Source organism: Anolis carolinensis, chromosome 1 (genome assembly GCF_035594765.1).
Source record: "Anolis carolinensis isolate JA03-04 chromosome 1, rAnoCar3.1.pri, whole genome shotgun sequence".
NCBI classification, from domain to species: domain Eukaryota; kingdom Metazoa; phylum Chordata; class Lepidosauria; order Squamata; family Dactyloidae; genus Anolis; species Anolis carolinensis.
In genome coordinates, this window is record NC_085841.1 from 235,231,742 (window position 1) to 235,292,207 (window position 60,466).

At 42.4% G+C, this 60,466-nt stretch overlaps 1 protein-coding gene across 2 annotated transcripts; it reads left to right on the plus strand.

Annotated features, from left to right (window-relative positions):
• Window positions 1-454: 454 nt before the first annotated feature.
• On the plus strand, window positions 455-47,710 carry pitpnm1 (phosphatidylinositol transfer protein membrane associated 1). 2 transcript variants are annotated; one of them, XM_062967133.1, is made up of 24 exons: window positions 455-475; window positions 12,421-12,513; window positions 12,714-12,928; window positions 13,058-13,179; window positions 13,854-14,075; window positions 16,740-17,051; window positions 19,365-19,460; window positions 20,314-20,421; window positions 22,212-22,273; window positions 23,004-23,245; window positions 23,926-24,115; window positions 25,095-25,202; window positions 26,126-26,310; window positions 28,713-28,912; window positions 29,100-29,270; window positions 32,122-32,274; window positions 36,752-36,900; window positions 38,879-38,989; window positions 41,340-41,456; window positions 42,022-42,170; window positions 43,002-43,151; window positions 45,639-45,822; window positions 45,985-46,113; window positions 46,263-47,710. In XM_062967133.1, the coding sequence occupies exons 2-24, from the start codon at window positions 12,436-12,438 to the stop codon at window positions 46,515-46,517; spliced, it is 3,708 nt and encodes a 1,235-aa protein (XP_062823203.1). In that variant the 5' UTR covers window positions 455-475; window positions 12,421-12,435; the 3' UTR covers window positions 46,518-47,710. The 2 variants fall into 2 exon arrangements, with proteins under 2 accessions (XP_062823203.1, XP_008108849.3); XM_008110642.3 differs by lacking the exon at window positions 455-475 and adding an exon at window positions 2,791-3,132.
• Window positions 47,711-60,466: the final 12,756 nt, after the last annotated feature.

Below are 60,466 nucleotides of genomic sequence, written 5' to 3' on the forward strand. Positions count from 1 at the left end.
CGCCTGGCAATGTTTTGGTTTCTTTGCAGCCTGGCGTCCAACCATTCCCGATCTGGGTGTTGTTTTTATTTTTTGTTTCTATTTATAAACGTATTTTTAAACATCTCTGGGGAGAGCTTACGCACGCATTTGTTCTCGAGGTTTCCTTCGCCCCGCAGCTGCTCCCATTGAGGCTTGATGTCACCGGCCCCTGACGTCACACAGGCGTTTCCCGGGTAATGAGCTGTGATGTCACAGAAGGAGGAGGAGGGGCGGCGAGGGGAGCGCGCGCAAGCCAGCTCGCCCGGCCTTGCTCGCTGCGGGTTGCCGCAGTTCCTATGGAAACCTAATCCCGGGTTGCAAAAGAGAGAGAGCGCGGGGCTGTGGCGGTGGATTCCAGCATCTGGAAGCAGTTTCGAATCCAAACCGGGACAAAGGCGGGGAGAGAGGGAGGAGAAAGAACCCCCGGCGCGATGATTGCGCGGTGTTTCCAAAGGTGCTTCTCGAAAATTGCCGACCCGCTTGAACTGCAAGGTCTCCTTTCTGCCATGGCTCAATGCTATGGAATCCTGGGAGTTGTAGTTGCGGGGCATCAGCATTCCTTGGCTGAGAAGGCGAAAGGCCTTGCAAAACTGCAGCTACCAGGATCCCATAGCCTTGAGTTAAAGTGGTGTGAAACTGCATTCATTCCATAATGTAGATACACCCCTAGATGCTGCAAACCCACTAGCCTAGTTTCCAACAGACCTCTGAGGATGCCTGCCATAGATGTGGGCAAAACGTCAGGAGAGAATGCATCTGGAACATGGACATACAGCTCAGAAAGCTCACAGCAACCCAGTGATTCTGGCCATGAAAGCCTTCAACAACACGTCTTCAAATTTCTTTTTCCAAGAGTGCTGGTGACTCACCAAACTACAACTGTCATGATTCCATAGCATTGAGCCATGGTAGATAAAAGAGGCATCATAGAATCCTAGAGTTGGAGGAGACCTTATGGGCCATCCAGTCCAACCTCCTGCCGAGAAGCAGGAAAATCACATTCAAAGCACCCCTGACATGGCCATTCAGCCTCTGCTTTAAAAGCCTCCGAAGAAGGAGACTCCACCACACTCTGGGGCAGAGAGTTCCACTGCTGAACAGCTCTCACAGTGAGGAAGTTCTTCCTAATGTTCAGGTGGAATCTCCTTTCCTGTAGTCTGAAGCTGTTGTTCCGCGTCCTAGTCTGCAGGGCAGCAGAAAACAAGCTTGCTCCCTCCTCCCTATGACTTCCCTTCACGTATTTGTACATGGCTATCATGTCTCCTCTCAGCCTTCTCTTCTGCAGGCTAAACATGCCCAGCTCTTTAAGCCGCTCCTCATAGAGCTTGTTCTCCAAACTCTTGGATAATTTTAATCACTCTGCTTTGGACACATACCAGCTTGTCAACATCTCCCTTCAATCGTAATGCCCAGAATTGGACAGATTGTGATTCCAGGTGTGGTCTGACCAAGGCGGAATAGAGGGGGAGCATGACTTCCCTGGATCTAGGCCAGTGGTTCTATATCTGGAGTCCCCAGATATTTTTGGCCTTTAACTCCCAGAAATCCTAACAGCTGGTAAACCGGCTGTGATTTCTGGGAGTTGTAGGCCAAAAACATCTGGGAACCCCAGGCTGAGAACCACTTATCTAGGCACTATACTCCTGTTTAAAAGTAAAGGTTTCTCCTTGACATTAAGTCCAGTCGTGTCAGACTCTAGGGGTTGGTGCTCATCTCCATTTCTAAGCCGAAGAGCCGGCATTGTCCGCAGACACCTCCAAGGTCATGTGGCCGGCATGATTGCATAGAGCGCTGTTACCATCCTAATAATAATAATAATAATAATAATAATAATTTATTTTTATTGCCCGCCCCATCTCCCCGGAGGGACTTGGGGTGGCTTACATGGGGCCAAGCCCAGTCATCAACAATATAAAAACAAAGCAATAAAACGGATCAAAAAACAAGTCATAAAAACTCACATACAAAAACATAATGATAAAATTTTGGATTAGATCCAGAGGAAACTGGGCCAAAAGTGCTAGTTATGTCCTACCGGAGCAGTACCTATTGATCTACTCACATTTGCATGTTTACTAACTGCCAGGTTGGCAGAAGCTGGGGCTAACAGCGGGAGCTCACCCTGCTCCCTGAATTCGAACTGCCAACCTGTCAGTCAGCAAGTTCAGTGTCTGTGCCACCAGGGGGCCCTATTTATGCAGGCCAAGATCCTATTGGCTTTTTTTAAGCCGCAGCATGACATTGTTGGCTCTTGTTTAAATTGTTGTCCAGGAGGGCTCCAAAATCTTTTTAACACTGCATTCATTCAACAGTGTAGACTGGGCAAGGAACTTGGGCCCTGCAGGTGTTTTGGACTTCAACTCCCACCATTCCTGGCCTCAGGCCCTTTCCTTTTCCCCCTCAGCCGCTTAAGCGGCTGACGGGGAAAAGGAAAGGCCCTGAGGCCAGGAATGGTGGGAGTTGGAAGTCCAAAACACCTGCAGGGCCAAAGCTTGTACATGCCTGTATGATACTAAATGTCCTTTGACCAGTAGCTGGCCACTTGGAGTGCCTCCATTGTGCATGTGGCAGGGATCAGGCTGCATGTAAATAGCTGGTCTGTGGTTTAGGCGTAGCTGCAGAGAAGGCTCAAGACCTTGCAAAACTACGACTCCCAGGATTCCACACCCCGCGAGCAATGGCAAACTGTCTTCCTCATGCCACAGGGTAGAAAGAAGATGCGGCCAGAGAAAACCCCCTCCTTTTCCTGAACCCCGCGCCCTCCTCCCTCCTCCTCCTCCTCCCTCCTCCTCTCGCAAGGAAGGCGAGACTGCGGCTGAGCGCGCTTCGGGGCTGCGGTGACGCGGAGGCAGCGGCCCTCCTCTCTCCCTCCCTCGCTCCTTGTGTGTCCCCTCCCTCCCTCTTTCCTCCCTGCCTCCCTCCCTGCCCCCTTCTCCCCCTGCCTGGGCCACCACCGTCCAGACCATGATCCTGCCACCAGCCCACGGAGCAGCCCACGGAGGAGGAGGCAGCGGCAAGGCGGGCGCGGGAGGGAGCACCTAGGCGCAGCCCGCCGGCGTCCCAAGCCTGCTGCCTGCCTGCCTGCTTGCATTTCCCACCGCCGAGCCACAGGTCTGGACGCCGCCGATGGGGGAAAAGAGGGGCCAGGGAGGAGGAGGAGGAGGAAGGCGGGAAGAAGGGGTGGGCGTGCGAGAAAGGGACTCGACACTCATGGCAGTGGGCGTTTGGGAGGTCTAAACAGAATGGACATAGTCGTGCCTCAGTCTCCGAAAGGATGACACACCGAGGAGCCGGGCAAGCTTGTTTACTGTCAAATGGCAGGGAAAGGGATTCCACCTCAACATCAGGCAGAACTTCCTGATGGTTACAGCTGTTGCGATATTCTTATTAACCTCATGTTAGGTATATTATAAGCAGAGGCTGGGTGGCCATCTGTCGGAGTGTTTTGATTGTATATTCCCGCATGGCAGAGTAGGGTTGGACTGGATGGCCTCTTGGGATTTTATGGATGATGGTCACCTGTCAGGGGTGCTTTGATTCTGGAAGTTTATAAGCAGAGGCTGCATGGCCATCTTTCGGCAGTGCTTTGATTGTGTCCTGCACGGCACAAGGGGTTTGGGTGATGATGGTCACCTGTCAGGGGTGCTTTGATTCTGGAAGTTTATAAGCAGAGGCTGCATGGCCATCTTTCGGCAGTGCTTTGATTGTGTCCTGCACGGCAGAAGGGGGTTGGGTGATGATGGTCACCTGTCAGGGGTGCTTTGATTCTGGAAGTTTATAAGCAGAGGCTGCATGGCCATCTGTCGGCAGTGCTTTGATTGTGTCCTGCATAGCAGAAGGGGGTTGGGTTGGGTTGGATGGTTTTCAGGGTCTCTTCCAGCACTACAATTCTATGTATGAGCACATGTAAGATTTCTGAATGACATGTATGCTTTGTGGTTGTTTTCCTGCAACGGCTTTGGACTGGATGAGTTCAAATGTCAGGGAAAGGGATTCCACCTAAACATCCTGATGGTTACAGCTGTTATGCTATTATTATGTCCTATATTATAAACCTGATGCTAGGTTTATAAGCAGTGGCTGGGTGGCCATCTGTCGGCAGTGCTTTGATTGTGTCCTGCATGGCAGAAGGGGGTTGGGTTGGATAGTCCTCGGGGTCTCTTCCAGCACTAGAATTCTACATATGAGCACATGTAAGATTCTTGAATGACATGTAGGATTCTGGTTGTGTTTTCCTGCAAGGATTTTGGACTGGATGGGTTCAAATGGCAGGGAAAGGGATTCCATCTAAACTTCAGGAAGATCTTCCTGATGGTTACACCTGTTCCACTATTATATCCTATATTATAAACCTCATGTCAGGTTTATAAGCAGAGGCTGAGTGGCCATCTGTTGGGAGTGCTTTGATTGTGTACTCCTGCATGGCAGAGTTGGATTGGATGGCCCCTTAAGGTCTCTTCTGACTCCAGGATTTTAATGTATGATGGTCATCTGTCAGGGGTGCTTTGATTCTTGAAGTTTATAAGCAGAGGCTGGATGGCTGTCTATCACGAGTGCTTTGATTGTGTACTTCTGCATGGTAGATTGCGGTTGGGCTGGTTGGGCCTTGGGATCTCTTCCAACTCTAGGATTCTATGTGTGATGTTTATTTATTTACTTAATTACTATATCTCTTCCCCGCTCTTCTCACCCCGAAGGGGACTCAGAACAGCTTACATTTTATCCACTTCAGTGCCACATTGCAAATACACATTATATAAATATAATACCATACAAATCAAAGCACATTTAACATAAAATACAAGACAAAAATCACACAAAGCATAATAACATCAAGAAATAAGATAGATATAAATATTGAGCATTAAAAACATTAAAAACCAATTACAATTATTGTGGAGACTCATCAATTAAAGAGTATGTTTAACTAAACTCAGTCATCAGTGATAAACATGAGCCAGAGAGAAAATTAAGAAAAAATCTCCACAAAACAAACAAACAAAATGAATTAGAATAAAATAAAACCTAATATTATGTTTATAAGCAGAGGCTGGGTGGCCATCTGTCGGGAGTGCTTTGGTTGTGTATTTCTGCATGGCAGAGTAGGGTTGGACTGTGTGGCCCTTTGGGGTCTCTTCTGACTCTAGGATTCTATGTATAATGTTCACCTGTCCAGGAGTGCTTTGATTCTGGAGGTTTTCAAGCAGAGGCTGGATGGGCATCTTTTGGGAGTGCTATGATTGTGTCCTGCATGACAGAAGGGGCTTGGGTTGGATGGTTTTTGGGGTCTCTTCCAACTAAAATTCTATGTATGAGAACATGTAAGATTTCTGAATGACATGTAGGCTTCTGGTTGTGTTTTCCTGCAAGGATTTTGGACTGGATGGTCCTTGTGGTTTCTTCCAACTTTGTGATTCTCTGATTCTAGGTCAAGGAAGGTGGTGCAGTGGGGAAGAGGTGGATGGGGGTCCAAGGGAGTGAAACACACCTACAGACATGCACAGCCATGCCTTGTGTGGTTTTTATATTTGTGCCATATAAATTCCTGAGAAATAGCTCTGTGTGGCAACCATACTGGTGCCAAAGAACTACTGGTGCGTCTACACTATAAAATGAAGACAGTTTGGTGCCACTTGAACTGCCATGGCTCAACACTATGAAAACATGGAAGTTTGGTAAGGCACTGGCACTTTTTGGGTCTTGTAAAGCTGCAACTCCCAGGATTCCATAGCATTGAGCCATGGCAGCTAAAGTGGCGTTGAGCTGCATTTATTCTACAGTGTAGATGGGTAAGGAATATATTATTATTATAAGTATGACACAGCAAACAAGATAGATCTGCTGGATTTCGTATCACAAAATCACAAGTCGAACACTTCCCAAGTGTCTAGGACTGTGTGATGTATTTTCGGATGATCCGCGCAGATCCCAGTAGGGTGGCCTTTTGCAGTTGGCAGATCGTGATTTTGTCAATGTCTATTGTTTCCAAATGCCGACTGAGATCTTTTGGCACGGCACCCAGTGTGCCTATCACCACCGGGACCACCTGTACTGGTTTCTGCCAGAGTCTTTGAAGTTCAATCTTGAGGTCCTGATAGCAGCTGAGTTTTTCCTGTTGTTTTTCGTCAATGCGACTGTCACCTGGGATAGCAACATCAATGATCCAAACCTTTTTCTTTTCCACAACTGTGATGTCTGGTGTGTTGTGTTCCAGAACTTTGTCAGTCTGGATTCGGATATTATTATTATTATTATTATTATTATTATTATTATTATTATTATTATTATCATGGACACAAAGACAGAGTATGACAAAGCAAACGAGATATATATGCTGGATCTCTTATCACAAAATCACAAGTCGAACACTTCCCAAGCGTTTAGGACTGTGTGATTTATTATTATTATTATTACTATTATTATTATTATTATTTTATTATGACACAGCAAACAAGATAGATATGCTGGATTTTGTATCACAAAATCACAAGTCGAACACTTCCCAAGTGTCTAGGACTGTGTGATGTATTTTCGGATGATGCGTGCAGATCCCAGTAGGGTGGCCTTTTGCAGTTGGCAGATCGTGATTTTGTCAATGTCTATTGTTTCCAAATTCCGGCTGAGATCTTTTGGCATGGCACCCAGTGTGCCGATCACCACCGGTACCACCTGCACTGGTTTCTGCCAGAGTCTTTGAAATTCAATCTTGAGGTCCTGATAGCGGCTGAGTTTTTCCTGTTGTTTTTCGTCAATGCGACCGTCACCTGGGATGGCGACATCAATGATCCAAACCTTTCTTTTATTATTCTTATTCTTATTCTTATTATTCTTATTATTATGTGGGCTAGGGCACCTATCCTTGCTCTCACTCTTTGAATCCTGAGTGGGATCTCTTGGTCCCCCCCCCCCCCAAACTCCTTTCTCAAGTGCCTTGATTCTCCATTTCCATGAAGCAGGGAGTCTTTCACCTGAAGAAAAACACGTGGCTGCCAGGACATGCAGAGGATGGCTGCTTTTTCTTTCTCTTTCTTTCTCTCGCTCTGTTTTCCTTCCTCATACTTTGGGGCAGGCTGGCGTTAGACAGAGTTTGTCACCTGGAAGCCTGGCCTTAGCTGAACCTCACATGCCTGTTGCGTTGTGAGGAGCCCAGCCAAGGGTGAAAAGGAGTGATTGTTTTGAATGTTCTAACTTGTTAGTTCTTCTAGTGATGCGTTTTCCAGGAGACCTACTGTTCAAGAATTTGTGAGGACTGAGATTCTTAGAAGTTCCTCAGGCTTTGGCCAGGTTACCATGTTTCTTCCTCTGCCCTCTTGGCTGGGCTTCAGTGTTTTAAAGGCGAGTATGACACCTATACATCCAACGACTGAAGTTTTCTCAGACATGTGAGATCCAGGGTGCATCTGCACTGTAGAATTAAAGCAGTTTGACATCACTCAACAGCCATGGCTCAGGGCTATTGAATTCTGCTTGTGCTTTGGTGAGGCACCAGCACTCTTGGGCTGCATTGATTCCCTCGGGGAAATAGGTGTGGGATATAAATAAAGTTTTATTATCATAGTATTGTTCTAAAACAGTGGCTCTCAACCTGTGGGTCTCCAGGTGTTTTGGCCTACAACTCCCAGAAATCTCAGCCAGTTTACCAGCTGTTAGGATTTCTGGGAGATGAAGGCCAAAACATCTGGGGACCCACAGGTTGAGAACCACTGTTCTAGAGTGTAGTACATCCATGGTAGAGATAGGAGAAACTATACCTGCTGGCTTCTTCTGTTCTGTTACTGCTGAAAGTAAACAAATGGAGTCTTACCATCTTGAAGGAGGAATTTCTCTCATGTATGCTCTGATTTTTAAGCCCTAAATCTCTTTGAATCTGATACTGAATTAAGTAAAACCACTAATTTTGTAGACTGTGTTGGGTTGGTCTGAACTCATCTCCTGTACTCCATTGATTTCCTATGAAACTGGTTGCCCTCATTTGCATCAGTCCTAGTTTCACTGTAAGTTAAAGAATGCAACCCCATGTAAATCGAAACCTGGCTGTAAAGAAAAAATTCTGAATTCCATATTATTAATTGCCTCTGTGAGTGAGAGGCAGGCATAGCAGTGGGAAAACACATGATGTTAGATCCTTTACTACACTAAGCAAACAGAGGAAGAAAAGAAGGGAAGAATAAGATAACAGATTTTCTGTTTTCTGTAGGAAATGAGAAGTCTCCATAGTACTTGCCCCTTTCACATACACCTGCAGTGCCTAATTTGTGTTCTGTCCTGTAAATGGTAAATCCAGATGCTTCATGGTCCCTAACTTTGCCTTTTTTATCCTTTTCAAAGTCAAAAATAGAATTTGGGGATAAATACAGCCACAAAGCAAACAAAAATACACAGCATCCTGGTCAATGGGCCAAATTGTTGAAGACTGTACCATTCAGACGCCACCCTTGTTCATGTGTAACTCATGAGTATGTATTTCTCCCTCGTTAGTGTGCTGAGATTTGCAACTGTGCAGCATGTGTTTCTTAAATAGATTTTAAGGACTGAACCTTAAATGTATAGTGTTCTGTTCTCTCTGCCTTCTTGCTTACTATCCAATTAAATGTTGACAGTTGTTTGATCTGGGTGAGTGAGAGCATGTTCCCAACAAGGAGATTCGCGTGGGCTTTTAAAATAGAAATTTGGGTAGTGAAGGCTGGAGGAAGAAGGCTTGCTCTAGATAACATGATGCATGTTAAGTACGTCGCTGGCTGAGACATGGGAATGTTTGGACATGAAGCTATTGCTGCTGGACATGGCTTTATAAGGGAGTGAAATTCTGAAATAGTCTCCCTTGTGCATTCATGAGAGTAACTAGTTTTCATTCATATTTCAACATGAGTTGGTTTATTAAGAGTAATGTATACGATTACTTATCTTGTGACTCAGGCACGACTCTCTCCCTCCCTTTTTGCATTAATTTGCACTGGAGATGAAAATATTACATGACAATGTTTTTCCTGTGATGCTTCAGAGGAAAGGTTTTGTTTTTGAACTTCGAATCTTCACCTGATTGACGTGTTTTGAGGCTAAGAAGAGGTTTTCCTGAAAATATGGATTGGATTTGTGATCTCAAGGGAGCAGAATGTCACCTTCCCATGAACAGCTTGCCTCAAAGAACCACCTGGGTGTTCCCCCCCCCCCCCCTTTAAACTGGTCCTTTTTCTGCAGGATTATGGTAGCTGTTGCTGACCAGCTCTGCATTGCATTATTTTGGTTGTTCTAAATGATTATTTTCTTGTAATGATGCATTTTTCAGAAAAACCATAAAGAGCCAAGATTTGTGATAGACTGTAGATATTTTTAACAGTGTAAGTTGGGAGTCAAACACAAGCCTGGTTGCCTATTCATGGGGATGATATTGCTGGTAGACCTTGCAGAGTGTTTGCATGGATTACTGAGACCAACCATATATAAGTCTTTTTGTTTAAACATTTAAGATGTGCTAATAAATGCTTTAGTTTCAGGATTGGAGAATGTGTAGCTGTCCAGATTCTGGGGATGAGAGATTTACAGCCCTCCAGGTGGGATTTGTAGTGGCATGATCCCTTACCATTGATAAAATTGACTGGAAGTGCTGGTATTGCCATGAAGCATTATCTGGGGGGGGGGGGGCACATGTTTCCCACCCCTGCTTTTAATAATCTGAATGCCGTTGTAGAGCAGAGGGGTTGTGTCTCCAAGCAGAATATTAAGCAAAAGGCAGAGGGAATAACACTCTACTGAGGATGCAAAGGTTTGCTTTGTTTTGAATATTTTTGGCAGGGTTCCTGTGCTTTGAACAACAATGCAATAGGTGGAGATTGAGTTGCTTGCCTCACTACTGTGCCACCATGCTGGGCAAAGCTGCCCTTCTTTCATCCCTGCCTGCTGTGAGGTTGCGAAAGTGCAGTTGAGAAGGGGATAGAAAGATGCCAGCTCTGAAATCTTCAGAGAGTTCGATTGGAATGGCAAGTGCAAGGTGTACAGTTCTTAAAGGTGCCGATGGTCATGTGGAATTACATGCTGATCTTTGGAATTAATGTTTCTTCTCCCTAACCATCTTGTTTAGGATTAAAGCCAGCTGTCATTTAGCAAGGTATTCTCAAGGCTTGGGCTACTGCAGATGCTGTAGGAAATGTCTGGCCCTCTAGAGCAGTGGTTCTCAACCTGTGGGTCCCCAGATGTTTTGGCCTTCAACTCCCAGAAATCCTAACAGATGGTAAACTGGCTGGGATTTCTGGGAGTTGTAGGCCAAAAACACCTGGGGACCCACAGGTCGAGAACCACTGATCTAGAATCTTGGTCTATGCGTCTCATGAGCCCTGCCCAGGGAAGAGGTTCTGGGAGTTGTGACCAAACATCTGTATTACAACTCCCTGAGTCCTTTATTGTTTACCATGTTGTCTGGGGCTGGTGGGAGTTGAGGGCCACAGGTTCACTGTCTCCTTGTTCTGTGAGAAGGTATAAAGGCCTTCCAGCCCATCAGAGAGGAGCAAACCTTGAGCAATAGCAGCTTGAGATTTGCTGGACAAGGGAGAGAGCAAATGCAAGTGTAAGGTATGTGGGTGCTCGTATTGCGGGTTGTTGCCTGGGCAAGTGAGAGGACCAAGGAGCAGAGCAAGTGTGTTGAAATGGTGGTGCTGCTCTCTTGCTCCTCGGCGCATTTCTCTTGCAATATGTTGAAACTCCCTAGCCTCACATTAGCCCACAGTTGCTATGGAAACATACCCGGTGGGTTGTGTTTTGAAAGAAGGTCAAATGTGGATTTCCTCCCAGCTTCTCTTCTTCTTGAAGAAGTAAAGGCGTAGTTTCAGATGCCAGAGAGAGCCTTATTACCCAGATGTATTCAGAAACCTTTTTCAACTCTTGTGGCTTTTCCTGAGAGCAAAGATGACCTCTGTAGAAAAAACACACACCCCAAAATGCAGATCTGAGTGATACAGGGACTCTGCTGAACGGGGCAAACAACCAATTATCTCCATAAACGCATGGTCCAAAATGTTCCCTGCAGAGGAAATAAGATCTTCCTGTGAAGTTATGCTAGGGGCTGCTGTTCCAATTGCAGCTATCTTCCGATGCCTTGATTTCATATCAGTCCTTCTGTATGTATTCCTAAACACATGCTAACCACTCACATTGTCCTCTTTCCAAACGGTATAGTGGTAAATTTGGAAGCACAGGTGATTATTATGGTAGTCCCCATAGCAACATTCCTCCTGGGAGAATCCAGAAATGCAGGCAGCAAAGATCGGAGCCTTCTTTCTGTGTATATGTCTGTTTATGTATCTCTGTATACTCTGTATTACGCACACATCAATTACCAATATATATTACAATATACTATTTTGTAGGATCTGGTGTTGGTCATCAGATACTACAAAATAGGATATTGTAACATATATACAGTAGAGTCTCGCTTATCCAACATAAACGGGCCGGCAGAATGTTGGATAAGCGAATATGTTGGATAATAAGGAGAGATTAAGGAAAAGCCTATTAAACATCAAATTAGGTTATGATTTTACAAATTAAGCACCAAAACATCATGTTATACAACAAATTTGACAGAAAAAGTAGTTCTACATGCAGTAATGCTATGTAGTAATTTCTGTATTTACAAATTTAGCACCAAAATATCACGATGTATTGAAAACATTGACTACAAAACTGTGTTGGATAATCCAGAACGTTGGATAAGTGAGACTCTACTGTACTTACTTTGTCACAGTGAGTTGTGACAAAGCAGTGTTACAAGGCTTTGACTGAAGAGATCTGAAATGGAATAAGAAATAGAAAAAGAGGGGGGGCACAATGCAGAATACAAAACTGGGAATTTCATTGCACCTGGGATAAATATTCCCTGCCAGTTTGTTCTGGCCGTTTTCTTCTTTGGCAGGAATATGTCCTTAATAAAGCCAATGTGTCTTTGTTTCTCATTTGTGATCAAGCTACTCTGAAGGGCCTGGCATTGCCATAGGATTGCTCACAGCAATATATATTGTGTGCACTTGCCATGAATTCCGTAAGATTTTCTTAGGCAAGGAATACTCAGAGGTGGTTTTACTTTCTGAAACCCACAGCACTTGGGATTTGCTGGTGGTCAGCTATCCAAGTACCAACCATGGACAAGATCACACAGAATCTGCTTCCTTAGGATATTCAGTTGTCTACCACAAGGAGTGTGCCTTAGAGGGAGAAAGGAATGTGGGGCAGTGGTGGTGGTAGGCAGTTGACATATTGTCTCCACTAAATAACATATGTCAGTGTCGCCCTTGCTGAATAAAATGTGCTGTCACATTGACTCTGTAAGCCCTTGCTCTGCTATATTGATGCTTTCCCTTCTGGCATTCTTAAAGATGCACTTACCATGTGCTTTGTCTCAACCCTCAGGGCCTGGTTGCCAAAATGCTGATCAAAGAGTATCATATCCTTCTGCCTATGAGCCTGACGGAGTACCAGGTGGCCCAGCTCTACATGATCCAGGTAACATCAGTATTGAATAGGGTAGAAAGTAGAGAGTTGGCCAAGGGGTGTCCATGTGGCAAAACAGAGCCCTGTCTTTGCCCGGATTGCAGGGTCAGAAACCGAGCAGAGCTGAGGGGCACAAGGGGGCAAGTGGGGCTCAGAGTGGGATGTGTAGATTGGGGCCCAGGCTTAGCAGGGCTGGCTCTCCTGCTCCCCAGAAGAAAAGCCGTGAGGAGTCGAGTGGCGAGGGCAGTGGGGTTGAGATCCTGTCCAACCGGCCCTACAGCGATGGCCCAGGCGGGAACGGCCAGTATACACACAAGATCTACCACGTGGGCTCTCACATCCCCAGCTGGTTCCGGGCCCTCCTGCCCAAGGCGGCTCTGCAGGTGGAAGAAGAGTCCTGGAACGCCTATCCGTACACCCGCACCAGGTAAAGAGGGGGAGAGGGAAGGCCAAGGGCCGGAAGGAGGAGGCTACTCAGGTGAGTCCGTGGGGCATGATGCTCCCGCGTTGGGTGGGGCAGGGTTGTCACTGTCATTGTCACGCCTTCCCCCTGCAGATACACCTGCCCCTTTGTGGAGAAATTTTCTATTGAAATTGAGACCTATTACCGTCCGGATGCTGGGAAACAGAACAACATCTTTGACTTGAATGCTGCAGAGCGCAGGCAGAGAATTGTTGGTAAGTGTGCAGACATGCAACTCTGTGCATCACTTTGGATTATACTGAGAGTTGATAGAGCAAGTTGCTATTGCTAAGCAGGGAGAATGAGAAAGGCTAATGCATGATTTTTGCTGACATTTGAGGGGAAAGTTGGATGTAAGCTGGAGTCCTCTGTTTAGCGCATGGCTTTGTTGAAGGAAAATATGCATTAAGAATACAGAGTGGAGGGGGAAAATGTGGACTTCTGTGTAAGGAGAAGGAGGAAGGAATGTGTACAGAATGACAAGTGGGATGAAATATTTTTATACATGGTCTGAAGAAACTCTGTGACTTGGCAGGGAAGGGCAGTCTTGAGATCCAAAGCAATGCTATCTATCACAGTGTATTTGCACCACAGAGTTATAGCATTATGATGCCGCTTTGATCATCATGGCTCCATTCTATGATATCTTAATTAAGTGAACAAATTAAGATAAATCCTTATTTTTTATTATGATCTCCTGATTGGAGCATTAACACAAGATAGCAGAGAGTTCTACATACCTCAACAACCAATCCCATGTTTTCTTAAGATGATACTACAGTTAAAGGAGTATCTAAAGTAACATAGTTCTGTTGATTAGATACATCTTTGATTTTTAATGGATGCCAGACATTTACTTTTAGTTTATCCTCTCCTCCATTTCCTCCAGATACCATTGACATCGTGCGGGATCCCATCTCGCCCAGTGAATATAAGGTGGAAGAAGATCCACGACTTTATCGCTCAGTCAAGACCGGTCGTGGACCCTTGGGAGATGACTGGCTGGAGAATGCAACTAATGGGTCTCTCATGTGTGCCTACAAGCTTTGTAAGGTGGAGTTTCGCTACTGGGGCATGCAGTCCAAGATTGAACAGTTCATCCATGATGTTGGTGAGCATATGAGGATAGCTTCCACATTTCAATCCCATATAGACCTTCTCCGCCAAGGACACCTTCCAGGGAAGGGAAAGGGGTGGTATGCCTTTCAGTAGAAGTGGCAGAAGCATCATTTTTGCTTTCTCTCTGTGTGTCCCCATTTGTGCAACACTCCCTGCTGAACTGGCCTTCACACTTCTCCAAGACAACTTCATAGTGAAATGAGCTTCAATGACTGTCTAGAGCAATGGTTCTCAACCTGTGGATCCCCAAATGTTTTGGCCTACAGCTCCTAGAAATCCCTGCAAGTTTACCAGCTGTTAGAATTTCTGAGAGTTGAAGGCCAAAACATCTGGGGACCCACAGGTTGAGAACTATTGGTCTGGAGATCCATTGATATTTCTAAGTGTCTTGGAAGAACTTGGATTAAAAGTTCTAAGACTTGTAGTATTCAAGATTACTTTTTCCTGAATTGGTAATTTGTTTGCCTATTGTTTTATGGACAGTGTACTTCATATTCCAGATATTTGTAGCTCGGGGACTGTCTGGACTGACACTAATCAGACAGTCCCCGAGCTACAAACATCTGACTTACAAACAACTCATAGTAAAGAACGGGAGTGAGATAACAGGAAGTGAGAGAAATCTACCTCTAGAAAGGGAAATTCACTCTAGGAAGAGTTCTTGTGGGGAAAAGGTGTCTCCACTGAAGCTTTCTCACCAATCCTTGTTTTCACAACAAGCCAAATTTTTCAAAGTCAGATTATCACTGGGACAGAAAGTGAGGTGAAATCTTCTGATCAGAGGCACAGACAGCAAAACAAACATCACGGGGGTGTTAATCCTTCCCTATGCTATCCAAAACTGGGGTTACCCTTGAAATGTACCTGTTCCTACTTATAAACAAATTCAATTTAAGAACAGATCTACAGAATCTATCTTATTTGTAACTTGGGGACTATCTGTAGCTGTTTTTAAGCCCATTGACCTCAAATAAATGATCTCTGGAACAATGTGGTAATGGACTTCCTTTCTCCACAATCTGAGGCTCAATTGCTGTTCCAGCTTGGTTGTGCTAAACATCCAAAGTTAATCTCATCTGTATTTGCAAGGCTAAAATATGTGCCCAAAGTGTTTCTGACTGGTTGGCTGCTTGACATGGTTTTGATACTGCAGATTTCTACAGTCTGTGAGCCTAGGGGTGCATCTGCACTGCAAAATTAATGTAGTTTGTCATCATTTTAACTGCCGTAGCTCAGTGTTATGAAATTCTGGATTTGTAGGCTAGTTAGGCACTATGACTCTTTGGCAGAACAGGCTGAAGACCTTAGATGAAAATATTGAACAACATCAGGTAGATATCAAAGGACGTTATTAGTAACAAATTTTAGTGGTGGTATCTAAATTTGCACATCAGTTCTCAGCCCTGAAACTGGGAGACATTCCCATAGCTCTGTGCATCTGTATGCTGGAGCTTTTGCTGCCTGCTCTATGGATTCTGAGGGAGACAAGATCCATTTAAAATCCGTATCCAGATTTTATTATTTTAAACTATTTTTTAATTTTTGGATTTGAATACAGCAGCTTTGGTTTCTAAAAGAAACTTCAGAATAAAATCATAACTGAAATGTTTTGTCAAATTTAAATATGAAACTGGCATGCTGGACACTTTGTGATGTGAGGCTCATGTTTAAGGACAATAAATACTGTATGGTTGGCTTGAATTGAATTTAGCAGAAACCCGATGTTTAAGTTGCTTTCTGTTATGTTATGAATTAGTTGCCTCCATTGAAGTGTTACATAGCATGATATAGTAGGGAAAGGGATGACTTGCCATCCTAAAAAAGAGCCAATTTCAATATGTCAGTAGAAGATTAAATTCCTGCTTCCTATTCAGTCGCAGACATGTCTTTGAAATGATTATGGATGCGGTATGTTGTATTAGACTTGGTTCAGACTTACATCTCAGTTAGGCTGCACTGTCTGCTCTTGCATTCCTCTCATGCATAGATTTTTCTTCCTACTTCTACCTTTTTGCATGTGTTGTTTGGGTTTGTGTTGTTTTGTGCCAGAGCTGGGTGTAGTTGCTCCTCCAAAGGTCCTTTCAGAACCAGACATTGACACATGTTATTGCTATAACATAAACTTTATTGATGGTAAATGATGTTGCAGATGGTACACAACAGAGACTCACTCCAGCTCTTCTGCCATTAAGATCCAGCATTCCCTTCCATTCAATAGTAAAATTGATCTTCAAACAAATTTGACCTCAGTTGGCAATCATATTAAATTCCTATTGTTGGATATAGGGAGCCCTTGCGAATAGTTGCAGCCCCTCAAAGCAAGGCTGGGGAAAATACGAGTTCCAAGGGTTACATAGGGTGCATCTACATTGCAGAATTAACATAGCTTGACCTCACTTTAGCTGCCTTTGCTTCATGCTATGGAATCTTGGGGTTGTAGTTTGGTGAGGCCGCAGCACTCTTTGGCAGTAAAAGGCAAAAGACTTTATAAAACTACAAGTCCCATGGAAACATTCAGTTGGAATCAAAGGCAATGCTGTCTTTCTTGATGCACTGGGAGCTTAAGCTATGGCTCTTCATGGGCAGGATAAACTATGGTTTCATAAGTGGAACCTGGGCAGAATTGGGCTGCAATGATTTTGGATGCCTCCTGCAGGTCTACGAAAAGTGATGCTGCGGGCGCACCGCCAAGCGTGGTGTTGGCAGGATGAGTGGATAGATCTCACCATGGACGACATCCGGAGGCTGGAAGAAGAGACGGCACGTATGCTGGCCCAGAAGATGGCCACCTGCATAGAGCCTGATACAGGCCCCACTCAGCCCAGCCCCGAGCACCCAGATGAACTAGGAGTCAATGACAAGCAGGAACGAGTTGATAGCCTGAGGGCTCCCGATTCTTCTCCAGATGATCCCTTTGCCAAGCAGTGGTCGGCATCCTCTCGCTCATCCTACTCTTCTCAGCATGGTGGTGGGTAATCCTTGTACTCGGTGGAAACAGAGAAACAGCTTTGGTTGTAGGGAAAGTAGAACAGCACCCCCCCCTAGAGAATAAATGAGAGTTGCTGCTGGAGGTAGGCTTCTGGTGTGGTGGATTATTATAAAGTTACAGTGACTAAAATAAAAAAAACTGCTGGCCATATTGGCTTAGATCAGAAAAGCTTCTGGTTGTATTGTTTGGGGGGAATTCTGAGTCCATAACAACAACAGCAACAACAGCTCCTCTCAGCTTGGGTGGACTGACTGGCTCCTGTAATTGAGATCAAAATAGAAGATTGTCCCCGCTTTCAAACTGTATTAAGTAGGAATTCCTGAGCAACTCTTCCTTCTGTAAGTTGTTGGCCTGCCTCACTTGGCTTTGAACATGGATGTACAAAGTGCAGCCTTGGAGCTGTATGGGTCTTCCTCACACCTCCAAGAGATGCTTTTATTTACACTCAGCTTCTCCAAAATCTCCAGACTGGCCCCTTTTACTACAAAAGGCTCCTAGAAGCCTTCGGCTGCACCAATTGCAGCTGCAAGGAGATAAATTGATAGAACTGCTCATGGTTAGGAGAAATGCCCAAAATACACATTTCTCTTTCTCCAGTTTTCCATCCTCATCTCCAGTTCCTGCAGCCATCTAGGAATTACTGTTCCATGTTTTTAATTACCACATGATAGCATAGGAATTCATATATACACCTGAATTTGTGTAGACTTTTCAAAGGAGGAAGAAACTGCACCGAAATTCTGTTGTGAAATTGACTGCTGTAACAATTGTTTGCTATTTGTCTTTGTCAGTTTCACCACTCACTTTTCTTGTTTGACACAAGGGGAAGGTGCCCCAGTTAGGAATTAGGGAAATAGATGCTCCTCAGAGAAGATGCCTCCCTTCATATTATTACAGCAAGCTACTGATATCAGAGTTTGCAGTTGCAGTAAGCATGAAGTTTTCCCTCTTCATAGAAATACTGCCTATGATAAGAAATCATCTACTACGTCTACAGGAAGGGTTTTTGTGGAGATTTCTGGACAAGGCTTTTATTATTCCAGTGAAGAAATCTAAAAACAGAATTTTGCAGACATTCTAGAGCAGTGATTCTCGACCTATGGGGTCCCCAGATGTTTTGGCTTTCAACTTCCAGAAATACTAGCAGCTGGTAAACTGGCTGGGATTTCTGGGAGTTGTAGGCCAGAACACCTGGGGATTCACAGGTTGAGAACTACTGGTCTAGACAAAAATGTTGATTTGTAATTGTTCAGTGTTCTCCCATTCTTTCTTCCTTTTTTTCCTAGCAAAAGTTCATTACAGAGGGACAGATGGAGTATCAGCACATATCCTTTAGACTGGAACTAGGAGTCATTTTGAGTTATTCCAACCAAATTAACTGCAGTAGTCCATGTATAGGTAATGGTTTGACCACTTCATTGCACTTCCAGACTATTGACTGGAACACCATATAAGAACCATGGAATAACAGTTTTAAAGGAATTACTTTGACTGTCAATGCACTTCCAGTCTAAAGTCAAGGTGCTGGTGATAACATTTAAAGTTTTTAAGACTTAGAATCTCAGTACTTAAAGGACCACCTTTTATGTTTACATCTGCCCAAAGATCGAGGTCTGCTGCAGAGGGTCTGCTTTGTGTCCCACCCGTGGAATAATATCCTGTGGATGGCTTTGTCTGCTGTGTTCCCTGATTGTGGAATATCCTCCCCGAGTCTCCATAGAGGCCTAGGTGTCCAATGAAGACATGGATTTAAAAGGAAAAAAAAACCCAGAAAATGTCCATGCTTTAAAATTACCTTAAATCTTGATTTAACTTGCTCAATTGTTTGCTTTTAGCCTTTCTAAATTATTCCTACTATTTTAAATCATTTTGAATTGTTTGAACTAATTATATTGTGATCCACCCCTGAGATCCTTAGATGAATGTTAGGATATATTGCTATTTCAGGTTGAGTATTCCTTATCCAAAAAGCTTGGAGCCAGAAGTGTTTTAGAGCTTGGAATTTTTCAGATTTTGGAATACATGTTTTTGCCTATAAGTACATAATGAGATATCTTGGAAATAGGACTCAAATCTATACACGAAATCCGTGTATGTTTCACATATACATCATACACATAGCCAGAAGGTAATTTTACACACAATACCTTATATAATTTTGTGCATCAATAAAAGTTTGTGTATATTGAACACCAGAAAGTAAAGGCGTCACTCTCTCAACCACCCATGTGGACAGTATTGAATTTTGCAATATTTTGAATTTCAGATTCTCTGCTTAATATGTCTCCACAGCTGCAGTGTCTCCCCACAGCTTATCAGAGTGGAGGATGCAAAATATTGCCCGAGATTCAGAGAACAGCTCTGAGGAGGAATTCTTTGACGCTCATGGTAAGAAACAAGGAGCGTGCTGTATGTTAAATCTGTTTCCAAAAAAGGTGCAGAACTGAAAGAGGACCTTGTAACTGTTAAGCATGATCAGAACTTGGAAAAGTTATTTTTGAACTACAAATCCCAGACCCTCTAGCTATATTGGCTGAGGTCTCTTGAGAGTTCTGGTACAAAAAATTAACTTTTTCAATCTCTGGTTCAGACAGAAGAAACTTCAATAATACAGCAGCTAGTCTGCATGAATGAGATCTCAGTAGATTGTATGTGGAAATTGTATCTATTTTGGGATAAAGACTGTCCAGGCTCGTAAGATGTATTTGTGTGATAAGGGTCTGGTTTTAACTCTTTGTACAGCAGTATGTGTGCTGATGTGGAAATAGATCTTAGCTCAGTGATAAAGGTTTTGTATAACGAATGTATGAGGATAATAGAAAATACAGTATAAGGCAGCCTTATACTGAATCCGGCCATTTGGTCCATATAGCTTAGTAGTGTCTATGCCAACAGTCCCCATCCTGGTGTTCTCCAAAATTTTCCCACCATCCACAGCCAACATGCCCATTGCAGATCTATATTGGAGGATAGAGTCCTTTGTCACATTTTCAGGCATTTTTTAGTCCTGTCTGCGAATGACACATAGCAAGACTGAAGAATTATTATAGAGGACTTTTTCCAGGAAAGAATGTACTGGGCTAGATATTCATCATTAACTTGATTTGTAAAACTTACCTTTTACATACCATAAGTTTGTCTCCTGTTCATGCACAATTGTGGCTGAAGCTGTTGTGGGTGTAGTGTGTGTTCACAATGCTTATATACTGTGTGAGCTTTTCAATGACCTTTTCTTCCCTAGAGGATTTATCAGACAGCGATGACGTTTTTGCCAAGGAAATCACTAAGTGGAACTCCAACGATTTTCTCGACACTCTGGAGAGACCCAGTGAACCGGACGATGTTCTTGGTAAGAGAGGAAGGAGTTCACGTCTGTAATGCAGAATGGAATGGGTCATGGCTTTGCGTCCATTCTGCTCTCTTGCCTGATGCTTCTGAAAATAATAAATAAGAGACACCGAATTCATTGGCCACACATCTATGTTTCTACAAATGGCATACATTTAAAAAACAGACTACATTTTGTGGCAATGCTTTGTGTGGACATCTATGTTTACGTTTCGTTTTCGAGTGTGTTCACATAATTTAGTTATGTATTTGGAATATTTAGGGATCATGGCAGATTTTTTCAAAAAGGGGTTGGTTTAATTTTTAGAAAATTGAAATTGTTCTTTTTTCTGAGACTGTAAAATTGGAGGAAATTATGTGGCCCTCCAGATGGGATTCGATTCCAGGTCCAGCAGCCTTAGCCAGCATAGCCAGTGGTGAGGAATCTGGAGTGGGTGCATGGATGTAAACGGACAGAAAGGTTTAAATTGAGGGTGTCCACTTCTTCCTTTCTATTAGCCAGTGGTGCCCACATTTATTTTCAGTTTTTTAAAAAAGCTATTCTGCACAAACAGCTGAAATATTTCAGTGGCTTTCTCTCTTGCTGTGTGACTTGGAGATTCTTTTTTAAGAAAAGGAAAGCAAAACTAAAAAATACATGCTGTTGGACTTCGTATAAGGTTTTATAGCTAACCTTTGCAGCATAAGCAGAACCACACAGCTCCCTGGACTACTGGTTCTCAATCTTGAGTCTCCAGAATTCCTCACTATTGATTATGTTACCTTAATTTTCTGGTACTTTCAATCCACCAACATCTGAGAACCTAAAGTTTAGACCATTTTTGCTTATTGTTGCAGAAGCAAGGCATTTTGGTGACACATCTCTATCTGTCTTTTCATTTTTTTAATTGAGATTTTTCAGATAAAGATATAGTTTTTAAAAAGTGAAAGGAAAAAACAAGGGGAAAACATAGGTGGATGCGGGTTTGGAAATAAGGGGGAGGGGCAGGAAAATTGGGAAGGGGCGTTGGAAAAAGGGGAAAAGAAAGTGGGAGAAGAAGGACAGACAAGGGAAGGAAAAGGGGTAGTTGTTGCTTCCATTCTACTTCTTTGCCGTGTGATACTATTCTTCTGCTTTATCTTTTTTCGTAGTTTCCTTTGCCTCTCTTGTTTCTTCGAACAACAGAACTTTTCACATTAGAAATTCTTAATAAAAGTACATTGAATTATCTTTATTTTTTATATTGTCATATATTCCTTGAAAGGCTGCCAATCCATGGGTTTGATTGGTCTCCCTATATGTTTCTTCATTAAAAAAAATTAGCCTATCCATGTCCATAATTTCCTTCACTTTATCTAGCCATTCTTCTTTGAATGGGACTTCGTTGGTTTTCCATTATCTAGCGTAGACCGTCCTTGCTACAGTCGTCATGTATACAAACAAAATATTTTTATTGATGTCTAAATCAATTTCCGAATCCGTCATGCTCACTAAAAGTATTCTGGTTTCATTTGGATTTTTATTTTTTAAAAATTTTGACATGTCTCCTGTATCGATTTCCAAAACTTTGCAGATTTTTTACAGGTCCACCACATGTGGAAAAATAAACCCTCTTGCTGATCACATTTCCAACATTTATTTTGTTTATTCTTATACATAGTACCTAATTTTTGTCTCTTTGTTTTTGATGGGCCATTTTTTTCTTTGCATCTCCATCTCTGATTGATGTTCTTAGACCCTGCCATTACTTTCCTTTCTGCTATTTATTCCTGGGACTTGTACCATTCATTTAAATATTATTGTCTTTGCAGTTGATGCTGTTGGGGTAGCCAAGCCAGATAGCGATGGGGTTGCTGCACCTGGCCCCTCAGAGGTGAGCAAACTTCTGAAACAATCCAAAGAAGAGGACTTGGGGGTATTTAACTGTTGTTGTATTAATACATGCATTTCCAGCGGTCCACTCACATTTGCAGTGCTATTATTCCACTTTAACTGCCATTGTTCCATCCTATAGCATGCTATGGTTAATAGTTTGCTCAAAAGCGGTAGAGGAGTTCCCTGGCAGAGGGCTCTAAACACCTCCTTAAGCTGCATATCCAAGGATTCCATAGGATAGAACCATGCTAGTTAAAGTGTAATCATAATTCTATAGTGTGAATGAGCCACAGGTCCCTGGCTGCATTTCATGGTACCAGGTTCAATTTTCTTGACATGGTTTATGTCAAAGCTGGGAAACCTCCTTAATTCCAAAGCCAAAATTCGGTTTCCCAGGAACACTCAGGGGATGCTTTCAGATAGTGAGCAAAATCAAAGGCAAACAATTGGGACCAAAAATACTAGCATATTTTAGTAGTAAGCTGCCAGTACTAAAACCTTAGAAGAAGCATTTGAAAATGTTCGAATGGCGAGGTGGGGGACTGTACAAACCAACAAACAATGGTATCGTGAGGAAGGAAGTGTGGCCATCTGGGGAAATCCAGAAGGCCAGATTTAGCTGCAGGGTCTGAGGTTATTATCTCCCCATCCATATTGGATAATATCAACCATACCCCAAGTCAACTACATGTATAATCTTCACTTTTCCCAATTTCTATTTTCCATAGGGTGGCTCGGAAGGTCTCTCAGGGACGTGCCGCATCCATGCACTTTTCCTGATCCTCCACAGTGGCAACATCCTGGACCAAGGCGTGGGAGAGCCTGGCTCCAAGCAAGCTGATGTGCACACACTCACTGCCACCTTGGACTCAGTCACCCGCCTGCATTTTCCAGAGGCATTAGGGCATGTTGCACTCCGCCTGGTGTCTTGCCCTCCAATCTGTGCCGCGGCCTACACTCTTGTCTCCAAGTAGGAAGCATGTTCTCTCAGGCTTCTGGGAAGATTGGGGGGGGGGGGGTTCTGAGTGTGTCCACCTTTCTCTCTGTCTGTCCATCTGGCTGCCAGTGCAGAGCTTCTGGTAGCCAAGTGTGAAGGGGCTCAGCACAACTGGCAGTACTTTCTCTGCTTAGGCCACAGATGAACTAAACCTTTGTTGGGTGCTGTGTGGTAGAGAAAAGCATCCTTTTTGATAGTGTATGCATTGAAATAGGCAAGGAACCTGATATGGATGATGCATTGCTTTGAAAGTGAGTATCCAGGAGAGGGGAACTGTGTTTAATGTGAAGGTGTTGTGCAGGAGCTTCTTGGAGTAAACTCTCTTCCTCTTTTTTCAGCTCTCTGGCTCTCTTCTTCCCCCAGATGCTCATGAATTTTGGCTATTTGGGGGAACTTCCATCTCATGCTGCTGGTTTCATCTTGGAATGGCTGTTGTTAGCCCAATGGCACTTTTAGCACTTGACTCTGAGGGTGCCTTTCTTTCTATGCAGAGTGGGGGATATCAGTGCTCTAGTTTTGGTTCTAGAACTTTGTCCAGAAAGCGATCTGATAGTCAAACAGATGCTTTCTGAGCTCTGGTCAAAAGTTTGGGCTGTCCAGCAGTTTGTAATCTGAACATGGGTCGTGATCATTTCCCCCTTCTACCTTCCCAGGCTCAGCCCTTACAGTCATGATGATGACAGTCTGTCCAGCAGCCAAGATCACATCCCGTTGGCTGCTTTGCCTCTCCTGGCCACCTCCTCAGGCGGTTACCAGAATGCGGTGGCGACTGTAATTTCTCGAACCAACCAGGCCTACGCCAATTTCATCCACTCCCCTGATGGCACCGGCTTCTGTGGTCAGGTCAGAGGGCAGGGAATTAAGAAGGATCACATAGAATAGGCTGATGCTGAATTACTGTATGCTAAGCCTGGTATGATCCAGAGATGGGATATGACTCCCACCATCCACAGCATTGGCTACAGTTTATGGGAGTAGTGGTGTAACACCTTGAATGACAACATATTCCCCAACCATTCTTTAAGAAAAGTGCATACATCTCTGAGAGCCCAAATGTTCCTGCTGAGCAAGCTATTTTAACTTGTATGCCATGGCCTTGATTTGTTTTTGTTTTTTTTTCTTCTTTTGAGATAAAATTAGAGTTTCTTGCCTGAGCAAAGGAAAAATAAAATTCTCAAGATACTGAGGCAAAAGGGATTAGAAGAAAAGTGATAGTTACTCTTTAAGACTAGGACAGCATAACCTTCCCATCAACCCATCTAGGTCATTTCCTGATTAAGAAGGTCTTAGCTCCAGTACAAGTCCTAAGTCATTTTGACTCGCAAAGCTTTCTACAAAGAATGATTGGTTGTCCAGATATTTTTTATCTTCCTTTTTAAAAACTCAATTCCCCAAGATACCTTGGTTTAGACCTACACATAGGGTAGGAAAGAGGGATGTAATTTATAAGGCTTACCTCTTTGGTTGAGAAGTTGGCAGAGCTTGTGCTTTCTCTGATGAAATCTCAACTGATTACAAATGATTTCTGATATATTAGCTCACAATTGCAGAAGGTTAATAGCATCTCATGACATTGTTCCTCTTCTGCTGTTCTCCCCAGTAGAATACCACTTCAAAAGATTTTCTTTTACAAACACAAAAAAACCATGAATGACGTCCTTTTGTAAAAGAAATGCTTTCCACTGATCTCCCAGTGGGAGAACAACAGAAGAGGAACATTGTCATGTGATAGGCGCTATTGTTATCCTAGTGTAATTTATCCGTCTTGTGTGATAAGATCTATAAACATGAAGTCACCTGGATGTTCATATTCCGCTTGCAGGTGCTGCTGATTGGGGACTGCGTCGGAGGCATCCTTGGCTTTGATGCCCTATGCCATAGCCGTGCTGGCGGGTCTGGCAGTCGTGGGAGCAGCCGCCGTGGCAGCATGGTCAGTGAATGAGCCAAGAGATTCACTTTCTTTCCTGTAGCCAGGATTTAGTCTTTTCCTTCTCTTCAATTTGAAGAGTCTTCAGAGTGACTGTCAGAAAAAGGCTGGCTGGGTGAGTGGGGGGCACTCATAATGAACATGGGAGGTGCAAGATCTTCTTTTGATTTGGCTCTGACAGTGGGCAATGGTACTCAGGGATGTACTGTATATACCCGAGTATAAGCCGACCCAAATATAAGCCGAGGCACCTAATTTTACCACAAAAAAATAGGAAAACTGATTGACTCGAGTATAAGACAAGGGTGGGAAATGCAGTTGCTACTGGTAAATTTCAAAAATAAAAATAGATAATAGGTTAAATGTTTTGGAATATTTACGTAAAACTGTAATTTAAGATAAGACTGTCCAACTCTGATTACCGTATATACTCCAGTATAAGCCAACCCGAATATAAGCCGGCCAGGACCCTCACTCAAGTATAAGCCAAGGGGACTTTTTCAGCCCTTAAAAAGGGCCGAAAAATTCGGCTTATACTCGAGTGTATACAGTAGCCTGTTCTGATCAAATAATTGCCCATGCAGGATCTGTCTCTTTTTGAGACCTCACTAATTCTGAATCCCTAAAAACTCATAGAAGTACTTTGGGTCCTCCATACCCATGGATTCTGCATCCATGGATTTAACCATTCACAGCATGAAAATATTTTTTTAAAATATCCAAATGATTTTGCCATTTTATATAAGGAAACCCACTTTGCTACACTGTTTCATATAATGGGACCTGAGTATCCAGTCCACACATTTTGGTATCCATGGGAGGTCTTGGAACCAAACCTCAGCATATACCAAGTGCCATCTGTTTGTTTCCTAATTTCTTCAGTAGAACAGAGATGTACACTTGTGTTCTCCTATCTCTCTTTTCAGAACACTGAGCTGCTTTCTCCAGAGATTTCTGTGGTGCGGGATCCACTGCTTGAAAAGGCAGAGGTATCGGGGGGAATGAGCCGTGCCAGTCCTGAGCCAGGGGCACTCCCACCTGCCTTGAAACGCAGTGACAATGTTGCACAGGACATTGATTCTTTACCACAACAGCATCATTTCTTGTCCAGGTGAGCGGCTCTGAAGCAGAGTAGCCTTCCAAGTCAAATAATTGCTACAATTGGACTGGTTTCCCTGAAAACTTGAATCCTAGGGTGCATTTACACTGTAGAAGTAATGTAGTTTCACACCACTTTAACTGCCATTGCTCAAGGTTATGAAATAATGGGATTTGTATTTTGATGAGGCACCATCAGAGAAGGCTAAAGATTTTGTAATGCTGCAGCTTCCATGATTCCATAGCATTGAGACTTGACATGTAAAGAGATGTCAAACTGCATTTATTCTACAGTGTAGATGTATCTTTAGTAATGAGTATGTATTCCAGAGCTGCCAAACACACAGGTTGAAGGCCTAACTTAGGGTACTTCTAGATCAGTGGTTCTCAACCTGTGGGTCCCCAGGTGTTTTAGCCTACAATTACCAGAAATCCCAGCCAGTTTACCAGCTGTTAGGATTTCTGGGAGTTGAAGGCCAAAACATCTGGGGACCCACAGGATGAGAACCACTGTTCTATATGGAAATAAATGCCTCTGAAAATATGAAATGTTTCAGTTATTTTTGTTTTGACTGTACCTGTATATTCATGAGTTTGTATTCAGACTCTTTCTAGAAACATATCAGGTCTCCTTCCCTCCTTTTCACCTGTGTGACCACATGTCACATTCAGTCTCATGGTTGGGGGTTGGACTGGATGGCTCATGTGGTCTCTTCCAACTCTATTTTTCATTCATTCATTCATGCAACATTTCAGAAATTGATTTTCACCCATTTCTACTGAACCTTTTTTAAAGTCAGGAATGATAGTCAAAGTGCTAAAAGCGCTTTAGCAATATTACACCACTTAAGCATTAGGGTAATTTCATTTTAGTGCTCACATGCCCATTTTCTTTACTTAATATCTATTCTGGAAAAATAGCTATGTTTACTGGCCATTTTTGAAACAGTACAAACCCATAGCCAAATATGGATACAGTTCATTTAGGAATGTGCTGGTTTGGTTTAAACTGGGCTGGGGAGTGGGAGTGAAAAGCTTTAGTAATGCTGAGAGTTCTCAGGTAATGCTTGGAATGAAGATAACATTTATGTGGATTTCAAAAAATAAAACCAGTTTGTACAGGAGCAAAAGCTGGGCTCTCTAGAGGTGTTTTTCCCTTCATCTTGAAGTACTTTTAACCAATTACTCCAAATGCTAAAGAGCCTGCACAGAATGTGCTGCTTCAGCCTCAGGGAGCCTCTTTTCATCTGAAATGCTTTGCCCCTGAGGCAGATTGACACTGCATTCAGGTGTAATCCCCATCATTGCTTAAGACAAAACAACACTTACAGCAGATCATTAAAATGATGAGGAACTGTTTAAAAAGAATAATGGCAAAAATACAATAACTAAAGTGCCATAGTGGAAAAAAAAGTTTAATTTACAGCAGCAGGGTTGCACATCGTATGATCTTATAGCGTGCACAGCTCTAGCGATCCATGTTGCTAACCAGGAATATTTGTTGTGTATTAGCTTGGCATCCTTCCAGAGGAGGCTTTTAAAATTCAACACACACGCACTCACCCATTCCTAGAATTCTGTCTGGAGCGGAGTGAGATGGCATAGTCTTCCCCTTGTGGCATTCTTATATCCCCCACCCACTACTTTCCCTTTACTGTAACAAATCCATCAAGATGGGAAATTAAGATTTGTTACATTTAAAAAAAAGAAGAAGATAATGATAGCATTAGGCTCCCTCCATCTGGAACCAACTTTAGTGTCTGTCTTCATAAGCATTACAGTAGAGTCTCACTTATCCAAGCTAAACGGGCCGGCAGAAGCTTGGATAAGCGAATATCTTGGATAATAAGGAGGGATTAAGGAAAAGCCTATTAAACATCAAATTAGGTTATGATTTTACAAATTAAGCGCCAAAACATCATGTTATACAACAAATTTGACAGAAAAAGTAGTTCAATAAGCAATATTGTTGTGTTGCAATTCCTGTATTTACAAATTTAGCACCAAAATATCATGATATATTGAAAACATTGACTACAAAAATGGCTTGGATAATCCAGAAGTTTGGATAAGCGAGGCTTGGATAAGTGAGACTCTACTGTACTTTCATTTCACACAGTAGCTTTACATACATCAGCCTTGACACTGGAGCTTCTCTCACAAGGCCTTCAACCTGGGGCTTCTCTCATCGAAGCTTCTCACACCAGGCCTTCTCACACTGAGGTGTTCTCACACTCCTCCCAGCAACACTAGCTTATTTAACCTTTTCAGTGCTCAACTCACATTTTTGTAATTAAAAATATCTAGTTAATTTTCAATATTTCTGACATAAACTTCCTAGTACAATGGCACTGATAGGGAGAAGATGTGTGAGTGCCACTTGGCAGTGACCACATCTATTAATGCCTTTCCCAGCCTGCAGGCTAGCGTGCCACCCTCAGATGCGGAAGGAGACCCTCGACGTAGCAGTAACTCTTCGTCCTCAGTGGTGGATAATTTTGAGGGTCCTGCCATGGTTGGAAAGTTGGAATTCAAGGTGTCTGGATTCTTCTTGTTTGGTTCACCCCTGGGGCTGGTACTGGCTCTTCGAAAAACTGTGATGCCCGCCTTGGATGGTAAGAAGTTTCTTTCTTACTGCCTGCTTCCGCCATTCCTTTGCTTTCCTGTTTGTTGAGGATTTCACTGGTTCAAAAGTGTTTTTTACTGGAAAAATAAAACTCCCCGGGGGATGATGGGAACTGTAGCCTGAAAAAAGGAACTTCTGTGGGCTTTGGATTTCAATCCTTTCTTTTGCTCCTTCAGTGGCTCAGATGCGCCCAGCCTGTGAGCAGATCTACAACTTGTTCCATGCAGCAGACCCATGCGCCTCCCGCTTGGAACCTCTGCTGGCCCATCAGTTCCATGCGATGCCACCCTTTGGTGTCCCCCGCTATCAGAAGTACCCACTGGGTGACGGCTCATCTACTTCATTGGGTGAGCACAACCATGAATTCCCAAGCCTTGGAAGAGTTTGTGGAATATTGTTTCTGTCTCCATAGGGAGTGTTGATGGAAAAGAATGTCACCTAGGGATGAGGAGTGAGATATGGGTGCCCAGAAATCAAAGGATCTGTATTGTGTGGCAGTGGACAGTTCTCCTTTCGGTCAATGCTGCAGAACAGAATGAAGTTTTTAAGGCTCAGTGCTTGGGAAAGTTACTTTTTTGGACTGCAACAACCAGAATTCCCAACCTGTTTGGCCACTCTCCATGGTGACTGTAGGACTCCAGGAAATGCCACGTCAGAGAGTTTAGTTGCATCTTAATTCAGTTTGATACCACTTTAATTGCCTTGGGTCAATGTGATGGAACCTTGGGATTTGTAGTCTGGTGAAGCACCAGCACTCTTTGACAGAGAAGGCAAAAAGATCTTGGAAAATTAAAACTTCCATTATAGCATAGCATTGAGCCAAGGCATTTAAAGTTGTGTCAAACTGTATTATTTGTACTGTGTAGATGTATTCTAAGGCTTCCATGTACATCAAAGGCTGTGGAGTAGGCAGCAGCAGTGATGGTGAAATTATTTTTAAATAGGGGGCCATGCGGAGCCTCCGGTGGTGCAATGGGTTAAATCCTTGTGCCAGCAGGACTGTTGACCTGAATGCTGGGTTGCTGACCTGAAGGTTGCCGGTTTGAATCTGTGGAGATCGCAGATGAGCTCCCTCTATTAACTCCAGCTTCATGCGGGGACATGAAAGAAGCCTCCCGCAAGGATGGTAAAAACATCAAAAACATCGGGCATCCCCTGGGCAACATTCTTGCAGACGGCCAGTTATCTCACACCAGAAGCGACTTGCAGTTTTTCAAGTCACTCCTGGCACAGAAAAAAAATGCAAAAAAAATGGCCAATTTCAGGAACCTCCGGGATTCTATTAAGCAATAAAGATAATCATGTATTCAGCAGAAATAGCTGTACCCTCTGTGGTGGAGAAAGCGGCTCCTTGCAAGAGGACCTCCTAAGGCTAGTCTCCATAGGCAGCAGAATGGAGTGGTAGGACAGATTGTGTTCCTTCAGGCTTTAGGTATGTGTTATTGTGTGTAGGGTGTGTGACACATCTATATTTATTAATGCATTTGGAATTGTTCACCCACTTGTCAGATGAAAAGGCTCCCAGAGCAGCTTATGTAAGCTCACTGTTAAGGCAGTCTCTGCTCTGTCTTAGACATCTGAAAGATACAGTACCAAAGAAAAAGAAAACAGAGTCATTGGTTGTTAATGCTGCAAAGTGTTTATGTCCAAGTTGAATAGAAGAGTTTGGGTAGGAGAGAAGCACAGTGGTCCCAACAGAACAGATGGGATCACCGTGGCTTCCCACCTCTGTTTTTGCTGCACCCAGGTGGACATTAAACATTGCCTAGAAATAGAAAGCCAATATAAATGGTAAATGCATGGGCTAAAATCTTTCTGTGCTAGATTCCAGCTGACAAGAAAATGTGTTCCCCTCCCTGAAATCTGAAGTGTCATAGCCCATTCGGCTGCAAATATCGATCAATCCCTAATCTTTATCCCTGAGATATGGGTGCCCAAAAATCAAAGGATCTGTATTGTGTGGCAGTGGACAGTTCTTCTTTCAGTCAATGCTGCAGAACAGAATGGAATTTTCAAGGACCAGTACTTGGGAAAGTTACTTTTTTGGACTGCAACAACTGGAATTCCCAACCTTGTCCCTGAGTTGGGAGCCATGGGTGGTGCAATGGGTTAAACCCTTGTGCCGGCAGGACTGCTAACCGAAAGGTCGGCGGTTCGAATCCAGGAAGCGGGGTGAGCTCCCATCTGTCAGCTTCAGCTTCCCATGCGGGGATATGAGAGAAGCCTCCCACAGGATGATAAAATATCCGGACGTCCCCTGGACAACGTCCTTGCAGACGGCCAATTCTCTCACACCAGAAGCGACTTGCAGTTTCTGAAGTAGCTCCTGACATTAAAAAAAATCCCTGAGTTGAAAACTACATATTCCAAGTAGCCCTTTTCATGTTTCTAACATAAGTGTGATTAGTTAGCGAAATAACTAGTGTCTGAAAGGCTGTATCAGTCCTGAGAAGGAAAGGCCCTTCCTGCCTCAGAGTATTCGCTTCCTCTTAGATAAGGGCAGGCGTGAGAACTTCCTCCTTTGTTCTTTTTTTGGTTGCCCAAAGCCTGAGTTTTGGGCAACCAAACTTTTCCGCTGTAGAGACGAAAACTAAATGTTAAACACACAGGTTTAATTTAACTGCTCCCCCTGCCTGTGTGGATTGTATGTTTTTCTCTTACCCATCTGTGTTTCTATTGTATATAGGATATGTGGGTGTAAGAGGGAGATTACAGTGTATAAAGTAAATGATGGTAAAAATAAGCTTCTTATGGTGCACGCTATGCCTGAACTGTGTTCCACATTGTATCTGGGAACCTTAAGGTGCCTTTGTACCTCTGCCCATCACAGGACCTGCTTTTCTGTGGGTGTGATTGATTCCACATCATGATCACTGGAGTAAAGCTGACTCAGTTTTTCTTAAGAAATGGGCACCAAAAGAAATGGGGAGATGGTGGCGGGGTATAAATAAAGTTTTATTATTATTATTTATTATTAAATGATTTTATGAAGCAATCTCTTGGAGTTGAGCCAGAAAGTCATATTATTCTCTTTCACTCAGGTGCTCTCTCAGGCTCACACTATGTTTCTGTGTAGACTTGTATGTGAAAACGGTACCTGTGAAAGGCACTCCTGTTAGAACTGTGCCTAAGGAACGGCAGTCTAGGATGTAGAGCCATCTTTGTGTTCATCCCTCTTTCCCTTTCTCCTTGGCCTAGCGGAAGCCTTGCAGAGTCATTCTTCCCTCTTCATGGATGAGTTGGACCTTGTCACACCACCCACGCCGACGGGTGCATTTGGGGGCTTCTGGAAAGGGAACGAAGGAACCACAGGCGAGACCACTGTAACCAGCACCAACGAAGTGGTCAAGAGTGAGTGCCTTTTTTCTTTCCATCCCTTCATTTTAGTTCACTTTTGGTTCACCAGCTACAAGCCGGATGGGCAACATCTTTGGGTCAAGGGAAGAGAGATCCTTTGCAGACCATTATTTTGAAACTTCATTGTGCTTTGTGGAGGTGCAGCAACAAATTTAAAGGAAAGAGAGCTCTTTCACATTTTAAACCACTGCGCTGCTGAATTTGCTGATCAAAATTTCGGCGTTTCAAATCCGGAAGCAGAGTGAGCTCCTGCTGTTAGGCCCAGATTCTGCCAACCTAGTAGTTCGATAACATGCAAATGTGAGTAGACCAATAGGTACCGCTCTGGCGGGAAGGTAACGGTGCTCCATGCAGTCATGGCAGCCACATGATCTTGGAGGTGTCTACGGACAATGCCAGCTCTTTGGCTTAGACCAACCCCCAGAGTCAGACACAACTGGATTTGATGTCAAGGGAAATCTTTACCTTTACTATTTAGTATCATTCACAAAAGCATGTTTTCAGTTCTTACTGTTCCAGGTATTGCAGACATTGACACACACTTGAGTCTCTTTTAATTGAAAAACTTGAGACCAGAGATTTTTCAGATTTGGGATTTTTTTAGTTTACATGTAATGAATGGATTGGAAGAATGCAAAAATGCATTCCTCACTGGATTTTTCTCAAGGAACTGTTGCTCCATCACAGTTAGAAATTTGACAGGGGAGAGGGAAGTGTTGGAGACTGGGTTCTGCTTCTGGGCCCAATCCCCTGTAAAAGGTGGATGTCAGGGAAGGGAAAAGTCCAAATTCATCTGCCATGGATTCAGGAAATGGTGCAGAGCTCTGGCTGCCATGTCTACCTACACCACTCTCACATCTTTTTTCCAAGGCACTTTCTTTACTCTGCCATAACCACTTGTATAACCAAGTATTTTAGAGATTCATGGTGCTTGAAGTACACATAATCTGTTTCTTGTATGGTTACTGTTTAGGAAGTATAAGCTGGTCCCTCCTGAATATATTAACTGCCAATTCAGAAAGAAACTTAAACAACGATCCTTGTGTCCACAAGTCAAATGAGTTCATTTTGCAGGCACTGAATATTTGCTGTGCTGCCAAGAAAAAGGCTTGTTCTTTGACCGAATTCCTCACTGATTCCGTAGCCTGGCCATATTGTGCCACTTGCACTCTATGTTCCAAACTGAAGGGCTTTCACAGTCTTCTGGCTCTGCCAAGTCATTGATCTCCTGGATCTGACATTAATGAATTCAAGTACTATACTATATTAGATTAAAGAGTGAAAGGATGCAGTCCTGTGTACAGCCAAGACATTTTGTTATTTTTGTGGGCCTTCAAGTCGTTTCTGATTTATGGCATCTTTAAGGCATATTCTTGGCAAGATGTATTCAGGGGAAATGTGTTTTTGCTTTCCTCTGAGACTGAGAGAGTGTGACTTTCCTAAGGCTGCCAAGGGCCCTTCCACACTGCCCTTTATCCCCAGATCGTATCCCTGATTACCTGCTTTAAACTTCAATATATGAGTGGGATTTCAAACCCTTACAATCAGATTTAAGGAAGCCTTTTAAATAAATGCTATTGAGGGGACTGTAGCCAAAGATTAGATGGCTAAGGCCAAATCCCAACTACATTTGATGTTCAATGTTTAATTGTATTTAATGTTTCAAAATTTGCAGATAACATTCACTAGGTGTGTGCACTTATAATCAATGGGATCCACTTCATCACCAAAAGCAAAAATTGTATTAAAAGCAAGGACCTGAGTGGAGGGAGAAAGGTTAAATTCCACACCTTATTGAAACTTAAAAAAAAACCCAAATCATTTTAAAATGAGTTTATCCACATGCAAAAAATATACGTAAAGTGAAAATCTGTGATTGAGCAATGAATGCATATTGTTCAAGCTATCTTGATGTTATGGTCTGAACTCTAAGTAATGTCTAGCATGTTGTGATTTCTCTGAAGACCTGGAGATAACTATCCACCTGAAATTTTTAAAAACCCCAAAATTGCTATTTTTGTTTTTCTGATGAACTACACAGTACCAGTATGGTGTTGGTATATGTGTTGAGGTCGGAGTGAATTTTCTTACATAGCTGTAGATGCACCACATACAGGCGTTGCAGCATATAACTTGTGCATGTGTGGAAAAGCTTCCTTGAACATGTATAGTGTTTTAATAAGTTCATGAAAGATTGTTGTTGATATTTTGCAGTATTCTATATAGCCATTTTAAAAAATGCCAGGACTATATTTTCTTATTGCTGAGCTGCAAAACTAGCAATTTGACAACTGAATTGAAATGTCATGAGGAAAGAATTCTTATGTGAGAACGACTATGCCCTTATTCCACCTATCTCCATCATTACTACACAGCAAGGTGTATCAGTATGAGGGTCCTGTTATTGCTCTTGTGCCTAAAGGAGCTATTTCTGGACAAAGAAACATCCTGATATACAGAACACTGTTTTCAGGGGCTCCATAGTCCTTTTGTCTCACTGCCTTCCCACCCACCTTCTAACACAGCAGTAGCTCTACTGTGCAATGTACTTTTGTGGATCTCACATCACCTCCCATTACTGTTTTGCCTTATTTTCAACTGAAAAGAGCTAGAAGCAAGTTCTGGAGGTGTAGGAAAGAAAAAGTGGTTTTCATGGATATGGAGCAAGTGTCAGGCAAAAAACAAATCACCTGAAAATAGCTCATTAAAACATAATTTTTGAGGGATTGAGGGGTTTTGTAGGGTATGCCAAGGGAACTTTGGGAACATAAAAGTGAAAGTTTGGGAGTCATATATGGTACACAAGCTTTCCCCCTCCTGCTCTAAGTCTAAATCATATTATTATTATTATTTTATTTTATGACACAGCAAACAAGATAGATATGCTGGATTTCGTATCACAAAATCACAAGTCGAACACTTCCCAAGTGTCTAGGACTGTGTGATGTATTTTCGGATGATGCGCGCAGATCCCAGCAGGGTGGCCTTCTGCAGTTGGCAGATCGTAATTTTGTCAATGTCTGTTGTTTCCAAATGCCGGCTGAGATCTTTTGGCATGGCACCCAATGTGCCAATCACCACTGGGACCACCTGCACTGGTTTCTGCCAGAGTCTTTGAAGTTCAATCTTAAGGTCCTGATAGCGGCTGAGTTTTTCCTGTTGTTTTTTCATCAATGCGACTGTCCCCTGGGATGGCAACATCAATGATCCAAATCTTTTTCTTTTCCACAACTGTGATGTCTGGTGTGTTATGTTCCAGAACTTTGTCAGTCTGGATTCAAAAGTCCCACAGTATCTTTGCGTGTTCATTTTCCAATACTTTTGCAGGTTTGTGATCCCACCAGTTCTTTACTGCTGGGAGGTGGTACTTGAGGCATAAGTTCCAATGAATCATTTGGGCCACATGGTTGTGCCTCTGTTTGTCGTCTGTCTGTGTGATTTTCTTACAGCAGCTGAGGATATGATCACAGTCCTTGCACAGTCTGCATTTTGGGTCATCAGCTGATTTTTCGATCTTGGCCTTAATTGCATTTGTTCTGATGTCTTGCTCCTGGGCTGCAAGGATCAGGCCTTCTGTCTCCTTCTTCAGGGTCCCATTCGTGAGCCATAGCCAAGTCTTCTCCTTATCAGCTTTTCCTTCAATTTTGTCAAGGAACTTTCCATGCAATGTTTTGTTGTGCCAGCTGTCAGCTCTAGTTTTTAGTGCGGTTTTCTTGTACTGGTTTTTTGTCTGCTGTGTTTTGAGGAGTTTCTGATTTTTGACTTCAATCAAAGCAGGTTCTTCACTTTGCTTTACATATTCTGCCAGGGCATGTTCTTCTTCTTTGACTGCTTGTTTTACTTGTAAGAGTCCTCTGCCCCCTGATCTTCTAGGCAGATATAGCCGGTCAACATCACTGCAGGGGTGCAGTGAATGATGAATGGTCATGAGTTTTCTTGTTTTTCTGTCCAAATTATTATTATTATTATTATTATTAGTCTATGTCATTCATGAGAACAGAAATATAGTTCCTTCAAATTCCATCTCCTGCTCATCTCTGTTTTCCCCTATATCTCGAATGTAAATTGGAGGCTTATGGTTCAGGAGTCATTTGGTTAATGAAGCTGAATGCTTTCTAATGAAGAGGTTATGCATTTAGTTCGTATCTGTAAAGGATTGGTTGTTGTGACAGATGTTGCTGCATCCCTGTTATTGCACGTAATATTTTTGTATTGACCTTCAATAGACTAGAGACATGAAGGCTCATTGGGAGGGGGGGCAGAAATCAAATGTTCATATCTCTAGAAAATATAGGTAAGCATGTGTTGTGTATTGGTGAAAACAAAAAATGAAGGGAATGGAAGAAGGGTGTGCATAATAAAAGCAGCCCTTTGTGCTTTAGTGTGCTCTCCAGCTGCACTAGGGAAAGAAATAAGGCAGGAGTGTGCAGTGGGGGAGCTTAATGCAATTTCTCTTCCTTCCAATGTCTAGTTCTGGATCGCTGGTGGGGAACTAAACGCATTGACTACTCTCTCTACTGCCCAGAGGCACTGACTGCATTTCCTACAATCACCCTGCCTCACCTTTTCCATGCCAGCTATTGGGAAAGTGCTGATGTGGCCGCTTTCATTCTCCGACAGGTAAAATGCCCATAGCAGATGAAGGTGTTAAGAGAACATGCCACTGTAATTCAAAGGAGTAGCTGTCATTGGTATTTGTATGGGAATTTGCAATACAACACTTTTTGGGGGTAAAGCGTGGCTGATAGGAAACTTCATAGGCAACTTTTTCAAGAAGGGGATGTATGGGTGGAGTAATTACCATATATACCATATATAAGCCTACCCGAATATAAGCCGAGACACCTAATTTTACCACAAAAACTGGGAAAACTTGTTTACTCGAGTAAATGACGAGGGTGGGAAATGCAGCAGCTACTGGTAAATTATAAAAATAAAAATAGATACCAATATAATTGAGGCATCAGTAGGTTAAATGTTTTCGAATATTTACATAAAACTGTAGTTTAAGATAATAATAAGACTTTAATAAGATAAGACTGTCCAACTCTACCTATATAATCGAGTATAAGCTAGGGGTGGCTGAAAGGGGCTGAAAAACTCATCTTATATGCTAATATATACAGTACTTTAATATAGGGCTGGGCAGTTTGGGGAGGAATTGAGGGTGATACCACGCCAGTCCATCAGCTGCTGACCCTAATGTATCATCGTGTTGGCCATTCCACCAAGGCAGCAGCAAATATGTCATTGAAAAATGTAGCCAGATATGAGAGCCACTCAAAAGCAAGTAGAGTGGGCACTTATGGAGCAGACCCCTGGTTCTAATGAATGAGCTTTGCTTACCCAATTTTGGTGATAGGCAGATGCAGAATTGTATGGGGAAAATTTTGGGAAACCTGAATTTTGAAAAGGATGAACTTCTCAGTCCTCAGAGAGTGAATAATGGAGTAAACAAAAAGCAAGACTAGCGGTCTGAGGAGACCCTGATGGTGCTGGACAGAAGGCTCATTTTAGGATAGAAAGCAAAGGAGATCATTGGTTTGTAAGGAACAACCACTGAATAAAAAAAACAAAGAGAAGTTTATAAAAACTGAAGCTGGATGTCACTGACAAATGCACACCAGGTATATGGAAGGTCTCAGATTCATTTGTTGGCAGCTCTGATTAAAAAGGATCAAGCAATAAGTAAAAACTGAACTGCCTGATCCTCATGAGGAGAGGCAGCATTTTGTTTTGTCTTATTATTAAGCAGTGTCCTCAGTTTCCCTGAATAAAGTCTGAGAATTTTCTTTTTTGGAATATAGCTCTGAAACCTCTGTCTGAAGGATTTTGGGAATTGTAGTCCAAAAGGTAGGCTTTTTTGTCTCAAGATCTAGCACAGGGGCCCTCAAACTTCTAAAGTAGAGGGGGCGGTTCATGGTCCCTCAGTCTGTTGAGGCCCCCCGGACTATGATGAAATAGTCCAAAATTAGGATTGTTGTTGTTGTGTGCCTTTCAAGTCGTTTCAGACTTAGATCAACCCCAAGACTAAAGTTTAGGACAAGGGCCAGGTAAATGACCTTGGAGGGCCGCATCCAGCCCACGGGCCTTAGTTTGGGGACCCCTGGTCTAGAAAATGGCAAATACAGTGTTCCCTCACGACTTTGCGGTTCACTTTTAACGGATTCGCTATTTCGCGGTTTGTCAATAAACTCTAAAAGACTATTATAAATCATAAAAAATTACAATTTACAGCCTAAGGAAGGGAGGAAGGAGAAGGAGAAGGGAGAGACAAGGAGTCCAAGAGGCAATGGGAGGAGAAGGACGCGATTTATCAACACACGATTGGTTGATAAAGACTTAAAATAGAATATAACTACCAAAATAATGTATAAATATTAAAATAGTGTCCCTACTTCGCGGATTTTCACTTATTGCGGGTGGTCCTGGAACCCAACTCCAGTGATAAGTGAGGCTACACTGTACATTAAGCCTTACAGGACTGATTGCTTAGTGCAATTGGGAGGGGATTGGGAGAGATACAGAGGTTAAAGGCATCACACACTTTGGGGTCTGCGAGTTGTTGTGGTCATGGGCTGGTGTTCTGTGATTGCAGGTGATTGAGACAGAGCAGCACCAAGTGACAGAAAACGAGGAGAGTTCCATCTACAGCCCGGCTTTTCCCCGTGAGAAGTGGCAACGCAAGCGCACACAAGTGAAGATTCGGGTATGTGGTCCTGCCCCCACTCTGTGCTGCAGGCTTCCGTGGGAAACTGAAATGTAGTGTGGGCCAAGACAAGAGAACTTGTCTTCCAGGAAGAGATTTGGGGCTGATCCAATCCCTTTCATTGCTAATTATCTTAAAGGCAGCTTTGCAGATGCCCAGTTGCTGTTTTTCATCTCTTCTCTCCATGCCTGCCAAAATAATTCCATATATTTTACATATATATACTGTATTGCTAAATCAATATTGTCATTTCAGGTCACAAATGAAATCAAATTATTGCATGTTTCTCAGGGAAGTTGATGTAGTAGACCAGCAATTGTATTTTCCAGGGTGCCAGGGAACATGACCATTAATTACATTTATTTCCCCTGGAAACTTCCCAGGGACCAACAGCTAATAACTCAGGAAATAGCATTGGCCCAAGGACCAGCACTTTGAATAGCAGTGATGTAGATAATTTTGTACTTACATGGTTCTGGGTGGTTGTGTTTGTGACTACAAGTCCCAGAAACCCTTAGCCAGATCCTGCAAATTGCAGTTGACGAAAAATAGTATTTCCCAACTGTGTTTGCAGAATGTGTCTGGATTTTCCAGCCAAAGGTCTGGATTTTCTTCATCTCTGTGTGTTTTGACAAGCACTTAAAGGCTTGTCCTGTTGAGAAACCTCCTATCGCAGTTTGAAGAGGTTCATTGCAGATCTCTGGAAGGAAGTTGCAACAGCTGCTTCCTGCCTGAGGCACTTGAACTCAAGCCTGGACTAGTTTCCAGAAAGGGAATCCAAGCAGCTCTTGGTTCTATAAGTCCTGTATAAAAGGTCTAAGGAAGCTGTTTGACTTTTGACATCCCCCCCCCCCCCCCCAAAAAAAAAAAGACAAGCCAGAAAGTAAAACAAAACTAAAAAGACAATATCCAATTTTCTGGGGGGTTTTAAAAAATATTTTTTCCTCAGATTATTGACAAAAGGTAATGACTTTAAATATTTTTTCCATTTACTTTGCTGGCAAAATGGTAAATTAAATGTGTTAGCAGTTTGGAGATTATTTATGTAGTCTTTATAATAACAATTAGTATTTAATCCTTTTTCCATAATCTAAGGAAAGGCTTTAATAAACATTGTGGTGTATGTGAAATGAAATTACGCAATTTGTGTAAAAATCTAAAAGGTCTGTGGGCAGGGTTTGCTGCATAATTTAGATTACATAAATTAGGCATCAGTTAAATGAAGCACACTTCTGTGTAGTAAAGAGGATAAGCAACAACAAAGGAATTATTACTGTAAGTCAGTCAGTCAGTCAATCAATGCATGTACCTCTTTTCTCCTGACATGGAATTCAAAGGAGTTCACACAAATTAAAACAAGGTACAGGGAAAACTTCTTGATGGTAAAAACTGTTCAACAGATAAATACACTACCTCAGAATGTGATGAAGTCTCCTTTTTGGAGGTTTTTGAACAGGTTAGATGGCTATCTGTCAGGAGTGCTTTATCTGTGGCTTCCTGTATGGCAAAGTGATGTTGAACTGGATGGCCTTTGGGGTCTCTGCCAGTGTTATGATTCCACAATTCTACATCTAAAAACCTGATTAATAGGGGAGGGGTTAAAAGTAAATAAATCATTATATTATAAACACCTTCTTTCAAATAGTGTAAAATTATTTAAAACTAACAATAAATATACAAGTACAGCACAAACACATCAATGGAGGGGTGGCAAACTGTGGCCATTTAGATGGTTTCTTGCCCATCTAACCACTGTAGTCCATGGGACTCTAACCAGGATTGTAATAGCAACTGAAATTAAAAACAAAGCAGCAAATCAGCAAGATGTCACAAGTAAGAGTTGCATTTCAAATCTGAAGGGCAACAGCTCTCTACCTGTAGTCTGACCTAAGAAGTTCTACAGCGTATAACTAGTTCTCTTGAGTTAGTGGAGGGCGAGTGTTTATAGGAACAGGTAGATCCGCTCCCCCTTCATTAAAAAGTATTTTGTAAACACTCTGTGAGTTTACCTGTTTGCAAGGAAGCCGTAACAATGACAACAACAGCAGCAGTAGTAGAAGTAATGGTAGCAACAATAACAATTATCATTGTTGTCACCATTCTCTACCACAGTGGTTCTCAACCTGTGGGTCTCCAGCTGTTTTGGCCTTCAATTCACAAAAATCCCAACAGCTGGTAAACTGGCTGGGATTTCTGGGAGTTGTAGGCCAAAACACCTGGGGACCCACAGGCTGGGAACCATTGCTCTACTACCTCAGTTGCTATCGTTCTATGAACAGTTCAGTTCAGTTTTATTTATCTCCTTGCCAAAATAAATTTGCTAAGAAGCTGCTGGTGTTTTGTCCTCCAGAATGTCACAGCTAACCACCGCGCCAGTGATGTCATTATGTGTGAAGGGCGGCCCCAAGTTCTCAATGGGCGTTTCATGTACGGACCGTTGGATGTGGTGACTCTGACTGGAGAGAAGGTAACAATAGTCCTCTCTATGTTGTGATGTTCATTTGTGTCCACTGAGGATAAGTGAACAGAGAGAAATTGCAGCCAGGGGATTCTGAGTAGCGAGCATTATTTGTCATGAGTACCCTTGTTTCCGTGTAGATTCCTAAGCACTATGTGCAAATTCCCTCATGAAAGAAAAAGGAGCTGAACGTGTGGTGTCCCGTGTCTCTTCCTCAAGCATGTTTTCTTCCTTGAAGCCAGGGCTGGTTCCAGTGAGGCACTCACCTAACGCTATGAATGCTGTTGTTCTTACATAAGTTGTTCTTACTCTTACTCTGTCTTACTTTCCTGGAAGACAACTGGCCTACTGTATAAGCAAAATAAAGTAGAGAATGTCAAGAATAAAAGATGGATGCAAACAGATGATGTGGAAAATGAAGGGGGTATTCATGCCTCCCCCTCCAGACCTAAGCAGGGCTCTAAAATTGGCAAACACCAAAGAGGGTTTTTGCTGCAGCGGAGGAACAGTACAATATTTGCAGGCTGATATCAAGGAATTAATGATGCTGGTGTCCTCTGATCCCTTTTCGCAGGTTGACATCTATGTCATGGCACAGCCACTATCAGGAAAGTGGGTCCACTATGGCACAGAGGTGACCAGTGGCAGTGGAAGGCTCTCCTACACTCTCCCCGAGGAGAAGATGCTGGGCATTGGCATGTACCCTGTCCGCATGGTGGTGAGGTGAGTGCACAGTGGGTCCTTCCCCATGGCTGATCTGCTCAGCATACTTCTTAAATTTGGACATTTAATTCCCAGTCTAGTTTACATTATTAGATACGTGAAGGCCTGGTGTAAAAAAAAAAGAAATTATGTTCCAGGAGAAGTCTGTCATCTTCCAAAGCTTAGAAAAATTGGGGGTGGGGGGGTGGGGGGGTGGATTGTGAATATTTTGAACAATGAATAACATGTTTAAGACGAGGTATTAATTTTATTTCCCCCTACATAATCACCCCTAAAACTATATTAAAAGATGACTTATATGTATGGCAGTATGCAATAGCTGATCATTGCAATTCCTGGTCTTCCCTCCCCCTCCCCTTTCTCCTCCTCCTCCTCCTCCTGGTATGGAAATCTAGAGACAAAATTATTTTTCTCTGTTTTCCTAATGCTGATGGTCTCCTCTTAATTATATTTTATAATTTTATATTTGCTTGATGACATGAAGAACTTGAGGAATTCCCATGAACATTTACCATTATTTACACTGTCCGGGAGTTGGCTAAAAAGCATATCTGGAAGAACACTGTGTCCCACCTCATCCTATAGAATGTGCCTTTCCCTATCCAAATCCATTGAGATTTTTGTCCTTGACAGATGGCATGGGTCCTACCAATCTGACGAAACTAGACTGCTTAACATAGCCTTTCCTTCATTTTCTAAAGATGTGGGGGGGAGTTGTGTCACTTTCCTGAACTTTTTGAAGAGGCGGTCCTTGCATTTTCTAATTCTGATAATGTCATGGTGTTTTCAATACCTGGAAAAGGACGGATTTCATTTCACTTCCCTCTACAGGGGTGATCATACTTATGCCGAATGCTTTCTGACCGTAGTAGCTAAGGCCACGCCATGTGTCGTCTTCAGTATTGATGGTTCCTTCACAGCCAGTGTCTCCATTATGGGCAGCGATCCCAAAGTACGTGCTGGTGCAGTTGATGTAGTAAGGTAAGTAACAGCAATGCTGGGGACTCTGCAGACCAGGGTGGCTTCTACCTGAGGTCTCCAGGCTTTGCAGAACCTCAGAGAATTTTAAATTTTTATTCCCCTACTCAAAATGTGACTCTGCATCCTGTGTGTCCCCTACTCCCTGGTTGTTAGATGCAATAAAGGGTTTTTTTTTTTTTTTTACAAAGCAGAAAACGAACCAGAAGTCAAAATTGTTTCCACACCTTAAGGAGGGGAGGGTTGAGTAAACACTATTTTTAATTCCTTGATAGAGAAAGATAGGGATGCCTTTGTGCGGAGTACTTAAACATTCCCTTGATCCACTTTTTCTTTACCCAAAGTATCCCTGATAGACTTCTCATTCTTGCAGACCCCCGCCACCACTATGTCTGTATCTGAAAGCCTAGCTTGGTTTGAAGTTGACTATGCTATTTTAATGTACCTAATCATTGTTTTCAAACCCTTATACTCTTCAAGACAACAACAGAATGACAAATTAAAACACCAGCTGCAGAACACAGCTCTGCTGATCCCTCACATTTATATAAGCCTGTATTATAGTTACTTGCCAATTTCCATGTCTCTTGGTGCCAAAATGCTGTCAAGATGGATTCACTGAAAGATTCCTTTATTTAATCAATTGGATTATCTTCTGAAACTCCCATTTGATTAAGCTAGTCCTAGCAATCCTGCTTTTCCTTATCATGTAAAATAGATAAAGAAATCCTCTGTCTCTTTTTCTAGGTAAGAACTGAGGTCAATTAGATTTTTTGGATTACAGTGCCCAGAATCCCCCAGCTAGCATTGGCCATACTGTAGTTTTTTTAAAACGCAAGTTTCTGAGTTATGCCCTGGGCGTTGACTAAAATCTAGGTATCTGAATATTGCATCTCAAAGGAGATTACTGGATCAAAAGGAGAGCATTTCAACAAATATGTATTTGTCATAGAATGCAGTCTCATTCTACTCTTCTCCCCACCATTTTTCAATATTAAAATATATACTTCTTCAGTCACATCCACCTAGCTTACGGATTTCAGTGCCATAATAATAATAATAATAATAATAATAATAATAATAATAATAATAATAATACTTTATTTATACCCCGCCACCATCTCCCCAAAGGGGACTCGGGGCGGCTTACATGGGCCCATGCCCAAAACCATACAATATGACAAAATATAAAACAACATATCATAACACAATTTAACAATTTACATGTCATGCTGGCCACTAACTTTGCTTTTTTTAAAAATGATGCAATTTTGTGGAGGAATGGACATGATAAATAGCTTTTTACTACAATAACAAAATATAATAGATTTTCTATGTTCAAAGGCAGAGCTCTACTAAGAAGGGTGCAGTAGAAGGTCTAGACCAGTGGTTCTCAACCTATGGGTCCCCAGGTGTTTTGGCCTACAACTTCCAGAAATCACAGCCACTTCACCAGCTATTTGGATTTCTGGGAGTTGAAGGCCAAAACATCTGGGGACCCATAGGTTGAGAATCACTGGCCTAGACCTTCATGCATATGAATATACTTTAAACAGTCTATCTGGGTGAAAGTGTTTAAATACATATTTAAATAGATTTTGATGATGATGATGATGATGATGTATTAGTAAAGGTAAAGGTTTTCCCCTGACGTTAAGTCTAGTTGTGTCCAACTCTAGGGGTTGGTGCTCATCTCAGTTTTTAAGCTGAAGAGCCGGTGTTGTCCGTAGACACCTCCAAGGTCATGTGGCCAGCATGACTGCAAAGAGTTCCATTACTTTCCTGTTGGAGTGGTACCTATTGATCTACTCAAATTTGCATGTTTTCAAACTGCTAGGTTGGCAGAAGCTAGGGCTAACAGCGGGAGCTCACCCTGCTCCCCAGATTTGAACCACCAACCTTTCAGTCAGGAAGTTCAGCAGCTCAGCAGTTTAACCACTACGCCACCGGGGGCTTATTATTATTGTTGTTGTTATTATTGTTATTAAATAGTATTAAATAGGTTTTAAAAACTGTGTCCACTGTTGTATCTGTGACAAACAAATCCTTCTGACTAGAAAATAAATTCTTTGAACTGTAAAGAAAAGTGATTTTAAATATTGTGATCTTTAACCAGACTTTCCCAAACTCTGGTCTTTCAAGTGTTTTGGCATTCAACTCTCAGAATTCCTGATCATTGAGCAAGGTAGCTGAGGCTTCTGGGAGTTGAAGTCCCAAACATTTGGAGGACTAGGTGGCTGGATACACTTGCCATCTACCTACAGCCCTCAAGACTTTTGCAATCTAGACCCAGGAAGGGCAGTGTTGGTGTTTCAGATGTTATGGGATTGCAGTTGTTATGGGATTGCAGTAGCTAGCATTTAGCACTGTTGGGTGTTGTAATCCAGCAAAGTCTTGCAATGCTGTGCATCTCCCACCTCTGTCCTAGTAGGAATCATGAATAAGTAAGCAATCCAGGGCCTGTGGATAATATTTCCCTTACCTCTTTAGGCATTGGCAAGACTCTGGGTTCATGATCATCTATGTGACTGGGCGTCCAGACATGCAGAAGCACCGTGTGGTGGCTTGGCTCACCCAGCACAACTTTCCTCATGGCATTGTCTCTTTCTGTGATGGCCTCACGCATGACCCCCTCCGCCAGAAAGCTGCCTTTCTCCAGGGCCTTCAACAGGAGGTACAGGAAGCATCCGATAAGGTTTTCTTGAGAAGGACTTGAGCATAAGGGGGAAAGGTCTGGGGTGGTAGTTCTGGCAGAGTACTGGTGCATGTGGGAGCAGAAAAAAGAAGGTGGAAATGTGGGAGGAAAATTACTAGTGTCTTCCTTTACTTATTGCAGGCAGAGGTCACCATTGTGGCTGCCTATGGATCCACTAAGGATATCTCGGTCTATAGCTCCTTAGGGCTTCCACCGGCTCAAATCTACATCGTGGGCAGGGCTGTGAAAAAATTACAAAACCAATGCCAGGTATGAGGTTTCGTGTTACTGGGGGCTTCCAGGCTTGCGGCCAGCAATGTAATAGAGAAGCCTTCAAAGCCTGTGCCTTGTCAAGAAGCAGAAGTAAGAGGTGTCAGAGAATCAAGAAACAATGTCTGCTTTAATCTTTTTCCTTGCAGTTCCTGTCAGATGGCTACGTTGCACACCTGGCCCAGCTGGAAGCTGCTTCTCTCGCCCATTCACCAAAGGGAACCACAAGGCCTACACTTGGCAAAGGCAGCTATGGCTGCCCTGCTCCTGTGGACTTTCTGCGCAAGCAGAGCCAGCTCTTGCGCTCACGGGGACAGAGCCAGGCTGAACGCGAAGGAGGAGGCACCACTCAGCCCCGAGCCAAGACGCGTAGCGTCAGCCTCAAGTTGGAGAGTGAGGAGTAGGCCCTTGCAGGGAAATCTTTGCATTTTCCGACTTGCAGTGGCTGGTGCCGGGACTGGGCCTGCGAGAGGCCGCAGATGTGTGACAGAGGAGCCAAGAACACCAGGCAGAGAAGAAGAGAGAAAAGACGGAAGGAGAGAGCCCTGTCCTGCAGAGGCTGAGAGCTGGGCTTCGGTGCCGCTAAAACAGGAGAAGAGAACTTCTGTATAATCCCAGAAGTTGCATCCATTCCCCTCAGTTCCAGCTCCCGGCTCCTGTTTGTGGTCCCCTTCGACCCACAGTTCAGCCAACACCCCTCCACTCATACCTCCTGGGGAATTGGGGATGGAGGGAGGGAAGGGGCGATGGGAGTGTGTTCATATTAGCCTGACTAATTGTGTTGCGTTAATTGTGTGAGTTGACTGTTCACATTCCTCCTCTTTCCCCAGCTCAGATTTTACAGGTCTCTTAGGACTGGGATATATTCTACTCTCCCCATCAGATCCCAAGTGAGGTGGTAGTAATTCTAGCTCTAGCGGCTTTCCCGGGTCATTCCATGTCCCTCTGTGGCTTCAAGAGGGTGGGGTGCCTAGGGAAAATCTAGGGAGCACAGGTACTATCTGCCCCTTTCCCTGAGCGCCTTGCTTCAGCCCAGCCCTGCCTGTGCCCTGGTCTCTGGGTGTTTGCATGATACTGCCCCTCCTGTGCATTTATTATGTCCAATTTGAGACAGCACAGGATGTCCCGGAACAAAGACAAATCTTTACTCCCTTGCTGAGGAGGAGGAGGAGTTGGTTATTTATTTCATTGTTCAAAATGTCTGGAAAATGGGGAGGTGGGGAACTGAATCCTGTTTTGAGGGGGTGGGTGGGTTACATTTATTGTATTCTCAAAAACAGCAAATAAAAAAGTAAAGCCTGAACACTGTATTTTTTGAAGCAGCAGCCAAAGAGAAGCCATTGATGCTTCTAGTTCAATATCTTCTTTGATTTAAATATTAAATGACTCCTTGGACATCTTAAGGTTGGAGCCATCCTGTCTGAGCTGAGAATCAGATCTTCAGTAATGATTACTAGAAGAATTGCATAGAAATACCAGACAAATTATTCTGTACTGAACTGGTGCGGGCTGCCCTTGCTATGAAGCTTGAAGTAGAAATATGCTGAAATCACAGGCTAACACAAAAAAAAGCTATACCTAATAAAGATGACTTTCAGCTGGTTGTACACTTTTCAAATGGTGTGGGCATGAATCCCATTCTGGGAGAAAAGCAGGATGTAAATGTCAGAAATATTAAAAATTAACTAGGTATTTTTAATTTCAAAAAGGTGAGTCAAGCACTGAAAGGGTTAAATGGATGCAATGACTCAGCAAAAGCTGCAGTTCAACCTAAACAGGTGTGCCTGTAGCTTAGTAAGCCTCGACCTGTGAGAGAAGCTCTAGGTTGAGGGCCTGGTATGTGAAGCTCCAGTGTGAAGGCTGCTGTGTGTAAAGCTACTGTGTGAAGCTCCTGTGAAAGTTCGTTGTGAAAGGAGGCTTTGTGAGAGCAAAGCTGTTTATCTGCATGAGAAAGATGCCCAGTGTGGAAGCAAAGGAGGAAATATAAAGAACTTTGTGTTATGAAAACTTTGTTTTTGTAAATAGTGCAACCATATTATTTTGCTATAAAGAAAAGCTTCCTAAGGCCCGCTTGTCCAACAGTAAATTCAATAAATAAACTAATGTGCCATTCCGGTTGAGGCAAGCATCTTTCACTAGGTTATGTGCAAATTGTCCCAATCCAATGAGGGGCCTCTGCAAACACTGGCTTGAGGATGAGTTAAAAGTTAACTAAAATCCATCTCTAGGATAATGTGTTAATTGTTTCTAAGAAGATATTCTGAGAGTGAAGACAGATGTAATTAACAAGAGGATGAAGTTCTTGGCCTAATCCCAGTTAATGTCTTTGTTTTCTAAAAATACTGCTCAGTTTGAATTTTAGGAGGGTAAGGAAGTAAAAGGGAGTGGCAGAAAAGAGATTTTGTTCAAGGAGGAATTTCATTTCTATTACATGTAAATGTAATAGAAATGAAAAAGCTGTATATAAATAAACATGATGATGATGCAAGCATCATTTATCCCCTTATTTACAAGTGCCCATTGTAATCTCTCTGTATTTGTACTCTTCAACTGGATGGTGTTTGTGCTAAGGGTGAGAACAACCATTAGTAGTAGATGATTGGCTATTGACTCAGCTGAAAAAAAGTGTTATTGAAGGCTTTCATGGCCAGAATCACTGGGTTGCTGTGAGTTTTCCAGGCTGTATGGCCATGTTGCAGAAGCATTCTCTCCTGACGTTTTGCCCACATCAGTGGTAGGCATCCTCAGAGGTTGTGAGGTCTGTTGGGAACTAGGCAAGTGAGGTTTATATATATCTGTGGAATGTTCAGAGTGGAAGAAAGACCTCTTGTCTGCTTGAGGCAAATGTGAATGTTACAAATTGGCCACCTTGATTAGCATTGAGTAGCTTTGCAGCTTCAATGGAAGTTAATTCAACTGCCAAGCACAAACATTGTCAAGCAAACAAAAGAAATCCCCAGTGCTGGCGTGCTACCAGATTTCAGCTAGGTTAAAACACACAGTACCTATTGCCAGGGAGATGCTCAACCACTGCCAAGTTGCCAACCCAGTATATAGGTGGGAAATAAATGTGCTGTCAACAGCATAGTAATATTTAAGCTTCTTTGATCTTGTGGTTGTTTGTTCTCATAGAGTAGTAGATACTATTGCAGAACCTATGTTGTGGTTCTTTAAGCTATATATCCACAGGAAAAATTGACTTATGACAAGCATCTCTATTTCCAGAACATGTTGAAACTGGATTAAACAGGTCAATCATGTCACTAATAACACAAATCAATGTTCATATTATCTGATATGGGAGAGTGGCACCATACTTGTACCCATGGGCTCCAAATTGTTTCTTTCTCCATAACTTGCCATAGGTTTTCAGTTAATGGTCCCTGGACCATAACTTTGAATAGCACCCATGAAAATGGTTGAGATTCTGCATCAGGGTATAAACCAGTGGTTCTCAACCTGGGGTCCCCAGATGTTTTTGGCCTATAACTCTCAGAAATCCCAGCCAGTTTACCAGCTGTTAGGATTTCTGAGAGTTGAAGGCCAAAACATCTGTGGACCCACAGGTTTAGAACCACGGTTCTAGAGAGATCGTTCCTCTGATAAGTGAAACCAGTACTTGTCCTGCATTTGTTGAGCTTGCCATTTAGTGTAATGTGCACTTTTTGTATCTATTAACTCAATTTTTTTATTAAATTGAAAGATGGAATGATGGCGGTGATGATGATGATGATGATGGAGGAACCTTGGAGGTTCCAAAGAATGGTGATTATATTGTGAATGGTTATATGAACATAGGTGGATGCTTTATCAGCTGTGATTCACAAGCCAGTAAATGGCTGTGTTAGGGGAGATTTGGGAAGGATTATGAATTTCCCCTTCTGCAATGGCCAAAGCAAGATAGGGCACATGTAACACTTAGGATGCCAGGCAATCTTTTTTGATATGACATTGGCAAAACTATTAGAGTCATTTGCTGCTTTTATCCCGTGGAGATCAACGGCATGTTAATACTAGCAATTAGAAGGATGTCCCCATCCCACAATGATTCCCCCAACACCAATTCAATTTCTTGCATCCTCTACACATCCAAGAAATCTATGTTATTCAACTGATACACGGAGACAAAGATGAGTTGGCAATTAAAATGTTTATTAAGGTTAAGACGACACTGGCTCACCTTCCACAGCACAGTTTAAGCGTTGACTTTAACTTTTTTTCATGTCAGGAGCAACTTGAGAAACTGCAAGTCACTTCTGGTGTGAGAGAATTGGCTGTCTGCAAGGACGAGGCCCAGGGGATGCCCGGATGTTTTGATGTTTTTACCATCCTTGTGGGAGGCTTCTCTCTGGAGCTGGAGCTGATAGAGGGAGCTCATCCGCGGTCTCGCCAGATTGGATTTGAACTGGCAACCTTCAGGTCAGCAACCCAACCTACAAGTCAGCAGTTCTGCTGGCACAAGTGTTTAACCCACTGCACCACCCTTTGACTTTAACTGTGAAGTCATGATAGACTCAATTTGTAACTAAAACCATAATTCTGATACCTAGAGGTGACACAAATGGTACTAGGAAAAAATACTCTTCAGATCTGCCACGGTAGCATTAGGTACAGCTCAGATAAGCTATTCACAGTGTGCAGAAATAACATTGAACAAGTTGCTCATTTGTCTTGCCTCATAGCATTTTAAAGAGCTCTTGGGACATTTTACAATACTATCATATAAAAACAAGGCTTGTACTACACTGCCACAATTCAGTCATTAATTAAAAGCCCATTTAAAGCTCAAATGATACAGCAATATGATAAAACTGGCTTGTAACATAATTAAAAACCCATTTATTCATCCCCATGAGGCAGCAAAACACATTTGAGCACCTTTCAGAAATTAAGAGTGTATACTCCTGTCAAGAATCCTTACAGAGGGAATTCCAAACACAGGACCAGGCATCCCCAGGGAATGACTATGAGGTATATCAGGCTTGTGCAAGACATTCCAATTGTTGCATGTAAATGCACTCTGTGGAAGTAAGTCACAATTCAGCACCTAATAAACTCAATAATCATGATGTATCACTGTCCTAAGGCACAGATTGCTTTTCATTGGATCGGGGGATCAAATAACAAACAGGTGAAGGCATGCTACAAACAAAATATATTTGGTCTGTTGATCTCAGCACACCAAGAAGGCAGGAGAAAAACCTAACGGATATTTTAAAACCCGCATGTGACCTCACACAATTGTCTTTGCACTTCATCTTGAGTTGCTGGTGGGTTGTACGGAAGTATTCCCTCTGATCTACTATAACTTTTCACACCGACACTGTCACAAATGCCATCCCATGGGTTCATCAAATGTTTGACATGAACACCTGAGCTTGGTGAGCTTTCTTGCTTTGCACATCATTTAGTGGCACAGGAAACCACAGCAAAGAATCATAATAACTTAAAAATTGGAAGGGATCACAAGTGTCATCTAGTCCATCCCTCTGCATTGCAGAAATATGCAAATAAAGCAATATACATTTTACAACTTTTGTGCAACAAGGGGACTTGTTGAACCTTAAAGACTAACAGGAACATGGAAAGCTACCTTATACCTTATATTGGTTCATGCAAACAAGCTAGAAAAATGTGGGCTAGACAATACAACTGTTAGATGGATTTATAACAGGTTGTGTGATCAAACCCAATGGGTCGTCTTCTTCCTGGAAATAAGTGATTTGGGGAATGCCGCAGGGGTCTGCCCTAGGTCCAGTTCTGTTCAGTATTTGGATGACAGTTTAGAGGGCATGCTTATCAAGTTTGCAGAAGATACAAAATTGGAAGGGATGGCTTTTAAGCAGAGGCTGGATGGCCATCTGTCGGGGGTGCTTTGAATGCGATTTCCTGCTTCTTGGCAGGGGGCTGGACTGGATGGCCCATGAGATCTCTTCCAACTCTACTATTCTATGATTCTATGATTCTAATAATAATATTTAATAATAATAATATTTAATAATAATAAATTTAATAATAATAATATTTAATAATTATAACATATTGTATATACATATAATATTCATAATATTATATTGTAATACGATATAATACTAATAATACAATATAATATTAATTATATATCATATTTTACATGTAATATTACTAATAATATTACAATATATTGATACAGTATAATATAGTAATTCATTACCAGTATTGTACTATACTAATATAATATTGTATGTAAATTTAATTTGTAAGCCGCTCTGAGTCTCCTTCGGGGTGAGAAGGGCGGCATATAAATGTAGCAAATAAATAAATAAATAAATAAATAATACTCCAGAGGACAGGATAAGAATCTAAAAAGACCTTAACAGATAAGAGAGCTGGCCAAAACTAACAAAATGAATGTTAACAAGAACAAATGTAAGATTAGGAGGGGGGAAAAGAACAAATACAGGATGAGTGATGCCTGGCTTGAAAACAAGACATGTGAAAGCGATCTTGGAGTCTTAGTGGACAATAAGTTAAACATGAACCAACAATGTGATACAGCAGCTAAAAAGCCAATGGGATTTTGGGCTGCCTCAAAAGTATAGTATCAAGATCAGGCATGGGCAAACTTCAGCTCTCCAGGTGTTTTGGACTTCAACTCCCACAATTCCTAACAGCCTACCAACTGTTAGAGATCCTGAGAGTTGAACTCCAAAACACCTGGAGGGCCAAAGTTTGCCCATGCCTGGTCTAGATCAAGGGAAGTAAGGGTGCCCCTTATTCTGTTTTGATCAGGCCTCTTCACCTGGAATCACACTGTGTCCAATTCTGGGCACCACAATTTAAGAAGGATATTGACAAGCTGGAAGGTGTCCAGGAGAGGGTAACTAAAATGATCAAAGGTCTGGAGACCATGCCCTATGAGGAGCAGCTCAAAGGGCTGGGCATGTTTAGCCTGCAGAAGAAAAGAGTGAATGACAGCTATGTATAATATTTGAAAGGATGTCATAAGGAAGAGAGACCAGGCTTGTTTTCTACTGCCCTAGAGACTAGGACTTGGAGCAATGGGTTCAAATTACAGGAAAAGAGATTCCACCTGAACATTAGGAAGAACTTTCTGACTGTAAGAGCTGTTCAGCAGTGGAACTCCCTGCCTTGGAGTGTGGTGAAAGCTCCTTCCTTGGAGGCTTTTAAACAGAGGCTGGATGGCCATCTGTCAGGGGTACTTTGATGGTGCCTTTTCTGCATGGCAGGGGATTGGACTGGGTGGCCCTTGTAGTATCTTCCAACTCTAGGATTCTATTTAGCCTGGTTCTGGTAGCAATGACCTTCCAAACAGGACTCTTTCCTAGTTTTACCTGAAGATGTCTGACAGTACTTGGGGCTTATTCATACCATACAATTACATAGTTTAATTCTTATAGAATCTTGGGATTTATAGTTTATTGAGGCACCAAAGGAGATCTCTAGCTAAGAATTCTAAATGCTCTCCCCGCAAAAAGCCAATTTATGGAGTACTTGAGGCTACATGCAAGTACAGTATTCCTCATTTGCAAAAGGGACATATTCAATGCATCCTTCTTCGTCTGGACATCCCAAGTGGTTCTCCAGCTAGGAGGAAAGAAGAGGCACCACAATTGTAGTTCTCTAGTAAATTGGTTTATATAATTTATTTATTTATTTATTAGCGACATTTATATCCCATCCTTCTCACCCCAAAGGGGACTCAGGGTGGCTTACAAGTTATATATACATACAATATATTATATTATTAGTATAGCACAATATAAGCACTATATAAACATATTATTATATTGTACTATACGACTATATTGCAATATTATTAGTAATATTACATGTAATATAAATATACAATTATAATAGTGTATTATTATTATTACATAATACCCCTCATTTCCCTCCCAAATCTCTAGCAAGGTGTTTTCTATCAGTCAGTTTACCGGTCCTTAACAGAGATACCAAATATTCTCATAATCATCCTCTGCAAGGTATAAGGTACCCTGTTTCCCCTAAAATAAGACATCCCCAGAAAATAAGACCTAGTAGAGGTTTTGCTGAATTGCTAAATATAAGGCCTCCCCCTAAAGTAAGACCCTAGCAAAGTTTTTGTTTGGAAGCATGCCCACCGAACAGAACACCAGAGCATATAGGATCTGTAAATGTACGTACCATAGAGTGTTGTACATGGAAATAATGGCAGTAACAAGAAATTCTTGATAGGATTCACAGTTTGTCTGGTTATGCTGGTTTATGATGACAACTGCTGTACAGTATATAATAAATGTTCATTTTTTGTTCAACAATAAATGTGAATTGTTCTTCATGGAAAAATAAGACATCCCCTGAAAATAAGACCTAGAGTATCTTTGGGAGCAAAAATTAATATAAGACACTGTCTTATTTTCGGGGAAACACGGTAGCTCCCAATTTAAGATTTAAACAAATAATGATGGTTAAGAACAATGGTCAGGCTTCAAATTCTCTGTTTGTGGAGTGAAACAAACTCCATGTGGTTTCTATGGTGATCCATTCTAGGCATGCAGCCACTACTTTTGCTTACTATTTATCATATGGATTGGGCTGCTCCAGGAAAAGTGCCAAAGGGCTCTCTCTGCCTGTGTAAACAATTCAGGAAAGAACGAAGGCACTCAAAAATAGAAGGCAAACGCCTGGCTATGACACAGATAACAGAGTGAGAACTCCTCAGAAGAGAGAGAGGGTTCAAGGCATTAACCTCTGAGCCCTGTTATGTAACATAACTATAAAAGCCAAGCAGCTCAGTGCCCTGGAGCCGGAGTTCGTTGTCCTCTGCATCTAAGAGACTGCCTCAGATTTCTGTATTAAGAGAAGGCTGTATATCTTATCATTAAACCCAGGGAATAGGGTAAGCCACATGCTTAACCTTTCCAGCACACTTATAGAATCTTTAAAATCAAACTAAAATCAATTTGGGTGTAAATAATTTTATTTCCAGGCCAAAAAAACCCCCAGTGTGATGAAGTGGTAAAGGTAAAGGTTTCCCCTGACATTTAATCGTGTCCGACTCTGGGGGTTGGTGCTCATCTCCATTTCTAAACTGAAGAGCCAGCGTTGTCCATAGACGCTTCCAAGGTCATGTAGCCGGCATGACTGCATGGAACGCCATTACCTTCCCACTGGAGCGGTACCTATTGATCTACTCACATTTGCATGTTTTCAAACTGCTCGATTGGCAGAAGCTGGATCTAACAGTGGGAGCTCACTCCACTCCCCTGATTTGAACCACCAACCTTTCAGTCCACAGCTCAGCAGTTTAACCCATTGCACCGCCAGGGGCTTCGATGAGGTGGTAGGCTCATATAATGCAGTTTAAATGCACTGAACTGCATTACATGAGTCTACACTGACCCCATAATGCAAGTTCAAACTGCAGTATATGGAAGTGTAGATGGGGCCTCAGTGTGGTAGATTCACATACCCATGGCTGAAGGCAGCTGGGAATGGGTATCACAGGATCAGAGGAAAATGAAATGCAGAAAGTACAGCCAGTGATAATTACTGTATTAATGGTGGACATGCAGAAAATAGTTGCTGTATGACAAGCACAAATGTGCTGATGAAAAAAACCTCAGTTTATTTATTTGTTTACTGTATTTGTATGTTCACCTTTCTCCTAGAGTGAGAGAGTTCCAGGGTGGCCCCCAAAGACAATTAAAATGCTCAAAACACAGTTTTAAACAATTAAAACCACATAAAACAGCATAAAAACATTTTAAAATAAACATACATTTAAAAAGATGAATAAAATCCCTCATAAAAGCTCCCCTGAGCCAGCTTTAGCAAAAATGTTCTCGGGGGGTGATGTAACTGAAAGTGTTGATTTATTTTAATTCAGCAGTTCTGCCTTGCCACCTGCTATTGAAGTTACTTTGTTTTTTAAAAAAGGTACAAGATGTTGAAGATATAAACATTCCTTTCTGTTTAATGTGTTGCAAACCCCTCTTATACATATGAGACTGTAAGTTACATCCAGAGTAGTGGCATCTGTTGTTATTGTCGTTTTGCTTCAGACATTTTCATTTCACAAACCTTTGAGCAAACAAGCTGAGTTAACAACAGAACCTAGCTTTTTTGGGGGAAGGGATATGTTCGACAACAGGAATCTAGAGAACACAAGCTTTCTCTTTTAAGTGCATTGTATTACAGGTTTCTAATTCAGAGCACTAGCAGTTGGGGTTCTCAATGGGGATGGGTCCATTCTGCAGTGCTGGAATGAGCAGCCCTGAGTTCAACCTACACCCAAATGACATAGAAGATACTAAAGTTATAAAGGTATGTGTATTGGTGGGGAGAGGTTGTTGAATATTAAGACAACTATTTCAAAGATGAGAACAATTCCACAGTGAAATCTATTGCCAAGTGTTGCCAGATTATGAGCCCTTCAGATTGAGTCTCTAAGATCATCAGGGATGCTTTAAATCTTGATTTCATGCACAAAGCAGAGAGAATGCCTAGATCAGTGGTTCTCAACCTGTGGATCCCCAGGTGTTTTGGCCTACAACTTCCAGAAATCCCAGCCAGTTTACCATCTGTTAGGATTTCTAGAAGTTGAAGGCCAAAACATCTGCGGACCCACAGGTTGAGAACCACTGGCCTAGATTATAATAAACCACTGATAGCAGTTCTAGGATGTGGAGAAGCTGACTGTTTAGCCCAGTAGACTGGAGTCATACCATAAAGACAGCTCTGTTGATTAGTCTATGAAGGGGGTATCATGTTTAAATGGGCCTTGAATTTGTTATCTTGTCGGCTTATTTCACAGAGACCCACTCGCCTGTTTACACATACGGTCTGCTTTGGGTCTCAATCAGGAGAGAAAGGCAGGGTATAAATAAATATGAGGATGAAGATAAGGATGGTGCAAGAACATCACTTTCTCAGTTTTCATTTTGTTCATATTTTCCTTCTATAGTCCTCCTACCCTTTTCTGTTCCTTTCCCAGATCTAACCATGTCCATTCTGTTATTACTGCTATCACGGGTCCTTTCACACCCACACAGTACAGCACTATATTATTTTAGCTGCCATTGCTATATCCAATGGGACCTTGGATTAACACCAGAGATCTCTGAAGTCCAAATTTGTTGTGTGTCTTCAAGTCATTACTGATTCATAGCAACCCTAAGACAGCCCTATCATTGGGTTTTCTTGGCAAGGTTTGTTCAGAGGGAATTTCCGTTGCCTTCTTAGCAGGGAGTTTCCATGGCTTAGCAGGGATTTGAACCCTGGTTGTCAGAATCATAGTTCAATGCTTAGACCTAAAGTCTAAATGCTATGCCTAAACTGGAAATACCCCATTTCTTTAAGATGATGTCATGGCTGTTAAACTGAATCGCAACACAATCAATGTGAAATGTGAAAAAGTCCCTTGTTTATCATGTGTCATCGGAGACATATCTTGGAATCAGTCACAAACAGAGTTTAGTGAAATTAAGGGCTGGATGTTTGTGGCCAAGTTAATCTATTTCTAGAGCCTTGTCTCTATTTCTGTCCATTTCCATCTCATTATTTCTTGATCTGCCTCTTTCCTTCATCTCTTGCCGTTCCCTCCCACTTGTAGCAAATATGAGGAAATTATCACATCATCGTCTGTACTTTGGTGACATGCAACTTCACGTTCAAAGGCTTCCAGAGAAATCCCAATAAAGGTTCCTAAAGAATGTGTTGCCAAAGGCTTTCATGGCCAGAAACACTGGGTTGTTGTGAGTTTTCTGACAGACCCATCAACCTCTGATGATGCCTGCCATAGATGGGGGCAAAAGGTCAGGAGAGAATACTTCTGGAACATGGCCATAGAGCTGGAAAACTCACAACAACCCAATCCTAAAGAAGTTAAAACTCAGACAATGCCACACATGGGTGTACAACAGGTCTGAGAAACAGAATAAAAGGCAGAGTGAGGTATCTTTTATTTTACTCAGAAGAGACAAAATGCTCATCAATGACAAAACATATACACTCTATACCTCCAACAAACAATGTCAGCAGTGATACATAGAAGCAGGGCCGGCCTTACAGCAAGGTAATAGCGTTGTTGCGGGAGGAGGGCATGGACCTGCTCGAGGCAGGGGAATGATCCTGGCTGGGCTCCACTGGTCAGCACTGTTAGGCATCTTAGGCAGAAAGGACTTAGGGAGAAAGTCTCTTCAACATTTGCCAGCCGGCACACACATCCAGGCTAGAAATCCTTCTTGATGGGATGCTGTTCTTGCTGCTCTTCCTTGCAGACCTTTCCAAGGCCATGGAGCTTCCTGGGAAGACAAGGGGCTCCTGTTGCGGTCTTTGTATCTCCCTTTGCTCCCGTTGCTTTTTCACCTTTGCCCTCAGGATTTCCGCTTGGGCTGCTTTTTGTGGCCCTAGTTCTCACAAGGGGCGCCTTTGCCTGCTCAGCCGCTGATGATGGATGGGTGGCACTGGCCCCTTAATAATAATAATTATAAATAAAACTTATTTATATACCGCCCTATCTCCCGGATGGGACTCAGGGCGGTCTCCAATTATAAAAACAACACAAACATTACATAACTACATAATAATACATTATTAAGCAAAGTAAAATAATACAATTATAGCAATAAATAACACTTACATGACCTGATCAAGGGGACGGGAACCATAAACCCAATATATTAAAATGTATCATTTTAGGCTAGAGAAATCCTGTGCAATATATCGGCAGTATTCCAATGTAATTACTCAAAAACCTGCCAACACCACCAGGTCTTCAGTTCCTTAGGGAAATTGGATAATGTAGGGGATTGCCTGATCTCTTTTGGCAGTGCATTCCAGAGGGGGGGGGGCACTACCAGGGGATTCCTCAGAGTCAGGAGGCCTTAAGGAAATGACCCTGATCTCCGGAAGCAGCCGGCCAGTACTCAGCACGTCGAATGCCTCCGATACGTTTCCAAAAAAACAAAACTCAAAAACAAATAAAAACAAAACAAAACAAACAAAAAACAACCAAGTAATAAGTAATATAAAGAAAATACTGCAAACAAAATAAACAAAATAAAAAGGATACAAACCAATAAATAAAATAAATGTATACTATATTTCAGAAACAAAGCTAACTAATGAAGATTCTAAACTCTAACAAATACTGCAAATAAATTTACTACTAAACACCAACTTAATAATAGGAATAAGAATAAATAACAAACACTACGAAGAAATATATTCAAAAAGCAACACACTCAATAACAAAAAACAATTAACAGTCTAAAAAAGATACAAACCAACCAAATATAAAAACAAATATCAAATACTACTACTACTACTACTACTACTACTACTACAAAAACTGAACACAAATACCAGGATGCACAATAGGAGACAAGGACAGAGGCTAAGGGCAGGCAGGCAGAGCAGCAAGAGGGCAGAAGGAGGCAAGAAGAAGCAAGAAGAGGCTGAGAGGCAGCAACAGTCCAGTCACCTGGGGAGACATTGTGACATCAGAGGGAGGGAGAGAGGGAGGGAGGGAGGGGGGATTGTGACATCAGAGGGGGAGGCGGGTCTGCTGGTGGGGGTCCTGGAGAGATGATTGTGGAGATGAATAAGGGGCATGCTGGGAGGCTTCTGAAAAGTGAGGCTTCCATCTTTGCCTTCCTCTGAATTTGAGAGTGGGATTTGCCCCAGGGGCTTCCGGTGGTAGGATGTCACATCCCGGACCAAAACTGATAGTTTGCAACCATTCACGATCCCACAGCCACATCCCAATCAAAGATACATATAGAAACACAGGACCAGTACGGCTCTATGGCACAAGAGCTTACTTGGGCATGTATAGAGGGTTGTTTTTTAACAAGTATATTACTATTTCTCCAAGTATTTCCATTTTGGAAGGTCCGAGGCTGGATCTACACTACCCTATGTCCCAGGATCTGATCTCTGAGCTACTGGCCAGAAATCATGAATTTGGACAGAAGTCATTGGACAGCAGCAGGGCCATAGCCAGAAAAAAAATGAGTGGGGGAGGTGAAACTGTTTTAGCAAATCATGAAGAGTGGTTCCATAATGCAAAATAATTTAGAAATCAGGCTCCATCAATAAACTTCAGTAGACACTCAAGACAGATAAACTTCAGTGGACACTCATGGGGATTTGGTTAATCAGTTACAATTAATGAGTAAACCAGGGTTTTTTAAACCTGAAAAATTTCGGGGTGGGTGTTGGATCCCTACCCCCCCCCCCCCCCTTGGCTATAGCCCTGGACAGCAGGTATTGTGGGATTTTCTGCCTTAATATTCTGGGCTATATATGGCTGTTTGGAAGGGCTGATAGCTCAAACCACTTCACCATATTGGCTCTCTGGCTGTGG

Bases quoted from the DNA above. Each gene is read 5' to 3' on its own strand.
- pitpnm1 (XM_062967133.1), top strand. From the start codon at position 12,436: ATGCTGATCAAAGAGTATCATATCCTTCTGCCTATGAGCCTGACGGAG. The intron at 20,422-22,211 runs GTAAGAGAGGAA...TTGTCTTTGCAG, and splicing joins TGAACCGGACGATGTTCTTG to TTGATGCTGTTGGGGTAGCC. The intron at 45,823-45,984 runs GTACAGGAAGCA...TACTTATTGCAG, and splicing joins TCCAGGGCCTTCAACAGGAG to GCAGAGGTCACCATTGTGGC.